Source organism: Orbicella franksi, chromosome 2 (assembly GCF_964199315.1).
Source record: "Orbicella franksi chromosome 2, jaOrbFran1.1, whole genome shotgun sequence".
Lineage (NCBI taxonomy): Eukaryota > Metazoa > Cnidaria > Anthozoa > Scleractinia > Merulinidae > Orbicella > Orbicella franksi.
The window spans coordinates 28,535,909-28,607,997 of record NC_138146.1 but is presented as its reverse complement, the minus strand read 5'-3'; the positions used below and the strand labels follow the sequence as shown (position 1 = coordinate 28,607,997).

General features: G+C 38.4%; 4 protein-coding genes and 1 pseudogene across 9 annotated transcripts in view; 2 read left to right on the top strand and 3 right to left on the bottom strand.

Moving 5' to 3' along the window:
- Positions 1–5,984, bottom strand: part of LOC145479116 (small subunit processome component 20 homolog) — a 34,775-nt gene extending 28,791 nt beyond the window's left edge. Inside the window, exons 1-5 of the mRNA XM_081457374.1 lie at positions 4,824–5,984; positions 3,851–4,154; positions 2,752–3,000; positions 1,763–2,277; positions 845–1,051 (exon numbers count right to left, since the gene is read on the bottom strand). Of these exons, the coding sequence (XP_081313500.1) occupies positions 845–1,051; positions 1,763–2,277; positions 2,752–3,000; positions 3,851–4,154; positions 4,824–5,332 (1,784 nt within the window). The 5' untranslated portion in view covers positions 5,333–5,984. The remainder of the gene's footprint in view (positions 1–844; positions 1,052–1,762; positions 2,278–2,751; positions 3,001–3,850; positions 4,155–4,823) is intronic.
- A 6,395-nt stretch (positions 5,985–12,379) lies between these two features.
- On the top strand, positions 12,380–34,639 carry LOC145479124 (gamma-aminobutyric acid type B receptor subunit 1-like). Of its 4 annotated transcripts, none has more exons than XM_081457383.1 (17): positions 12,380–12,395; positions 13,333–13,415; positions 21,959–22,226; positions 23,303–23,440; positions 24,981–25,253; positions 25,700–25,765; positions 26,189–26,383; positions 27,066–27,302; positions 28,582–28,645; positions 28,769–28,852; positions 30,534–30,684; positions 31,011–31,128; positions 31,535–31,642; positions 32,185–32,310; positions 32,545–32,641; positions 33,120–33,355; positions 34,069–34,639. In XM_081457383.1, exons 3-17 carry the CDS (start codon positions 21,999–22,001, stop codon positions 34,450–34,452), a joined length of 2,505 nt encoding a protein of 834 aa, XP_081313509.1. In that variant the 5' UTR covers positions 12,380–12,395; positions 13,333–13,415; positions 21,959–21,998; the 3' UTR covers positions 34,453–34,639. The 4 variants fall into 4 exon arrangements, with proteins under 4 accessions (XP_081313509.1, XP_081313507.1, XP_081313506.1 ...); XM_081457381.1 differs by lacking the exon at positions 12,380–12,395 and having other exon boundaries at positions 12,877–13,415; positions 34,069–34,155; positions 34,265–34,411; XM_081457380.1 differs by lacking the exon at positions 12,380–12,395 and having other exon boundaries at positions 12,877–13,415.
- Positions 34,640–52,656: 18,017 nt separating this feature from the next.
- On the top strand, positions 52,657–56,211 carry LOC145472510 (blastula protease 10-like). Its single transcript, XM_081454958.1, has 6 exons — positions 52,657–52,789; positions 53,170–53,337; positions 53,948–54,095; positions 54,584–54,690; positions 55,272–55,343; positions 55,985–56,211. Exons 1-6 carry the CDS (start codon positions 52,711–52,713, stop codon positions 56,209–56,211), a joined length of 801 nt encoding a protein of 266 aa, XP_081311084.1. The 5' UTR covers positions 52,657–52,710.
- Positions 56,212–63,037: 6,826 nt separating this feature from the next.
- On the bottom strand, positions 63,038–71,721 carry LOC145472494 (astacin-like; annotated as a pseudogene).
- Positions 71,565–72,089, bottom strand: part of LOC145479106 (octopamine receptor beta-2R-like) — a 12,576-nt gene continuing 12,051 nt past the window's right edge. For all 3 annotated transcript variants that reach the window (XM_081457364.1, XM_081457365.1, XM_081457363.1), the window contains exon 2: positions 71,565–72,089. This exon is cut by the window's right edge and continues 3,244 nt beyond it. The gene's annotated coding sequence lies outside the window, so the exon portion shown is untranslated.

Genomic DNA, 72,089 nt, shown 5'->3' with positions numbered 1-72,089 from the left:
ATGAACACTCTATTGTCTTTATTGTTCACCACTAAATTTTCTTCCGTGCGCCAGTTCAAAAATCATATCGAATTATTTTCACCTTTTTTTGATGAAAGCCGTTAAAGCGAAATGTAAAATTTGAAAAAGAAAACAAACAAAAACCCTCTTAATACAAATTCAATTGTTTATTTTCGATAAGCCCGCTTGTTTACAGAAGTATTTTCAAGGACGAGTACTATCCATCCAGGTATTTTTCTCGGACAGGCACTATGGGCTGATAGTGTCTTTCCGCGGATGAACACTATCGCGTCACGTGATCAATTTAAACCAACAAGAATCGGAGAAACTTTAGTGGTGAACTATCACGCGCCCTCGTCAACTATCACGCATAGAAATCGAGAGCGAATAATCCAATTGTTTTAGTATAAATCTACTAGTCGTTGAAAACTTTATCTAAATCCTCTTCACAGACGCCTCGAAAATGCCAAGAAGCGGCCGCCCGTCTAGTCTGTTCACGCAGCACCGAACTTGTGTATTCTGTTTAAATTGTTAAGAGCGGGCGCAAAATCAAAAAAAATTACAGCTAAGAAAAAAGAAACAGCCATGGAGAGAATAAATGATTGGAATGAATGAATTCGAAATGTCCTCTTTATCCTGGTGGCTTTAGAATAAAATTGGCGGTATGTAACCAATTAAAAAGTTCAATCAGTTTTAAGGACGATTCAGTGGTTTTTATCGTCATATTCATTCCACTTTTGTGGTACACCTGTACGTGCAAGGTTGCTGCTAAAGTTGCTGTACTCTGCAGACAACTACTCTTTGTGCCTTTACAACTAAAAGATGGATAAAACGTAAAATTTACCTGATTAAAGTTAACAGGAAGTTAAAGTCTAAATGCTGAACAATTTCCTCTGCGCTTGGCACAACCAAAGTGTATGAGTGAATGGCCTGACTGAGTACGCTCAAACATTCCACATCATTTCCAACGGACTGGTCTGACGAAAGGCGCTCATTGAGCGAATGGATAAGGCTGAGGAGCTGGCTGCAACACTGAGGACTATCTAATGGACTACAGAATCAAAATGAAAAGTACATGTATTAAACTATCAGGACTTAAACACACTTCTGAGATAGAGACTGTACAATGTGGGAGAAGGATATCTTTACTTCAAAAGTGGTCAGGGGTATGGATTCCCTAGTTCGTATGTTGTATTAGTATGGTGTATTATTTCCAGGCTATAAGGTTTTTGACACTTTGATAAAGTTCTCACTCACACTCACATTCGTCTCTTGACCTCTTGCAGCTACATGTGCATGTACAACACTTTTCTACAAGCATCCTTACAGAAACATACATTGTACCATGATGGAATCAGAGTTTTTTTGCGAGGTCAAACAAAGTCTAGAAGATTAACTACCAAGTTAAATTTAAGAACTATAGCTAACAAATTTATCACACTCTGGTAAAAATCTAGTAAGGACATTTTGTAAGAATTAATCAGAACAGAGAAGTGGGGCTCTCTTAAGGATGCAAGATGTTGTAACAGCAGCAATCACTTATTGTAGCAAGCTCAAAGTTGATATCAAAAGACAATACATTCACATGTTTTAACTCTGACTGTCAACACAGCAGAATACTTTCTTTGGCACTTAACTAGTTTATCATGATAGATGTGCATGTACAATGTAATCCACCAATCCATTTCAGGATGAGATAAAATTTTAGTTGCCATTCATGTATATGTATACACAGTAGACTATACTATAGGTTGGAACTCACCTTATACAAGGAATACACACAAGAACACTCCATATTAAGCAAAGCCTGTTCTTGTCCAACAAAGTGCCATCATCTAATGTCAGATTATCAAGAAAAGCCCTTAAAATCTTTACACCATGTTTAGTGCCACATTTGGGAAAGAAAATCAAGCCTTTTAAGCTACCCAAATCAAGGCCAACTTCACTCCTGGAAGCATTTTGAACAATAACCTCTGTCAGGATAAGGAACACTTCTTCAAGTTTAGATGAGCCCTTTAAAAGCTCTTCTTGGCAGCAATTCAACAAGAAAGGCAACACATCTGCCTGGAAGTTCTCCCACTTCAAAACATGTCTACAAAATGTAAATAACTGTTCACGACTGTTTACTGAATTGAAGACCTTCAATGTCAGTTGTTTACAGAATCGATCTCTTGAAAGTTCAGTAAATGATGCCTGTAGAAGTGTTGATGCAAGTTCAAGCAATGGAGAGGTAATGACGTCTGATGTGAAATCATTAACCATCATTGTCTGGACCACCTGAAAAATATAATATAACATTTCACAAATTTAGTTGTAGACACAGAGTTCTCTGTTATAAAGGAACTGGTAAACAGTCACTGACACAAATGACTACTCCCAAAGGAAGTCAAACTCATGCCATTCCACTCCTGTTGGACATACAGGTCTTTAACTGACAATTTGTAGTAAACTAATGGGAGCTGCAAACATCCTAGCAATATGTGGAATGTTTGCTACATTTGACCCCTGTGAAGTGGTATACATCTAAATGTAGCTCCCATGAATTTCCTACACAGTGTATCTCTCATTGGTAAAGCACTGACCCAATGTAGAAATAAGCTACAGCAGGGCACAGATTCTGCATTTATGGGGAGAACTCTGAGAAAGAATTAGGTTTCTAAATTTCAAATCCAAAACAAATTTAAACTACAAGTAACAAAATAGAATATAAACATGTACTGTTATGCTCTCTGCATAGAAATACCCACTCACATTAAATAACTGTACTGGGTCAGATACCAAGCTACCAGACTTCCAAGAAACCCAAGCATTAGTCAACCTTAGAAGAAAACCTATTTGACTCTTCAGGGACTCTTCTTGTTCACTACCATACTGTTTCTCGTTCCAAACACTCCATAACCTTTGCAGCTCTTGAACCAGAGACTTCTCAACCACTTGACAATGTTCCTTCACAGTGTATCTTGCCATTCTCTCAATCATGTGAACGAGTGACTGGAAAACCTTTCCAGATAAAAAAGATGGACAAGTCTCAGGCAACGTATCTTCTGAATGTTTTATAGTCTATCCCCAACCCCACAATGGTATAGGAATCCCAGGATTAAGTTTTCCTCTGCCCGAACGGCCATAAAGAGAGTATACTACTGTAATGTACATGATTTGCTGCTGCCACGTAACGAGTCCACTTACTGCACACGAACCCGGGGATACTTTGAACTACCGATTTGTAAGACACATAGGTTTAGGAACACTTTTATTATGAGCCATATTTTTAATTATAAATAGTTTGCATATTTTTCCTTGTATAATATAATTCTTTTTTTATTGTAAAGTAATTCGTAATTCAGCCGCTCCAGGAGCTGCAATGAGTTTGCTAATAAAAATCTATCTATCTATCTATCTATCTATTTATCTAGCTATCTAATGTGTTGTATTAGCGGGACCTACATGTATATCTAAATCAAGAGTTGCTAGAGTCTATTGTGTTGCACAACCCCCTCCCCCTCTCTCAAGTTTTCCCCTGAAGCATTTTCACAGGACATTTCATTACAACTGTATGTGGAGACAGCTGAGCAAGAATATTGCTAGCCATCCTATCCCTAAACTTCTTATCAAAAAAAAAAAAAACTTATGGAAATTAAATTCCTATTGTAGTCAAACACCATCATAAGGAAACCACTATTATTATTCATATGAAACCTGAGATGACTTTCCAAGTGGAATGTGTAAATGTTATGAAGCATAATCCAATACGAGTTACAGTGAACAAACACACCTCCTAAAACAGTTAATATAACGTTGCTTTTAACTCAAAAAGCCAATACATGTAGTTTGTGTATGTTTACATACATACCAATTCCCACTGCAAACAATGCACCACACCAATAGATTTGCTTTGAAAAACTCCAGTTTTAGAGAACAAGACAGGTAGAACAGAATCTGTCATAGAATGGAACTGCTTTTTCACTCCTTTGATCATTTCAAAACACAAAAATCCAAGCCCTTGACATAAGTCTGGCTGAGAGTCAAGTGCAGAGAAAAGTATGTCAAACAGTCTGCTGGAGTCTTTGATTTTTCTCATAAGGAAGGAGAAACTCTCTGCAGCAAACTGCTGAATGTAATTCTTTTGTTCACCCACCAGAAGTGGACTGTACAAACTGAAATAGAAATTCAACGATTCCATAAATTTATATGGCATCAATAGACAAGTGAAAATGGCTGTGTGTACATTTATATATTTGAAAAACATAGAACTGTACATGCATACGAAAATAAATTAAAGACCTCTGCTGCAGAATATTTATCTTTAAGACAAATAATAATTATGTCTGTCTCATTTTACCTACTTACATTGTGACTTGATTTATGGTGACCAAGTTTGCAATAAGGGAACCAACATCCTGTGATATCAAGCACTGACCTGATATGGCTATCATATCATGGTCACTTGGCCAAATCTGAGTACAGTAAATAATTAATCGTTCCTTTTTGGTATATGTTGGTGGCATATCAGGCTTGTGTGGTCTTGCCACGTGTATTTTGGCTTGACTAAATGTACGTCTCACCAAAATACAAACTATCACTCGTCCAAATGCGCCTGATATGCCACTGAAGTATACCAAAAAAAGTATGATTAGGTATGGGTACAATCTGTTGAATATGTTTGACTGAGTCTGATTGGTTTGGAAATCAAACTCAAACAAAGTTCGGTGTCTAATTTTGTTCAACTGCAACACTCAGTCGAACCCAATCCATGGAGCAAGTTTGATTGAGTTCGATCTCTAAACGTTCACTTGGCTATGCAGAGTGTCCCTCTAATCACTTACCTAAAGACTTCTTCGATATCTTTCACCATGTATCTCCAAAGAAACTTAAATAGATAGCTCAGAGTCGTAAATATACACTCCAGAAGGTGGGTATCTTGCCAACAGCGATTCAGAAGAGATACAAAAATATTGAAGAAACTACTGAAGTTTGGGTAAAAGTCAGCCTGCAAGTCTCTAGCCAACTGAACAACAAGATCTAACAAGGACTCCAACGCGAGACTTCCGGGAACTTGTAGATGCGTTTTCAACAATGCTATAACTTGCTGCTTGTGGTGAACAAGCTGAGCAAGACTTTGAACGTATTGTCTGACCTCTGAAGCAAAGTTCTGAAAGTGTAAAGTGCAGTTTAGCTCCGTCCATTTCGCAAGAGCTCCACAAAAAAACGTATCTTCGTCCTCTGGAGTTTCGGTACTTCTTTGGATTTTGTGTGTCACGTCGACCTTAATAGCTGCAATACGCTCAGAAAATCCCTTAAACCTGTGCGTATTTGTTTCTTTCCTCTTGACCATGATTGCTTTTCCAACACACAGACAGAACTATTCTTTACAATCACGAAAACATTTGGCAAATGATTACCATGTGCTTTAGCAGAGCTGGGCCGCCATCTTGAATTATTTTTACGCGAGAGACTGGAAATGAATTCCGCTGGCCAATCTCACATTTGGTCTAAATCGGTCCATTGTGATGGAGTACAAGGGCCCATCTTTTCAGTGTTTTGCAAAATGTTCCAACATGTTTTTCTTCTTCTTTCTCTCATTACTGTGATTCCTGAGCAGAACCTACATCAGGGCCCACTGTAAATACTGTTTGCCAGGTTCCGTGAATTTTCAGAAAACTGCTCAACACCTAGAGAATAATCTATTTTATAGTTCATCAAATATTTTCGCTAGCGCGCGATTGGTCTAATCGCTTCATGTGACTGAATATACCCTAGCTAAAATGGGGAATATCCGAGTGCTATATTCCCCAATTTTCAAAACAGTGCGTATTTCTGCAAATATCACAGCTCACAGTTTTCCTCGAGCTACACTCTCGGAAAACTGTTCATTTCTTGGAACAGCTAATATTCGAACATATTGTCAGGCCAAATGGAGGCTATTGTTTGTATAATTATCATCTAGTCCTGTTTTATTAAACTAGCTCAGTTTCGACATCATCTCATCTCACTCAACTGATTGACAATAAATACACAAAATTCTGGAATGCAAATACTGCTTTTTATTTAGAAGTGGGTTTTACTTAAATTGATTCCATCGGTCTCTGAATTTCGCAGTAGGGTTTTTAATTAAATCATCGTCATTAGTTTTAGCGATAGTTTTTGGCAACGGAAAGGTCCTGCAAAATAAAGCAACTCATGAGATGGTCGAACGTAACTGAGAAAAATGTCAAACTTGATTCGCCGAGTTTAGTTACGTGTAAGAGAAGTTGGACATTAATCCCGAGCCTTATTACTATGCTAACATAAACTGGTACATGGTTCTTTCTATTGCAGATATTTATGCCATTTCTACGAAGCCAACCACGGGCGTCCGCGCTGGTCCCGATTATGTCCTCTTCACATCTGTATGAATGTGTAGTGGTTTTCCCGCAGGTGTAGAGTATTGATTAGTGAGTGCCTTTTTCAATGTGACTACCCTACTGCCGGCTTCCTTAAAGCTGAATTCACGACAGCGGCCAATTTCTCTGAGAAAACCTTTTTCGTCGGTGATACTTGTGCTCTTTCTATGACTGGACGGTATTGGTGAGTCACACTGTGAATTCTGGACGTTGTGTTTGACTATTCTCCCTACTTCTCTCGCTGTTCTAAAGCTAACCTTCTTATGCATGGTAGATGAAAAGTGATTCCCCTGTTGCGGAGTGCGCGATTGGCAAAGCGACTTGAACACTTTTAGGACGGCGCTCTGCATTCTGCGACTCAATGCAACAGCAATGAGAGGATTGATGGTATGGGCCATGGAACAAAACACTTGCGCTATTGCATTGAAATCAGTGCTCTGTCGTCCGAGGCTAAGCCATACCAGATGTGCAATAATCAAGGGTAAATAAGAGGTAGCTAATGTTATCAACGAAGCCAGAGAAGCTAAATTAATCCTTTTATGCATTCTCCTCAGCCTCTTTGAAAAATCCGAACTAAGCGGCTCTTTTACCGCATCTTGGTTTATCGCTTGCAGAAAGCTTTGCATGCGACAGAGTGAAAACAGGGTTGTAATTATAGCTACCAGAACAAGAACCGCTGCAATGATAGTGCCCGCTGGAGGACATCGAGATCTGGTACTAGTTGCTAAGCCCGAAAGTTTCCATGGTAACGGGTTACTCTCTTTAAAAGAACAATAAGTGATGATTGCTTCTACCAGAGTTGCGAGCCAAATAGCAGCCAGGCACACTATCAATGATGTGGATAAGTGATTTTTCCTTCTTTTACCAACATAGGTGGCAGTATTATAGCGTTCGATACTTAACACAATGGTGAGGTTGCAGTTGAGGAATATCATGACGGTTTTTAAAACAAAACTCGCCTTGAACATCTCCTTTGCTTGAGGATAATTAATTTGCAGCGCAGAGAATGCAAAATCGTGAGGCACCACGACCAGGCAGGAAGTTAAGTCTGATATTATTAAATTGATCAAGATCACCGATGTGTTTCTCAACAAAATACCTCTCCTTCTTCTTAGGACATATAATAAGATGATATTCGTAGCTATTCCAAACGTGAATAAGATGGCGATGATAATTCCATTGAAGATTCTGGTAGCCAAAGAAATGGTATTCCCAATATTGAAGGCATCATCACCACTTGCCAATAACTGAGATTGGTTTGTTGAAGCTGTATTAGTGACGTCACTTTCTTCTGTACAATTCATCGGCATCTGTTGTTCCAAATTCTAGTAACAGGAAATTGTATATAAGTACAGAACGGTTTTCAATAGACTAATTTTGATATATTAAAATTTAGCCTAAAACAATAGACCTCAGTACGAGGCTCCGGGGAATAATTACAGAGTTTGTGGGGTTTATGCCGTAGAGCCTCGTGCTGAGGTCTATTGTGTTAGGCTGAATTTTAATACATATACATCGAAAGTGGTCTATTGAGTGTCGTAAAACCAAACCAAGCCTTATCACTCTAGCCAATCACAAAGGACACAGAAAATCCATTGAACCAATCAAAACTCGTAGTAATACATGTAGCTGATGCGAGGCATGAGAAACCTCTGCGACGAGTCACGATTTCTTTTGGTTTTACTCCTGCTTAGCTAGATGAGAAACAAAACCAATTACTTTTCGACTAAAAAATTATATATAATTGAACATTGCGTGGAATAATCAGTTCCAACTAGTGCGACCTATCCACTCCCTATTTTTTTTTTTGCGCGTTACTTCTCTATTTTATTTTTTCTATGTTACATGCTCTGTTTAGTAATTTAAAGTCGTTTTTCGTTCGTTTCTCTCCCGGCCCATGAACAGTTGTACTTATAAAAAAAAAAAAAAACAGCAAAAGGCAGTGACTTCTGATTGGTGCATCAAACTGAGCAAATTATAACTTCTGCTTCAAATTACCAGCAGGATTTTCGTCTACGAGTATTTACCAGGCGCTTATTTCCGAGAATGAAATTAACGTCACTTTCTCAAAAATACCACACGGATTTAAATTATAATAACAATTTGTACAGCAATACGCATAAAAAATGACAAATTTTTTTTCCTTTATATTTGTACAATTTTCTACACTAATTATTATTATAATAAAGTGTATTATCGTTTGTCTCACGATGAAGTCACTTGAGATGTAGTCTACATCGGGGAAACAGGGAGATCTATGCAGGAGAGGATCAAAGAACACGACTGCGATATACGACTCGCCCGTACCCAGACCTCCGCCGTTTCTGAACACACCCACGAGACCGGCCACTATCCTATCTGGAATGAGGTCAAGTTTATTGATCGAGATCCTCACTGGTACACACGCAGGGTCAAGGAAGCTATTCACATAAGACTTCACCCTAACAACATCAACAGGGATAGTGGAATTGAAATTCCTGAAGCATGGATACCCACGATCAAGAAACACAACAACAGGAGAACGGTACAACAGCGGACCACTGAGGGAACAGCTACTCGCCGGAACAATGGAACAATAGGAGGATCGAAATGCACCAATCACAGCCGACCATTGTGATATAAATGATACCGGACAATCAGTCGACCTTATCGCCTGAAGAAGACTAGCAGTAAGCAGTCGAAACGTCGCGATCTACATCTCAAGTGACTACATCGTGAGACAAACGATAATACACTTTATTATTACATCTACCACGATGAATAACAACAACCTTTTCCTCGACAATTATTATTATGATTTCAATCCGTGCGGTATTTTTGAAAAAAGAACGTCATTTTCAAAAATTCTCAACCAAGACTTGGAACGAGGAAAATTAATGGCGGCGGTAAATTCTCGGAAATAAAGGTCCAAAAAAACGCGAGTTCTAATGTTCATAATAGACTGAAATTTGGCAAGATATCTAGGAAAGACCTATTGTGTACGAAAATATATAAAAAAAAATGGATATCGAGAATTTTGATCATAAGGGCACTTTAAACGTAAAACGCAACATTAACGAAAAATGAAACAAGTTTTGACAAAATGTAACATCGACCCGAAATGTACCAATTTTGACGCAAAAATTAACAATTTCTATTAAGCGAAAGGCAACAACGAAGTTTTAACGCAAAACATGACAATTTCTTTAACGCGAAATGCAACGAATTCTTCACCCAAAATGTAACAATTTCGGTATTTTGACATTTTGTGTTGGTGGTTCCATTTTGAGACGTAACACACACTCCAGTGCTTTTCTAGTTTTGTTAAATCCAAGTGCGTAACACATACGTAATATCAGGAATTACCATACCCAAATTCGCAATTAGCCAATTAGAAGCCGTGTATATCTACTGTCCTGATATCTTTCGATATCAAGTCACTGGCAGAATTTGGGTACGTTAAATACCTAATCGTACCTCTTTGGTACGCTTCCGCGGAATATCATGCCGATCAGGCTCATTTTGTTTTGCCATGAGTATCTCGACCGACAAAATACGAAACATTGCTCAACTAAGCTTGCCTGGTATAAGCCACCGAAGCGTACCAAAAAAGTACGACGGCTACTTCACACGGAGTGGAACATTATAGCTACCCACGTTAAACTATTACGCCACGGGAATGGTTGCATAGTTTCAAACGTCGATCTTTTATAAATTCTATCCAAAGTTTGAAATGCGAGGAGCGCTATCCCGTAGGTTTCAGGGAGGTGAAAAATAACCTACAAGCAAAACAAGCAAGGAAATAAATACCTGTTTGTAGTTTAGCCCCGGAACAAGACATAGGTAACTTCACAAATGAGTTGTTTTGAGTGTGACCAAAACACTGTTCAGTTCATGTTTTCAAGGATTTTGTGTGGACGTGACTTCTTTTGTCCAGTTTCGAGTTCGCCATGACCGCTTATTAAAAGCACTGAGAACGCATTTGCACAGGGTTAGCCTCGATCTAAAGTAAAATATTCACAAATTCCAGCGAGAAGATGACCTGTTTACAGCTCTGTGTATTGTTAAAAAACCGTGTGTAAATGTGTCCAAATCACGTCATTTGAAATTTTGAAAGTCTTACAACGCCGTTGCGAGGAGCCAAGTCGTTTTGTTGCGAACCGAAATACGTAGTCATATGCTTGATTTTATTGGAGACGGAATTTGCCGTCCTTTTGAGAACAATGACCATTGGCAATACCTTCATTTTTTCGTCCGCTAATTACACAAATACCGAAAGAATGCACATAAGAAATGGAATGTTTTTAAGCTGCATTTAAAACTTGATATCAGGTATAATAAATTATGGTAATCGAACTGAATGGAGTTTAATTTTTATACCTAATCGTATCTAATCGAGACCGAACGAGACTGATATGATCCCGAAGCGTACCAAAAACAGTACAATCAGGTATTTACCGTTCCCAAATTTGCCAAGTGACAGGTCAGTGGCTTGATATCACTGGATAGATCTGATTGGCTCATTGCGAATATGAGTCCGATAAGGTTTGAAATCATAAGCGTGATTTGGCAAAATCGAAAAAGCGCTCAACATGAGTTCGATACGAAATCACAAGTATGATTTCAGCCCAAATCAGTTGCAATCCACTCAATACAACTGCCATTATATATTACGTTCATTTTTAAATCACTTCTGATCCTTGCAGTCTGATTGGCTCTCAACAGTGGAATTAGCAACGGTTGTTAGCCTGGGTCGACCAAATGGTTGAAAGTGAAAATACAGCAAAGCATTGGTTCAGTCCCGTTAAATCTCAATTTCTGGCTCTTTATTTGCTGAACCAAGTCATTAACCTCCGGTGGCCTACGAGAAGTCTTTTTTTTTATATAGTTATGAAACACTCTAGCGACATCTGGGCCAATCTTAAAGCATATCAGCTATCAAGCAACGCGACGCAAGGTAGAATTTACTACAAATAAGGGAACTCGAGCACCGTCTGCTTAATATGGGTATTGCCCCTCTTGAAGAATTTCGTTTGCATTACTTTTGCACAAATTGCGTGGTGCATGAAAATATAAAATTGCTTTACGACAACTCAACACTGAACCAACAAAAGTGACAAACATGCCAGAACGATGTGATAACCGATAGACCTAACCAAAACAAGCGTTCCTCGCACTAGAATTTAACTCAGTGTTATTTGCCTCCCTATGCAACGGACCTTTCTTATGAGGTTATTGTGGGCGCAGCGAAATAAAAACCATGATGAATTTAAACGGACGCAAACACATATGGGTCGAAGTGGGTCTAGGTTGCAGCCGGTCAGCAAAATTTTGGACTATTTGGAAATTCACTCTCAATTCCCCTTTTCTACTTTTCCGCTTGCTGTTTAGCTTCTCCTACCATCCCCTCGGGTGCCCTCTCTATATTTTTATAGCTACCCTCAGGAGGCGCGTGCACTCTTTGAGCATGCCTCGTACTCTATATAAAGAGGTTGGTTTGCGCTCTCCGTTTGGTTGCAAGTGCGTTTACGTTTCTTGATCCTCCGGTTTGCAATTTGAAACCAAATTCTAGCGATATAATATGGGTGCTCGACAGCAACAATGACAACTCGCAACAGCTGAAAGGTCTTACACTGAAATTCTAGAACCACGTTTCAATAGTAATCCGCAGAGGTGTCAAACGAACGGATGTTGTACTCGCTCATTTCCTCCATAAAAAAATTCTAACAGGTTTTAAAAAGCCTTGCCTGCTTGCTTGCTTGTACCGGTCGTTGCTGGTTCGTGTAGTTACTGTGGTATTCAGAAATGGAACGCCGCCAAGATTGTTGTAGAAGTATCAAATTTTAGACCCAGGCTATAACCTAAATTTCCACTTGGCTTTTTTTTTTTTAACGGGTACTGTGACAGTGCACTGAGGCAACAAGGCATCGTTTGGGAAAGCAACAGAAAGTACTAACCATAATCTTGATCTAATTTTCCCGTGCGTGTAGTATTGATTCCACTCCATCACTCAGAAGCTCCTTTAATATAGGGAAGGTAAGTATAAATTGCAGATGTAATTTCTAGAGTAATTTACGTGCATCTAAGATTTAGGACAAAACTAATCTATCAGTGTGCGGGAAGTTTATTACATTTGAACTGAGTAATTCCAGCATAATTATCTAAGGCGTGTGTGGAAGGTTTCAGGTTCTTTGACTGTTTAAGGCGGGAACTCACAATTTTCTTGTGTCAACGCCTGATTAATACGCATCTTCAATTCCAAACGATTTACCGTATTATCTGTTTTAATTTTTGAACGCGTTTTCTTTTAACATACACCAGTCTTTTAAAGAAAGCAATACTGAAATCCAGCGTAACAGAATTATGTAGATGGAGATTTTTCTCGCCCAAGGAAAACAAAGTGAGTGACAGATAGTATCAGTGCAAGAAAAATTGAACTTTATCCCAAGCGGACACCTAATGTTCGTTTATCATATGGATATGGATAAACATCCAAATCTAAGACATCTTAGGTTATTTATTCATTAAAAAAAACAGTGGTCACCTTAACTGCGGTCGAGATTGTTATCGAAAATGCTTAAATATATCTGACAATGGTTTTAACGAAAAGCAAAGATAAAGCACGCTTGCTTCTCAAGAAGATGTTATTTTCTGAGCTAAAAATGTCAAATTCAACTTTAATGACGTTCGGGATGCTCTAATATCATTGGCAGAGATCTCCGTATCTATGACGACATCAATGTTCTCACATGTCAAAGATAAAAACAGCATCTTCACTTCGCGCGACGAAAAAACACATTATGGGAACAAGAATAATCCCGGGATTTCATCAATACCTATATATAAGAATGGGATCTATGTAATAATTCAATCAAAAGTGAGGACTTCGGTTTTAGTTTCCACGCAGAAAAACGCAAATAGGCTTTTGCATTTTACATCTGAGTTTGAATTTTCCCAAATGTACTCTTGGCAGGAAAAAAGGATATCAGGTGAACATACGGTTGCCGAGAGGAAGAAATATAGTTTGCCCACTAACACGTCTATCCTTGGAAGGAAGTAAGTATGCTCTAGTAATTTAAACGAAAAAAAAAATAAAAACGATCAATGCAAATGCCAGTACGGCCTGCAATACGTGAGGTAAGGCCAATAATTAACCAAACAAACAATCAAACAACAAACAGGAGACCAGACAAGCGGATGTTAACTTCTACTGAACTTTCAGATTCTGTATGAGATTCACGTCCTTAACTTTTACCGAGCCATTTTTTTTTTAGTGATTCTTAGAACCGCGAAATTGTCGAAATTCATTCTCTCGGCTGTTTTACCATTCTATGTGGTCAAGCTGCTTGAAGGTGCCTTTGTGTGCTATTCTGGGAGGGAGTAATTGCAAAGCTGCGCTGAACTGTCATGTGTTGTTTGTTTGATTCTCTACACCAAATTGTGCCGCTCTTCCGATGGAACTGATAATTTGAACGTATGGTTTTAATTAAGTTATGACACCTAAGAGGTTTTGGGCGCACTTTTCTCTTGCAATTACAAACTTAATGTGAAATAGGATGTCTTTAAAACATTTAGTTTCGCGCATTCCTGCTGTTAAATTGCTTTGCTTAATATTTGTTTGGGAAGTGAAATCTCTAGCACCATTAACTGATTCGGTTGTTAATTGTTATAGTCTTTAATGGCAACATGCTTAAAAAAACATGCTTCGTTACTATGAATTGTTAAGGATCAGCCATGTAGTTGTCAACTTATTTAGAGCCATTCCCCTAACTTCGTGGTATTAAATTTATCACTTTGCAAGGAACTTTTTCTCTTTAAAGCTCCCTGATTATAATATTTGATCACATGTCATCATAAAAGCAATGGTAATAAATATAACTGAAACTGTATACATTTGCATTTCGCAATATTCTTATCTTATTCTTCATCCCACCCAAAATTATTTATATACCAAGCCTAAGGTAAATATTTACCACTATGTGAGACATGAGAGAAAGTAAGAACAAAAGACCATTTTACTTATTTTGGATAACTACTGTAGCTGACAAACTAATGAAAATTACTATCATGTAATATATTGAGCGGTAAAACATTATCGTTGCTTTGTTTTGTGGTAAAACGAATTTAGACGACCAAAAGCACACTCTACTACCCCAGTTTAGGGTGAAAAAGGTAAGTTATTTCATTTTTGTATATAAATTAGCGTTTTTCAGTGTCAAACGGGATAAAATTCTCTATAACTGTTTGAAATCACGTGGCAAAATCCAGCAGTTAAGAGTTTTCTTCATGAAGTTTAGCAGCTAAAGTGCCTCGAGATTCAGTTTATGTGCCGCCAATGAAAGAGATAATGTAACTTTTCATTTCAAATTTCTAAGCCGGTCTTGAACACAAAATCGAGATTGACACTTTAAACCTTTTAAAAATCTTGATTCTTGGAATCATTTTAGACAAATTTTAGAGCATTCGAACGTTAATTTCGCGGAAATACTTCTCAATTGGTGTTGATGCGGATCCGTCGCCTTTTCCAAAATAAAACATCGCAAGCACCTGCTGTATATTTATTTATCTTACTTTAATTTCACACTTCTTTATTTTTTGTAAAACTTATCATTTTGTCGTGGGCACGCATTTTCCAAGTTTGTTTGATCTTTCTCCAGTGCTCATAGATTAATAACGTATGTAAGAGGTTTTCCAAGTAGAATTCTTCATGTTGTTTTTAATGACATTTACGCATCCATATTCAACTCTTGGTCAACTTCGAGTGTTTGTCATAGAAAAATCAAATATATTTATCAAAAGGCTGATAGTCGGCCTCCAACCCACCGACAGAATATTACTTTTGTTTAAACAGTAGACTGACAAGTCCAAAATTATTTGTCAGAAAAATAACCTTGTAATCTCATGGCGAGAAATCACGAGAAATTATGTTTTCCAGATAAATAGGTTTTAAAAATTCCCTTAGAAATTGCAAAATTATGATAACGGAAGGGAAGTATTTTCACTCTGATAGAATTAAATTGTTGCTATAGACTAAATTTTGTTTTCTCAATGAACCCCTCAGGTTTTGTTAATTCCTTTCTAGATTGTTAACAGCTGACATGATAAATAAGAGTAAAAATAGATAGATTTAGCCAAGCCTAAAATCGGACCTCGCATAAAAAAGTACTCATCTACTCCATACAATAACCTTTAATGCATTATTAGATGATGGCTGCAGAGGCTGTCCGCTCTGCTCCTCCTAAAGAATCTTTTTAAGTATGTATTATTGTATTTTATAATAAAGTTTCCATATAACGCGCGCTCTGATTGGCTGAAACAGCGTGCTTTATCAGAGAACAGAGCACGGGTTGATGACGGTAAGTTAGCTTCCAAATTTTTGCTTCGGAATTTTGACAAATTTGACCCAAATTAAACATCCCCTGTGACTCAGACAAACGCACTGGAAGCGAGCTATTTTTCTGCAGTAAATATGGCTCACAGAGACCATTGTTAGCAACAGTAGTGTCAAAACTGAACTAAAATAACAAGTTTTGCTAGATTCCCGCCGACAAAACATGTACAGCTGTAGCAAAATACACAAATTCTCAACCTAAACAGTGCTTCGATAAAGACATTAATTTTGTTACGAAGGCAGAAATTATACTAAGAAGTAAAACAACGACAGAAAACAATTGAACTGTCTCTGTTTATGATGAGAAGCTTTATTTTTGTAAATTTACAATTAAAAATGCTCATTTGCTCAAACAACACTTACATGCAGTGTAGTAACGCTCGTTCTCCGGTCATCTCAGCGAAGTAAACCGACGAGTGGTCAGTGCAAAACTTGCTCTGATATTCTCTTCTGTGCTCGAAGTAGAACCAGTGGGAACCGTTAAGTCTTTCTAACTGTTACGCTAGTTCGGACAATCTTGCTGCATGCGGCTACAAGCCGTAAATAACTGTAGCTCCTTTCAAATTCAACCCGGCATTTCGCATTTTCATCCACAAGCTTTGAGCTCCGCGTTTCGTAATTTCCACTGGAAAAGTGCTCGTTTTTCATGGGCCACAATACGGCCGGATTCCTCTGGACTATAAACCTTTACCTGCCTTGAGATCCGTATTTAAAAATTAACTTAAAAGCGAACTTTGAAGGCATCGCTCTTCTCTCGAAAGCCGCTCAAACTTCTCGAAACTGAAAGCTTAGCTGAAGTCCAGTTTGTGATTGACAGCTGTCGCTTCGTTAGCCAATCAAATTATTTGAACAATTCTAACAAGGATTGTGATTGGCTTATTTTAGCATGCTTTATCAGAGAACAGTGCACGGCTGACGCCACTTTTCCTCGTTTGGAAAATAAAGTTTGGTTTGAAAATTCAGCCGAATGCGTGGGGAAATTATCTGATTCTTTATCATAAAACAAATAAAGAAGCCTCGACTGTGTTCTGTTCTGTTGTAAACCACTTAGGAAGTGGTAGAGCACTCAAGAAGTAGGGGAAAACACTCGACTACGTCTCGTGTTTTCCCCGCCTACACTTCTTTCGTGCTCTACCGCTTCCTGCGTGCTTTACAACAGAACAGATCACAGTCGGGGCTTCTTTATTTGTTAAATAAAATCCACTGTACATAGTCTCATAACATATTTTAACTTGGATTTAAATTTTACTATTTAACTCGTTTTTGTTATGCCCCCGTATTAGTAGGGGAGTTTTTCCCCAGCTAGGTGGTTGATGACATTCCTAATAAAGTTTCTATCTATCTATCTAATTAAAGAAACTGTTCACCAATAAGCATTTCACCAAACCGAAAATGCAAATCATTACGTGAGAGTTTTAAGAACAAAATTCTCAAGGATGGCCGAATGAAAGAAATGTTAAAAGAAAATTAGATTAAGATAGATTATCATCCAAGATAAACCCAAGAAACGACAGTTCAGAAACCGGAAAACATCCAAAAATATAAAAAAAAAAAACTTGGTGGGTTCAGGTTAAATATTTATAAGTCGTGAAATGTGTTTTTACCGACGGATTTGCAGTCATCTTCTGCTAGCTTATGTTTTTATCGGACGCAACTTTTAACCATTTTTTTCTTTTTACCAATAACCTGTAATGAAATTCACAATAGGTGTTTTACCAAACCGAATGAATTGAACAAACAAAACGAGGAATTAATCTCCAAAAACAAAATCCGCAAATTACTACGTATGGGAGCAAATACTGCTCGTTTTTAAAGCATAAAATTTTCAATGAAAAATGGCCGAATGAAAGGAATCTTTATAAAGAAGCTTCGTTTAAAATGAAAACAACAGTTCAACAGTTATCAGAAACCTTCAGTTAGACGTGAGGAGCGCCCAGTCCGATTCGTTGATATTTTTAAAAACAGACTTGAAACCTTTTTTATTTAATCTTTGAGCATGTCAGCCTCTTCTTTGTTTAGTTTCTACATTATAACTAATTATTGTAAAGGTTTCACTGGATCCTAAATTATTATTATTTTTGTAAGAGCATTGAGATTCTACTGATGTAATGTATTAAAAATAAATTATTATTATATTATTATTGTTATTATTATTATTATCATTATTATTATTATCATCATCATCATCATTATTATTATTATTATTATTATTATTATTATTAGCCATTCTTCTCGGTTGACCTGGTTTGATCGGAAACTGTCGCACAATTTTCCTCGCTTAGTGCCGCTGGTCTCTGACCGGTCGCTCTGGCATAATGGAAAGCAGTCCTCGTGAATCATTTGGGCTAGCATACGGTCGGACGTAGTGTTGTACGTAAGGACAGTCACGTGAGAACCAGAATTTTCTGGCTCGATGGAGTACCAAATTATTTTCCTTACCAATGGTGCTCTGCTCGCGCGTCTTCGGCGAGCAGGAGCTCCGCTATAATGGCATATGCTTAAAATTATGTTTAGAAAAAGGCGCAGGGTTTATTTCTGCTCTTTTCTGAAAAACAGAAGAGAATTACTCTTGTTATGGATTTCTAAAATCAGCGTAGCCTTCGTCTAAAAATTCCAAGAGAGAAGTTTGGCCGGTGACCTAACTCGAACCTGATTTAGGAAGGAATTACCCGTATGGCCAGTGTCTAGTGTCTCCGTCTGCCTGTGTAACAAGTTAAGATTACCATGAGCTACCACATGGTTGAAAGCGAGCTTACAAGCCTTGACAGATAATTGAGATCGAAGCTTACAAAGGATTATTGAAAATATACCGATATAGTGGAGTGCGAAATTTTAAACATGATACGGCGACTTGACCCAGACTTTACGGTTATAAATTTGTTGTCATGCGGTAAACGTGGAAGGCTTTTATTTTATTTGAACAAGAGTTTCTAGATAAAGTGATATCTGATTAAAGATTGATTGATTGATCTGATTGATATCTGATTGAGATCGATCTGATTGAAGACTTGATCTGTGGGGCGACGTGATGCGCCGAAAGATAGAAGAAAACCGCATAAAAGGATATTCCACGGTCACAGTGATCTATTTTAGCTCTGCAACAGAGATGAAATTAAATCTACGACATGTACAGCGGTACGTACCTCATAATCATTGTTTTCATAGTAAACGAGATAGGATGAAGGGTAATAGATTAAATACCCATATAGGCCTTATTCTTAAGCTCATTTCTCTCGATGTGTTTTTAGATCAATCCCGCCTTCAGAAACCTCGAAAGAGTCTAGAAGTAGCTGACTTCGTTCCCAGAGCTTTTCCCTTAGAGATTCCGAAAAGTCCCGTCAACGAGGTTGAAGGGGTAGCCAATATTGTGACACGCATATCACATATTTTTTAACTCACATTTTAATAATAATAATAATAATAATAATAATAGTAATAATAATAATAATCACTTATTTAAGTGTCAATGTATTTAGCACTAATGTGCTAATTGGAGACACTGTAAATAAATAAAGAAATATTTCAAATATAACATAAACTGTTAAGAATCCCAACTGGTGGGAGGCTGACCAGTTGGCTATTTACACAACGCGGCCGAGGAGTTCAACTCGAGGCTACCGAGAACAAATCCAGATAGCGGTAGGGCGAAGGATTTGAACCAGGGACCTCCAGATTTCAAATCCAGCGCCCTAAACCACTCGGCCACGCCGTCTCCCTTATGTCACACATTTCTGCGACGCAACGCACTTTACACGCATTTTCATCCTCCACTGACGAAAGCATATAGGCAATTCATGTGCAAATATTATCCGCCGAAGGGCTGGGTACCATGTCTTAAAATACCTATAGAACGATTCCAGCGAAAGCAAGCCATTATGGGGGTTTAGTTTTATTCATCTTGTTTGTGTGGAGCGTGTGTGGCATACATATATATGATGTTAATTCGACGGACAATTGCTCCGTCGAAGGAAAACAAAAGGTCCCAAATAGGTTATAATCCGCTAGCAGAAGGTTTTCATCTTGAACGACCGATGACGACAATCATCTCATTTAATATTATCTACAGTTCTTGGACATTCCAAATGATTACTTTGTTAGCTTTGAATGCCAGTTCTCCAATTTGAACAGACGTGTTTTATAAAACGCCGTTTAGATTCGACTCGTTACATTGTAAAAGTAAAAGTTGGTCAAGAAAAGAAAGAAAGAAAGACCTGAACAGCACAAACAGGAAACTACGGAGAAAAGAACCGCAGATAAAACTATAAATTATAAACAAAGCTTAATTAAATGCGAAGAGGTTGGGATTACTCAGCCGCCAACTTCATAAAAGAAGATCATTATATCCATATTCAGTCTCATTGGTTAGAGCATAAAACAGTATATATAACCAAGCAATCAATATTTGACAAAAAATATCATCGATACACCTGTTGTGCTAAGCTGACCATGTTCTTGGTTGTTTTTGGCTTATTTAATTTTTGTTTGCAGCAAATTTCTACTGATTCTTCACGGATTTGTATCAGGTCTATTTTTAGATAAAAAGCAACGACTTTTTCTATCTCCGACAGGAACTGGAAAAAAAGATAATTTCGATTATAATTAAGGATAAGGATAAGGATAATTTCGATAAAAAGTTAAGTATCATAGTATTATAGTACTATGCAGTATATATTAGTTTTTGTTGTTGTTGTATTTTTTTTTATTATCGCGCTGTGACGAGCTAGGAGCGACTTCACTGAAGGTAGTGTCTAAATGCATTTGAAAACATCTCATTTTGAAGTCAGGCTTACTGGATAAAATCGTGCGTGCTTTAAAGAGCAAATAAAGGCCAAAAAAAAAAAAAAGCGCACAGAAGTTAGCAATGAATTGATATGTGGTCTAAGTGAGCAGCTCGCCTTACACCAACCATTCTGTCAAACATGAACAAGCACAATTTCGTGCGCTTTCGGGTTTTGTAACTTGCCGTAAGATAACTCTTCATTAACCTACATAAGAACCCTTGTTTAATAGGTAGCTCATGGCTTCACTTGATTGCTTCTATAAACTGTCTTTTCTAAATGATGACAACACAAATTATGCAAATATTCCGATGTGAATTATCGCTTAGAGTAGAGAGACACACCGTTCGTTGTAGATTATATTTATTTCGGGGATTTACGAGAAACATTGTCGCTCGAAACTTCATCTTCTAGATAATGAAAGACAGGTTGGTTGTAGAAGCTTCACTCGAAAAGCTTAGTTTACAGCTGTCAGAAATTTGTCTTCTACAGTTACTATTCACAAACAAAAAGAGCTCTGGCTGCAGTAAGCAGAGCTATATTTTCGACGAAGTGATTTATAAAATCAGTTTACTTTGTTTTAATAAACATGAACAGTTGTTATAAAGAGGGTTTTGTGTCAAGCTGGACTGAAAGCTCAATTATTCGCTTAATTATTCTTCCATCTTTTAATTTCAGCTTTTCTTAAAAATTCATGACTGCACACAGTGCTTGCTGTGTAGTATACATTGCGCTGTTTGAGATGCTATCTTACAGGCTTCAGAAAAAGGAGAGAGCATAGTTGCATTCAGAAATTTTCCTATAGACCATTATTTTTTTCTTTTCCGTGCAATAAAAGGTTTACCACAGCAACAAGATGGGCAATAAACTTTCTTATCGGCTTAGCAAGATAAAAATTAACATTTCATTAACTGACAAGCAGCAAAAGTCAACTGACTTTACGCAATATAAAAATAAAACTGCAATGAACATGTCAACTAACAATCAGGTATAAAGGAGACAAACACGACGCATTTATCCTGTTTTGAATTAAGCAAGACACTTGTAGACAGATGACCTTAATTTTGATGTGCTCTCAAATAAGTTTAGTCAGGCATTGCTTTCAGCAAATCCACTTTTTCAGTTTGTATGACTTTTTCCCTGGAGCGGTTAAAATTAAAACTGAGACAGCTGCGTAATGATTTTAAGCCAACTGATTTAAAACCTTTTTCATGTCAGCGCTAATGTCCAAGAAAAGCCATCAATGATTAGTCATTTCACTGTGTATTTTCAATGACGAAAGGGAGCCTCTCCAACTAACAAAGTGATGACTTTGTAATCAACACCTTTTAGCAGGTGCACCTTTTCATCAAGTTTTTTTCAATTTAAAGAGAGTATTTGGTCAGCTTCAAATTTCCACTTGACAATGCTCTTTCGTCATTTGTTAACAGCACTCAAGCTCTTGCACGTCGTGTATCAAAGGAAATAGTGATGAGCAACACAAGACTCCATTACGTTTTTCTGCTTCTTGTTATTTCTCGTTGTTGTCAAACGAAAGAAACGCTCTACATTGGTGGGTTGTTTGGTATCGATGCTAGTCGTGGTGGATGGAATTCGGCTGGAATCATCCCCGCTGTTCAAATGGCCATTGACGAAATAAACAACAGCTCTGGTATCCTAAAGGATTACCATTTAGAACTTTTGATAAAGGATTCTCAGGTTGGTAAAACAAATGATTATTTTATTTTAAAAAATTTTAAGGCACCTTTAAGTGAAAGTCTTCTTATAATTCAGTCACAGTATTTTTGTTGCTAAGAATGATATTTTGATTTAGACAATACGTAGAATACATAGAATTTAGACAGGAATTAATTGTATTTGCTGTTCTCGTCGTGACGACTACTGGACATGACAAATATAAAAAAAGAAGAAGAACGGAAAGAAGTACGCTCGTGTAGTGGATTTGTGGACAGTTTTCCTATTTGTAATACTGCAACTGTGAAAGATTAGAACGATACGAAGAGAACACGGACGCTTGAAACATTTTTTTGACACTTCAGGTCCTGTAATTTGCTTAGCTTGGGGTAGAATTTTACAATTTCTTTTTTTGTTGTTGTTCTCAATGAAAACCTTGTTTCCGTCTTTCCTTGATATATAATCATTCCAACTTAGTTCTCGTTCTCTTAACAAATTTTACGTGTATATAAAGAAAAACCTTAAACCCTAAATGTATTGCTTCGACCAATTAACAGCTGAAAAGAGTCAGTAAGAGCTAAGAAAAGTTTCTGCAAAAATGCTATCCATAGACTACGTTATTAATATTTGTGGCATAGTTAAAGGAATACCACCACCGAGGTTTCCCTACATTTTTAATCGAAAGCGTGCAATAATTAAGACCATGTTCTCCACTAATGACGAAATTCCCGCCGAGAACCAAGAATAATGTAGTAAGTGAGCTTCTCAAGGGAAAGTGAATTGTGATAACTTCAGTTTTCAATTTGAGATCAAAAACTCGTGCCTGTGTAAACTCATGAGAACAGCCCTGAATATCCTCCGAACATTAGTACAGATATTTTGACTGAACAATCATGTTTTTTGCTTTTCCTGTTACGTAATATCTCATTTAGCTTCTGACTTTTCAAAAGTCGCGCCCTTGATCCATGCCCCTGTGAGCAAATGGAGGGAGAGACTTTTGACTGATGGAGACTTTTCATTGATGGATATTGATGGATATTGAGTTCCATTTGCTGACAGAGATCACTTTAGCCTCTTACTTAAATTTTCACCTTTTACAGTGCAACGTTGGTGAAGCTGTCCGAAGAACCTTGGAATATATTTCATCCGGGAAACCCAAACTTATGTTCCTGGGTCCCGGATGTTCCAAAGCAGCATTACCGGTGGCAGAGGCTATTCATTACTGGAATGTTGTGCAGGTAAGTTTAATAACACTGCTACTAAATGCTTGGCACTGAAAATTATTAGTAGATAACATCAATGTAATCTTTTATAATTGTAAATTTATGAATGAAAGGTAAATACTACTAGGAAGTAATTCAATTTTAATTCAACTCTTTATTTACGCTATGCAGGTTATTTACATACGATTTATAAGGTAAAGTACCAAAGTAATAAAATATCAAGAAGTATCAAGCCATAAAGAAATCAAATGTATTTGTGAGGGGTAATCAAATGTAGCAAGAGCTTTCAGGCTGGGCACCGCCATGGTCAGATAAATAGCAGCAAAACAAATTAATTCAGCTAAGCTAGACCTACATACACTACATTATGGCATTAATACAGTACGTTCACACTTATAATGGGCGACCACGCACAGTTTACAAGGGTCTTCATGACTCGCCAAACGAAACAATAGGTATATAACACAAACAATGCCCCTAACCCTAAAAACGAAAGAGGTGCAGATTAACGAGAACGAATCAAAATAGAAGTTTTAAAGAGCTGCAGGTCATCTGCTTATTTCACACTTATAATACGGTAAGATACGATGAAGGGTAAAGGATTTAATACCCGATAGAGGCCATATTCCTAAGGTAATCCCAATCAAGATTTATTCAGACCACTTTCAATTTCTGAAATCCCTGGAGGTTCTAGAAGTAACCAACCCTGTAACGAGACTTTTTCTCACGCGGACAGTCCAAGCGGGTTTACATGCATTTTCACCCTCGGTTAACCCTAATCCAAGATTAAAGTTAACCGGAGTTTCAGTTTTTCTTGTATAAAAATGTTTTGACTGCTTAGCTTTGCGTAGTTTGAGATTACTCACGTTCATATAAACAATGTAAACCAAAAACTTCACCGAAAAGTTACAAAACTGAAATCAAAATTCTCGCTAATCCTGGGTTAGCTGAATCGGACTTTGTGGTAACAGTGTCCGCGGGAGAGCTCCTTTAGATGAATAACCTTGAAAATAAGGCCAATCTAGGTGAATGACTCTCTTACTCAATTTTCATCCTCTCTTGTACAATATTCATTCACTCATACTTTGTTTCCATACAATTTACCTTTACAGATAAAACTACAGCTTTTTATGTTTACTGTATACCTTTTCAGTTGATCATACATATATTCAAGTTAAAGTATGGGCGTCAAATAAACCATTCGGTTTTCTAGTTGGCCCCCATATTTACAAAATTAGTTAACTTTCGGTACAGGTGAGGAACCAGAAAGGAGCGGAGAAATAAATAAAAATAATAGACATAGTAAACTACAAACGAAAAAATAAATTACAATTACAGGGATATAAATAAGATTAAAAAAATTAGGGTAAAACGGACAAGTTTGAGGAGAGAGGGAGTTTAAACAGAGCAAATGATAATTTTTACAAGAAGTTAAGGTACAAATTTAATTAGAAAGACTTTTGACAAGATCTAACGACAGACATCATACATTTGAGGAGTCGGGTACGTTCAAGTTAGATTTCTCATTACATTTTGACGTTTTCACTTTCCTTAGATTGGCTTCTCGAACTCCTCACCTCTACTCTCCTCAAAATCGGTCTATCCTCTTTACTTCCGGATAAATCCGTCAGAGAAATTTTCCAACTTGGGGCGAATTGCGATTTTGCGGCGGTTCAAGTGGAACAAAGTTGCCATCTTACAACAAAACAACGACGTCTTCACGGGAATCAGCAATTCTCTGGTTGACTTGCTAAAGGCTGCTAATTTCACTGTCCTTGCTTACGAGAGTTACAAAGATCATCCAAAGTTTGCAATAGAAAACCTTAAGGTATGATTGACACAAAACCTGAGAGGTAACACATGACCCTGTGACTCATTAAAGAGGTGCTCTTGTAGTTGTCATCTTTTTGAGTTTAAGATGACGAGGTATTGGAGTTTATCAAGCAGATCAAGCTTCTGTTTTCTCCATTTGTCAATAACAATTAAGTACTTGGAGAATCCTAACATTTTACGAGGGTGACTCTGGTCAGCATTTTGGGAAATGAGAACTGGGTATAAGTTACACGAGACCGGTGGTGTCAAATACAGAAACTACTCGTGTGAAAAACTACGGGAGACACCGATGCGCCAAGGTTTACACTTGGTAACTGATGTGATCCTGTGTGGGAAACAAAGAAAACCGGCGTAACTATAAATATCCAAGTTACCAACCTATTCAAAAATATGAAATCTGATAGTCTCAATCCTTTCTGATAATGTCATTTTATGTTACAGAAAAAAGATGCTCGTATCATATTTGCATTTTTCTACCCAGATCAACATTACGTCACCTTTTGTGAGGTTTGCCTTATTTTACTTTTCTACTTTATATTCAGTTCAGTTATTTGCACGTTTCTTTTTAGCCTATGGTACTTAAGACTTTACCATCCGTTTTCCTCACGCAGCTTAAAGGAGCTACGTCACGGTTTGCGCATCTTCAATTTTTGGAATTCGTCGTTTGTAATCCTTGTTAATCTTCTCCATCCCTAACCATCCTTGCTCCTTTATGGTTTATTTTTATCTCGTTGGTGTTTTATATTTCAGTAAACAACTATTTTTCGGTTTCTTTCGATTTAAAGGTAATTTTGTGCGTGGCCAAGATAACTCAAAATACCGTGACTGAACTGCTTTAAAACGCAATTTCAGCTTGTATGATGAACGACCTTCATGTATACGTACCTACCTACTTTTTTACTATTTATGTCCGTTTGCCGTAAATTTCAGGCGTTCAAGCAAGGTATGTATGGGCCCAAGTATGTGTGGATTTTGATCTCAGGGCGGAATCAGGACAACTGGTGGAAACTACAGAGTCCCCTTGTTGACTGCACGCCAGAACAAGTTCGAAAAGGACTAAGTAACAACATCGGAACTGGAGAATTGAAAATCAGTCCAATAGCGGGACCAACTAAATTTGGCAAGGTACAGTATTTTAAATAGATGGCAAGGTCTTCTGCAAGCCAAATCGCATTCAAAAGTAAAGTTATTTTAACTGCACCCAGTGACAGATTATACTCAGGGTGTTGTAGGATTCTTTCCACGTCAGGCGTCCATTGTACGAAAACCTGTGTTATCCCGAATATGTAAGATAAGTGAACTGAATCAATGCTTACTGAACAGTATTAAAACATTAGTTATCCGTAGTCAAACCAAGGATGAGGGTAAAACGAAATCAGTAACTGAAAAAAGATGTATGCCTTTGTTTCAATCAGGGTTCAAATAAGCTTCAGTTGAGGAAAAGTGGAGAGATTGATTATGGGAACTGAAACCTTATTTAGTGGCAACCTTCCTGCACCTGAATAGGATTCCATTACTTCTGATCTGAATCAAATAAGAAATTACAAATTGCCATCCATTTCATAATCAGAACGATCAGAGTCTAGGAAGGTGTTATTAAACTGAGGCTAATAACAGTTGAAATGTATTGGTCTGAGGAGAGTTCAATAGTGTTTAATAAAAAAAAAAAATCATTTAAAATATAATTTGCACTTAATAATAAAAGTTGTTGTTGTTGTTGTTTTTTACTTAAAATCAATCGCACCTGAAGGAATCACCGGGATGTCTATTAAACAAAAATTCAGTTTTTTGTCTTAACTTATTTCAGACACCTCAAGAGCTCTACAGCAATTATCTTGTACGTCTGAACGCGTCTGGATACCGAGAAAACACGTTTGCTTCCTACGGATATGACGCCGCCTGGACATGCGCACTGACACTCAACGCTTCTATTGATATCTTGGAGCAGCAGAATTTAACATTGAATGACTTTAATTACAGTCGGTCTAACGTGAGGAAAGTATTTGTCGACATTATGAAGAGAATTTCATTTGCTGGAATGTCGGTAAGTTATGCCTTATTACCCGAGAGTAACGGGTATGATAAAATAAAAGATTGATCGAATATGTTCTTCCACGTAAGATAAACAAATGAGAACGATAAAAAAAAAAAATCACATTAAAACGGAACAAATATCGTGAATTTACATTTGGCCATAACATTTCAAGGGCTTGTAAGAAACTTTAGCCCTTTTTAGCGTGGATGCAGTTTCTTTTCGTTTTAGCAGATTAGTCTCAAACTTGGTATAATTAGGCACATCAAATGATTTCGAGTGCAGCGAAAAGTTAGCATCAATACAAGTCTGGCTTGACTCAGTTACACTTGTTCAGTTATTATTCTATTCAGTTACACGTGTTTATTATTCTATATTTATTATTCTCTTGTCTACCCATATCTTACACATGGATGTCTCCGTTGGGGAAATAATTATGACAGCCCGTTATTTCAACTTATTCGGTTACAGAATAAAGTAGTTAGAATAATTAACGATGTTCCTTTACAAGATTCTATTACTCCTCATTATGTTAATATAGGTTTACTTGAATTTCGTGATATTGTTAAATTATATACGTTTATTGATGTATGAACATATCAGTGACAATAAGCCTTGCAATTTTCCAATATCTCTCGTATCTGAGCAACATAGTTATTCTGCACGAAGTGCATCTACCCAACAATTATTTGTTCCTCACTTTAGGATAAAAATAAGAAGTTTTGCCCTACCGTTATAGGTAAATACTATTGGAATGACCTCCCTCTTTCTGTTCGTAGTATTTCATCTAAACTTCTCTTTAAAAAGGCGCTTTTTAAAAAATTATTTTGCTCAGTATTAAATTTAGTTGATTGCCGTCATGGTGTGTGTGTTGCGTTCTTGTGCGCATGCTTGTGTTTAAAAAAATGGTAATATACAGTCTTTTAAGGGCCTTAATTAGTCTTACTATATTGTGCCCTTCTCCATTTCTTGCTTTATTTAATATCTTCAAATATCTTGAAAGATATCTTGTAATATGATAATGACTTTGTAATATAAAAAAATATCTTTGTAATATAATAATGAATGGAGGAAATAATAAAACAAAACAAAACAAGCAAATTTGAAATAAATAAACACAAGTAAAGACTAAAAAAATTGCACGAGCGATTTACACGAAAAAATGTATGGGCGCTTATTTATTCCAAATTGAACAAGCAAAATCGTTTGATTATCTATACAGGCTGATTTTAGTTGGGCAGGTTATTCAGAATTGGACTGTCACATAAAAGCCAACTTCTCTTGTTTTTAGGGTCAAGTAAAATTTGACAGCAATCACGACCGGATAACCAAACTTGAGGTCCGACAGATACAAGGTAAGTCCCTTGTTGAGCATAGCAAAGTTGTTCAATGCAATGGTGAACAATTATTGCCCTCGCCGTTTACTATACTTGAAGCTTCTTGTGGCGTGACACTCAACTTTGGGCTTTGTGTCTTAGAGAACACCGAGAGGAGGGTTGCATTCTATGACATGGAGAATGATGCTTTAGAAGAGGATGGCACGAGCAATTACAAGTGGGACGGTGAGACGTTAACCTGTTGCATTGAGAATATTTGACTCGGGAGCTCGCAAATTATTCTATTACATCCAATATCATGATGTACACGTACACGCGAGGGCGAGAGAAAGTTAAATGAGATATACGTTATATAAAACCGTACTCGTAAGGTCGCTGGACTCCAGGTCCCGAGTTCAAATCCCTGCCATTTGATGGATTTCTGCTTGGAAATAACTACTTCCCCACAGTCTCTTACCAATTGTTATTTTTCTAACAAGCTTACTGTTCCATTTAACAGTTTTTATATTTTATTTGGTGTCCACAATACACCGAATGCAAATATAGCGGACCGCTCGGTTGTCGCCCGACCCGAGTCGCATGCAAGCGAGGCTAGTCAGGCTTTGATGTTTTGTTTTGACAGAAAAGTCTTGCTTCGCCGTCGATCTGGTCTGTTTTTGTTTCGCCCTCCCTATAAGTTGTTGTGTTCCTGAATGCCACCAGATGGAATTGAAATCTTCCACAGCAGAGAAAGTGTTTTTTTCTTTCGTTTCCGCGGTCGCCTCTCGGGGAAAACAGACGAAGGAAAGTAGTTCACGATCGCCGAGGGAACTGTTAAAGTTTGTTCGTTCAGGCTGAGAGATCTTAGAAAATGTGTAAACGACCGCATTTAGCTCCAAGTAGTTCTCATTTGGCTCAAAGCATTCACTGGACACAACGATGGGGTATTACACCGTAGTATTTGTTTCGTCCGATTCCGTGCGAGTGGACGCGAAGTCAACTTCTTCCTTTGAGACAGAGGATGTTTTTCAAGAGGAGCTTTTCTTTAGTTTGGGGAAGGTCCTGGCCATGTAAGTCGTGTTGGAACACCACCACACACCACATAAGCTCGTCATTTATACGATTTTTCCAAGATCTAATGTGAAATGTAGCGAATAAACTTTAGTTCCTGCGGCGATCGTGAACTCCTTTCCTCCGTCTCAACGAATTGCATTGATCCACTATTTTCCCTAAGCTTAAGAGGCGAACGGTGGAAAATTTATATCCCTTCTCGTGGCGTTCAGAAACAGCAGCTCGTAGCCACAGCTAAATAAAACAGACCAGATCGACGACGAAGCAAGACTTTTCTGGAGAAGCATTGTCAAAACAAAACATCAAAGCCTGACTAGCCTCGCTTTCATGCGACTCGTCCCGGGCGCCGACCAAGTGGTCCGCCATATTTGCATTCGGTGTATGCAATAAGCAGTATTAAATACGCTAACCCTAAAATGAAGGGTCCTTTTCTTTTCTTATCAATAAAACATGAAATATAAGCACGTATAATGGAGAGAAATGACCTTTCATTCAAATGCGGAACGTTGATAGGATAAGATGCTTGTTCTTCGAGATGCTTACCTAATTTCGATTTAGTATCACCCACCTAGTGGACTAATGCAAATCCTGCATTGATTGGCTACGCTACTAGAGGACTATTAGTAATAGTCATCGAGTAGCGAAATTGGCGCAATCGAGCGTGACGCTTTCTTTCGTTTTATTCCCAAATAAATATTTCTTCAACTTGCATTTGCTAACTTTTGCCTTCTCTGTCCGTCTAGTTGGGTGATACTAAAACAATTAGACCCTTCGCCCTCAAGGGCCACGGGTCTATAGCCGTAGCCCTTGCGGGCTACGGGTCTAATTGTTAATTATTTTTCATTTCGTTTTCAAGGTGGCAAAGTTCCCGTCGATGGACTGAGAATACAAGAAAAGTTTGAAGGAGTCCATTCAGCGATACTTTGGTTTGTCTTCGCTGTTTCTAGTCTTGGCATTCTGATGGCCATCGGTTTTCTCACATTCAATATCTACAATCAGAATATTAGGTAAAATGTATTAGCACATGCATGTGGTTTATCTTTACAATATGCTTTCTCTACGACTAATTTTCAAATAGTCTCAGATGATCATGCTTGGAAATCATAGTCATAGTTACGATTATGAAGACAAACTATTAATTTTAAACAGGGAAAGCTCACAATTGTTTCATTCATTTTTGAATTTTATAGCTCAGTACTTTTATTCCCCTTACGCAATTATAAGACTAAAAGTTAGCAGTGGAAAGTGCAATAGTATTTTTCAAGTTGTTTTAACTAAGATGTTTAAAGAGACGTGTAAGTCATTAGAAAAATTTATTCTTTTTTATCCACAGATATATCAAAATGTCGTCACCTAACCTAAACAACTTGATTATAATCGGTTGCATACTTGTTTACATCGCGGGTATACTGTTTGGTTTGAAAAAGGAGGGTGATAGCATTTTATGCCAGGTATTTACCAATCAGTTATTTCATAAATCCACGCATATGACCGCTTGCAGAGTTCCCTTTTTGTCTATGAGTTTGCTCGTAAGAGAATTATGTTGTACTTACATGTTACTATCGTTTTTGCCTTTTGCATTCAAAAACCAAACAATCAATTAAAACGAATAATTAAAAAAATGAACAGTCACGAAATTGTAAGGCACCAAAGATAGCAAAATTACAAAATAAATTTTTGCAAGTGAATTGAGAAAGTTTGCGTAAGGTGATGCTCTATTAAGTTCACTAGGATGTTCTTTTACAAGAAGTGACACTTTTTGAATTGTGTTTTTTTTTTTTGTTTTTTGTTTTTGTTGTTGTTTTGTTTTTGTAATATTCACGGATTTATCATTATTGCTTTGATTTGCTTCTTTAGCTGGAATTATGGATTGTGGCCATTGGATTTAGTCTGGGTTTTGGAGCAATGTTCAGCAAGACCTGGAGAGTTCACGTGATATTTCTAAATACTAACAATACGAAAAGGGTAATTACAAGTGCTAGGTTCTCTTCTATTACTGACATTAAAAACCATTTGTGATAAACTCGTATCCAGCCTTCAAATCCAAAATGGCGGCCAATGATGGTATTATTGGATTTGAAGTTATTTAGTTTTTACCACCGTTTATTCCACGAGTTACTTGGTTTTTGCTGTATCTTGGCTTATATACTGATTGTTTTGCGAAGCGACTGTCTTAGACTACCTTTTGTCTCAGTCTAAAGACAGATTGTATCCAAAACTGAAACATCAAATTGACTCATTTAAATTTGTATATAAAACTGGTACGGTTAAATACTACATAATGTTACAGATAGAAAGACAGACAGACAGACTGACTGACTGACGGGCTGACAGAGTGACAGACTGATTGACTGACAGACCGACAGACTGATAGAACGAGACCGACAGACGGACAGACTGACAGACTTCAGACGAACGGACAGACAGACATGAGAGAAAGACATTACTTTACGAAACTATTTATTTAGTCTTTAAGTGTATTGCTGAGTTATACTTTAATACTTTAGGTTATCATCAGGGACCGCCAGTTGTTTGGTATGGTTGCTGCTCTTCTGTTGATTGACTTCATAATTCTCCTTACGTGGCAGTTGGTCGATCCATTGACAAGTAAAACCGAATATATGACGCTGAAGGTAAACTTACTTATGCCGCTTTCACTGTAGAATTCCAACTGGCCAGGAAATTTATATCACGCACGATACTGCTCGGATAAAGCTGATAGTCTCGCTATTTTTTCAGCTAAGAGCTCACAGGTAACAGTTTCATCCGAGTGACTAAAAGGAGGTTTTTCAATGTGGACTAGGACCTTAAACCATTCTATCGAATTTTGAACCTCCTTTAAACTGCTTTCTTTTTTTGTTATGAAGGTGTCAATTGGAGATGACACTGGAATACAGCCCTATGTCACAATGTGCAGCTGCAAACATATGACAATATGGCAGGCCTGCATGTATGGATACAAAGGTAAAACTGAAATTGATAGAAAATGTGTGCGCCAGCAGGCAGTGCCTGCGGCATCGTCTTATGTATATGCACTGGAATGGCACTGGCTCTTGTTTTGAGATTGGCGGCCATCTTTAGTTAGTACGTGTTAAAGCTACTAAAGTTTACTTCGTTGGACCATTCTCTTCTTCTCAACACTGGCGGTGGGAGTTGAAAACATGGAATGGATTTATTTATCTCGTTTGAACGTTATTGTAGCGCATGCACCTTCGCATGGTTTTGGTCAGAAAGATGTTGCTCTGCGATAAAATTTGAACAGTATGTAATATTGTAAGGTAGCTGGAAACGAAAGCAAATCTTGTTAAGGTCACTTTCAGTAAAGATGCAGTGAATACATGAAAAAAATTACCTGATTAATTATTTGTACTAGAATGTGAAACTTTTCTTCGTGTTACTCTGACGTAAATGACTAAATATCTTTTTACTGTTTACCTCACAGGTCTGTTGTTAGTATTCGGCGCTTATTTGGCATGGGAAACTCGTAAAGTGCATATTTCTGCACTGAATGACAGCAAGTTGATTGGTTTATCGGTTTACAACGTCATAATTCCCTGTATTCTTGTGATTCCTATCCTCGGTATTGTCTTTGACCAACCCACAGTCCAGTTTGCTCTAACATCATTCCTCACGATATTTTGCACCACGTTTACACTCTGTTTCGTTTTTGTTCCGAAGGTGAGTGAAAGTATGAAAACAAAAGTAAAAGGGTTGGGGTGTTGGATTACTTTGAAAGCCTGGTATCCTCGATCGTCGTTATTTTACTTCAGTTGTAACCTTTGTCATATCCTTGCCCCCTAATCCCTTTGGTGGGTACGATACTAACATGACACTGACGAAGACTTCTGCTCAGGTTGTGGAAACGTCAGTAACAATTTTTTTTTCTTTAATTTACCCTCACCAGGAAGATCATATACTGAAACGAAATACTTTTTATCGGAAAGAAGAAAGTAGTTTACGCTTTAACATAAGGAGGTGCGCTGGAGCTGCAGATACATTGGTTCCGGATTAAATGTGACTGAAAGGCCCGGTTTAATTCTGATCAATGTTGTAATGTCCTGTTGTACTGTTGTACTGTCCTGAGTAGCAAAAGTCCTAAGTTGCTCAGTTCATGCTAATCTTTGCTGCACTTAGCGCAGAAAACTATGGCCCTACTGTCTCTATGTGTAGAAGATGTACCATTAAACAAATGAAGCTTAGGAAAGCAACACGGCAATGATAATCTGTCAGGCGCCTCCGACCTGCAAAATACGTCGCAAAAACATTGCACAAAAAGCGGGAAAACTATGTTGGAAGAGATGTAAAGAAACGAACAATTTTTATATCAAATTACAAAATTTGTTTGAGTTTTAACGCTTCTTGCATTGCTTTGTCTCTTGGATTTACTACAGATATTGTTTTTGAGAAATGAAGACGGCAACACAATTCCAACCGGGTCTGGTTCCACCATTGAAGCTGCCAACTCGTCATCAAAGCGGGTAAGCGTAGCAATCAAGTGCTTTTGGGTTTCCTTGATGCAAGAGAAATTGAGAAATCAGGTTATAGTACGATACATGTATTTGGTGACGAAGGCATTATATTTTTCAGGTGGAACCGAAAGGGGTCAGAAAAGTACCAGAAGAGAACACAAGTGGACACAGGTCATAATTCATTTACCTTATTTGAAAAGCAACAACAACAACCCGATAGCAACACCAAGGAAAAAATATTTTGCTATGGAGCAACAAAAATATACAAGACTAATATCTAGTGATCAAAAACCTAAAGCTAGATGAGATTCCATTAAACTCCTCAAAGGGATGTTATACTCGCTTCCAGTAGCCATTCCAGTTGTACGATGCATTGTATCTAGAAAACAAAGAGAAAACAAGGAGAATTTTACGGGGTGCTGACGAGAACTGGATGCGAAAAAGCACTTTGAAAAGTCACAATAAACAAATGTTCACCCTTTCAAAAATATAACTGTCAAATCGTTAATAATAATAATTATAATAATAATAATAATAATAATACATAATATTTTAAGAGGAGGCCTCCAATCACCAAGAGGTGGTTTTCAGGAGGGCCCTCTGAGAAAATATTAAACCTTTAAAATACATTAAAATCTAAAATACAATAAAAAGGACAAAAACCTATGCGGTAAGCTAACTAAAATTAAAAACTAAAACAAATGTGTTTTTTTTTTAATGGTTCTTCTTGTTGGGCATACACTGTTGCAGCTATCTGATAACATTTAGTGATAATCGTAGTATTATTTGTCGAGTCCATATCATGCTTTGGACTCCATACACTCTCCAAACATTGCGAATTTTATGTTGCTTGCAATTTCTAGCAAAAAATAAAAGAACGATAGGAAGAAACGGAAAGATTGTTGGATCGTTTGACTGACTGACTGACTGACTACTGATTGATTGATTGATTGATTGATTGATTGATTGATTGATTGATTGATTGATTGATTTATAGATTGAAAAGTTGGTTGGTTGGTTGGTTGAATGCTTGATTCAAGGAAAAAGAGACCGTAGACAAAACCATTCTGTTCTGAAAATGAAAGAAATTTAGAGAAGCACTTACCCAAAAAAGTCATTGTAGTACGTATCTACCATGTATCGATTAGAGTGCTTGGAAATAAACTCTTTCATAGCATTGAGCTTTACATCTCCCCAAGTTTCATAACCCATATCCTCAAGTAAACCCATTCCAGTATCAGTTGCACAGTGAGGTGTTGACACAAACAGTCACGGCTAAGTAAGAACTTGTCAAAATAGTCCAGGGTTATGTTCATATGGTGGTGCTCATCTTCTTAAAGAAGCCAAGGATGGGGGCAAGCCTGAAAAAATTAAATAAATAAGCAAGGTTATACTTCCGCCTTAAATCTATGTGAAGACAACCAGACGGTTTTATCCAATCGGAGCCACAAGACACACACGATCTATTTGCAGCAAAGCAAACTTTAGTTCTTTTTAGCTTGTTGGTTATATTGACAGTTTGTGATCGGGCCAACATGAAATATACAAATAGATTTTGGTGTTGTTTACCTTGAGAAGACGGTCAGAAAAAGCGTTCTGAATCTCACTGGCATTGCCCTCAATGAAAGATATGTTTTCATCTTCCTTCGCCAATTCCCTAACTAAGCACAAGTCGATATCCAAAGAGTAGATATGGGTTTTGAAGCCGTACATCTTCATAACATCTGAGACCCACAGAGCACTACCTGCAGCGTACGATCCTATCTCAAATATAGTGGCAGGCTTAAGGTCCCATAGAAGTTGCTGTAAGACAGTCAGGTCTTGAGGTGCTTTGGCTAGCTCTACGCCCCGCCAAGTGGTATGATATCATGACGGGACGCACGGGGCTTCTACTGTAAGAACCGTAGAGAAATGGTAGGAAATTTTCCTAGCATTACTTACATACTCTCACTAGGGCTCTTCGTCTTACGGCCGGGGAAGGCGTCCTAATCTGTTTCAGTGACATGTCGATGATATTAAATAAAAAATAAACCAGAAAGGGCCGATGGAATATGAAACCCTTTTAGCCAGCCTTTGCGAACAAGCTGGAACGGGAAATTCGACTATAACACGCTACGTTAGGATATCCTAGAACAAAATAACTGTTTTTTGGCGCCAAAATGACGTTGCGGTAAGATTTGTAGCTTTTTGTGGAATTCAGACAGTTTGGCAGAAGTTAGGATTAACTTTTTCGCGGAAATTTAAAAGTTGCTTTATTGAAATTCAATATCAAGTGACGAGAAGCCGTCATTTATTAAAACAAACAAACGAATCGGAACTTCGAAACCCTTAACCTTGCAAAAAGTCGAGACTCCGAGCGAGCTTCGTATAAAAATCGAGACTGCGAGACGCACATAACCGCTAAAAAAACGAAACTGCGAGACCCGGGAAATTCGACTAAAATTTTGCGAAACCCAGAGTTTTTGAAGGACCATTGTCTCAACTAGGGAAGGTATAGCTTATTCCAGGAGGCGTCATGAAGCGCCCCGGTAAAACAAACCCCGCAAAATTTTCATCAAGTAACAAGAAGGTACTAACCGGACCTTTTCTTCAAATTGAAATTACTAAAATTGACAACTTTGCATCATTTTTAACTTATAAATAGAACGTTTCATCGTGTTAAAATTAAAAACTCGACCAGAGCAGTTAAATATTTATAAAGCAGACTAACGTAGCACTGCATCAAGAACAGTAAAAATTGTTTAAGGTTTCTTACATCATGGTCTACATATGAAGTGACCACCCATGTGCCAGCAACATAAATTTGAACTGGAACGAAGAATTTCTAAACGAGTTATAAGAACTCAGTGTTTTTACAAATTACACCCACAGCCTTAGAGGAATACAGCCTGTCCCAATAGAATAATAATAATAAAATGAAAACACCGGGAAGATAAACTTCAAGTAGAACTCATTTGCGTCCCCTCATGGGGTGAGAGATTCTCGCCCATATCAACTTTCTCTTCTCTCGTAAGTTATAGCGCGTTTAGAGATGCGCCACACTCGCGTTTTAGGTGCAGGGATCCCAACCAATGCTTACCTAACTTTTTAAAGATGCTACTTTAACCTTCCCCAAATCTACACACGTGTATTGCACTTGCGGAAAACTATCGATTTGCACAGTGTTTGGGTTGGAGATTCTCGCCCATATCGACTTTCTTTTCTCTCGCAAGTTCTCGCGCGTTTAGAGATGCGCCACACTCGCGTTTTAGTTGCGGGATCCCAACCAATGCTTACCTAACTTTTCAAAGATGCTACTTTTAGCGTTCCCCCAAATCTACACACGTGTATTTAACTTGTGGAAATCTATCGATTTGGACAGTGTTTGGGTTGGAGATTCTCGCCTCATATCAACTTTCTTTTCGCTAGTAAATTGTCGCGCGTTTAGAGATGCGCCAAACTCGTATTTTAGGTGCGGAAATCCCAACCAATGCTTACCTAACTTTTTAAAGATACTACTTTTAGCCCTCCCCTAAATCTACACAACTGTATTTCATTTGTTGAAGTGTATCGATTTGGACAGTGCTTGGGTATGAGATTCTCGCCCCTATCAATTTCTTTTCACTAGTAAGTTCTCGCGCGTTTAGAGATGCGCCACACTCCCTGTTTTGGTTTCGGGATTTAAAACTATGCTAACTGGACTTTTTAAAGATACTAGATTTGGCTCTTTCTCAAATGTACACACGTGTGTTTCACTTGTGGAAGTCTGTCGCTTTAAAGAATCCTTGAGTTGGAGATTCTCGCCCATTTTTTTTTTCTCGCGTGTTTTCCCCGCGTTTAGACATGCGCCACACTCGCATTTAAGGTGCGGGTATCCCAACCAATGCTTACCTAACTTTTTAAAGATGCTACTTTTAGCCCTCTTCCAAATCTACACACGTGTGTTTCACTTGTGGAAGCCTATTGATTTGGACAGTACTTGGGTAAGAGATTCTCGCCTATATCAACTTTCTTTTCGCTAGTAAATTCTCGAACGTTTAGAGATGCGCCACACCCGCAGTTTTGGTGTCGGGATCTTAAACGTTGTTTACTGGACCTTTTAAAGATGCTAGATTTGGCTCTTTCTCAAATCTACACACGTGTATTTTACTTGTGAAAGTCTGTCGCTTGGACAATGACTGGGTTAAAGATTTTCGCCCATTTATATCTTTTTTTCACTCGCGTGTTTTCGATTTGGACAGTGTTTAGGTTGGAGACTCTCGCCCATATTAATTTTCTTTTCTCTCGTAAGTTCTCGCGCGTTTAGAGATGCGCAACACGCGCGTTTTAGGTGCGGGTATCCCAGCCAGTGCTTACCTAACTTTTTAAATATGCCGCTCTCAAATCTACACACGTGCATTTAACTTGTGGACGTCTATCGATTTGGACAGTGTTTGGGTTGGAGATTCTCGCCCATATCAACTTTCTTTTCTCTTGTAAGTTCTCGCACATTAAAAGATGCGCGACACTCGCGTTTTAGATGCGAGAATCCCAGCCAATGCTCACCTAACTCTTTAAAGATTCTATTTTTAGCCTTCCCCCAAATCTACATACGTGTATTTCACTTGTGAAAGTCTATCGATTTGGACAGTGCTTGTGTGTGAGATTCTTGCTCATATTAGCTTTATCGTCTCTAGTAAGCTCTCGCGCGTTTAGATATGCGCTCCACTAGCGTTTTTGCTTTCTGGATCTCAAACTATGCTTACTGGCCTTTTTAAAGATGCTAAATTTAGCTCGTTCTCAAATCTACACACGTGGATTTTATTTGTGGTAGTCTGTCGCTTTGGACAATGCTTGGGTTGGAGATTCTCGCCTATTTTAATGCTTTTCTCTCGCAGATGAGATGCGCCACACTTTTTTTTTTGTCGGCATCTCAAACTATGCTTACTGGACTTTTTGAAGATGCTAGATTTGGACCTTTCTCAAATCTACACACATGTATTTCACTTGTAAAAAACTATCGATTTGGACAGTGTTTGGGTTGGAGATTCTCGCCCATATCAATTTTCCTTTCTCTCGTAAGTTCTCGCGCGTTTAGAGATGAACTACAATTGCGTTTTAGGTGCGGGGATCACCACCAATGCTTACCTAACTTTTTAAAGATGCTACTTTTAGCCCTCCTCCAAATCTACACACGTGTATTTCACTTGTGGAAGTTTATCGATTTGACAGTGCTCAAAGTCGCCAAGACCGGGCTACGCGCAGCGTGATTTTTTGACCAACTCTAGCTCGATTTCCAAGAACTTGGGCGATATTTCCGAGTCCCAGGGACTCTAAGCTAATTCAAGAAGAGTTTGCTTTTCAGTGAATTAGACAAAGGAAAACTTTTTGAACGCTTGGTTATGAGCAGTTTGGCCGAAATATAGCTACTTAGTGAGTAGAAAGCCTCCGAGACCGGGCTACGTGCAGCGTGATTTTAACCAGCTTTGGATTGATTTCCAGGTTTTTGGACGATATTTTGAGTCCAAGGGACTCTAAACTAATTCGAGAAGACTTTGGTTTCCAGTTAAATAGACAGAGCAAAAATCTTTCAACGTTTGGTCATGAGCAGTCTGGCCGAAATATCGCCCCTCCTTAACTCACTTAGTGACTAGAAAGTCGCCGAGACCGGGCTACGCGCAGCGTGATTTTGACCAACTTTAGGTCGATTTCCAGGAACATGTGCGATATTTTCGAGTCCCAGGGACTCTAAACTAATTCGAGAAGACTTTGATTTTTAGTGGATTGGACAGAGGAAAAATTTTTGAACGCTTGCTTATGAACAGTCTGACCGAAATGTAGCGACTTAGTAACTAGAAAGTCGACGAGACCGGGCTACGCGCAGCGTGATTTTGACACTGACTTTGGCTCGATTTCCAAGAACTTGGGCGATATTACCCAGTCCCAGGGACTCTAAACTAACTCGAGAAGACGTTGGTTTTCAGTGAAATAGGCAGAGGAAAAATTTTTGAACGCTTGGTTATAAGCACTCTGGCCGAAATATAGCCACTTAGTGACTATAAAGCCGCCGAGACCGGGCTACGCGCAGCGTGATTTTGACCAACTTTAGGTCGATTTCCAGGAACATAGGGGATATTTCCGAGTCCCAGAGACTCTAAACTAAACCGAGAAAACACACGAGTGAAAAAAAGATGTAAATGGGCGAGAATCTTTAACCCAGGCATTGTCCAAAGCGACAAACTTCCACAAGTAAAATACACGTGTGTAGATTTGAGAAAGGGCCAAATCTAGCATCTTTAAAAAGTCCAGGAAACACACTTTAAGATCCCGACACCAAAACCGAGAGTGTGGCGCATCTCTAATCACGCGAGAACTTACTACCGAAAAGAAAGTTGATATAGGCGAGAATCTCTTACCCAAGCACTGTCCAAATAAATAGACTTCCGCAAATGAAATACACAGTTGTAGATTTGGAGGGGGGGAAAAAGTAGCATCTTTAAAAATTAGTAAGCATTGCCTGGAATCCCCGCAACTGAAACGCGAGTGTGGCGCATCTCTAAACGCGGGAGAACTTAAGAAAGAAAAGGAAGTTGATATAGGCGAGAATCTCTAACCCAACCACTGTCCAAATCGATAGACTTCCACAAGTGAAATAAACGTATGTAGATTTGAGAGAGGGCTAAATCTAGCATCTTTAGAAAGTCTAGTAAACACACTTTGAGATCCCGAAACAAAAACCGCGAGTGTGGCGCATCTCTAAACGCGCAAGAACACGCGAGAGAAAAAAATATAAAGGGGCGAGAAACTCCAACCCAAGCATTGTCCAAAGCGACAGACTACCACAAGTGAAAGATTGTGAAAGGGGCTAAATCTAGCATCTTTAAAAAGCCCAGTAAACATAGTTTGAGATCCCGAGACCAAAACCGCGACTCGGGCGCAACCCTAAACAAGCGAGAAATTACTAGAGAAAAGAAAATTCATAGGGGCGAAAATCCCTGACCAAAGCACTATCCAAATCGATAGACTTCCACAAGTGAAATACACGTGTGTAGATTTGGGGCATGGCTAAAAGTAACATCTTTAAAAAGTTAGGTGACCATTGGTTGGGATTCCCGCACCTAAAACGCGAGTGTGGCGCATCTCTAAACGCGCGAGAACTTACGAGAGAAAAGAAAGTTGATATGGGCGAGAATCTCCAACCTAAGCACTGTCCAAATCGATAGACTTCCACAAGTGAAATACGATTGTGTAGATTGGGTGGAGGGCCAAAATAACATTTTCAAAGAGCCCCATAAGCATAGTTTTGGAATCCCTACACCGAAAACGCGACTGTGGCGTATCGCTAAACGCGCGAAAATACGCGAGTGAAAAACACATATAAATAGGCGAGCATATTTAACCCAAGCATCGTCCAAAGCGACAGACTGCCACAAGTGAAATACACGTGTGTAGATTTGAGGGAGGGCTAAAAGTAGCATCTTTAAAAAGTTAAATAAGCATTGGTTAAGATCCCCGCACCTAAAACGCGAGTGTGGCGCATCTATAAACGCGCGGGAACTTACAAGAAAAAAGAAAGTTGATATAGGCGAGAAACTCTCACCCAAGCACTGTCCAAATCGAAAGACTTTCACAAGTAAAATACACGTGTGTAGATTTGGCGGAGGGCTAAAAAAGGCATCTTTAGAAAGTTAGGTAAGCATTGGTTGGGATCCCCGCACCTAAAACGCAAGTCTGGCGCATCTCTAAACGCGCGAGAACTTACGAGAGAAAACAAAAGTTGATAGGGGCGAAAATCTTTCACCCAAGCACTGTGCAAATTGATAGTTTTCCACAAGTGAAATACACGTATGTAGATTTGGGGGAAGGCTAAAAGTAGCATCTGTAAAAAGTTAGGCGAGCATTGGTTGGGATCGCTGCACCCAAAACGCAAGTGTGGCGCATCTCTTAAAGCCCGAGAACTTACGAGAGAAAATAAATTTCTTATGGGCGAAAATCTCTTACCTAAGAACTGTCCAAGTCAAAAGACTTCCACAAGTGAAAAATTCACGTCTAAATCTAAGACAGGGCCAAAACTAGCATCTTTAAAAAGCCCAGTGACCATAGTTTAAGATCCCGACACCAAAAGTTCGAGTGTGCCCCATAGCTAAACGTGCTAGAAAAGACACGAGAAAAATAAATTTACATCTTTAAAAATATCCACCCAAGCACTGTTCAAATCGATACTTCCACAAGTGAAATACACGTTGGACATTTGGAAGAGGGCTAAAACTAGCATCTTTGAAAAACAAGGTAAGCAAAGTTTGGGATCCCCACTTCTAAAAGAGAATGTGCCGCCTCGCTTAACGTGCGAGAACACGCGGGAGAGAAGAAAATTCACATGGGAAAGAATATCTGACCCGAGCACTGTCCAAATCGATAGACTTCCACAAGTGAAATACACTTGTGTAGATTTGGGGGAGGGCAAAAACTTGATTTTTAAAGAGCCATGTGAGTATAGTTTAGGATCCCAAAACAAAAAACACGAGTGTGCCGCATCGCTAAACGCACGAGAAAAGGCGGGTGAAAAAAAGATATAAATGGGCGAGAATCTTTAACCCGAGCATTGACCAAAGCCACAGACTCGCACAAGTGAAATACACGTGTGTAGATTTGGGGGAGGGCTAAAAGTAGCATCTGTAAAAAGTTAGGTGAGCATTGGTTGTGATCCCTGCACCTAAAACTCTAGTGTGGCGCATCTCTAAACGCGCGAGAACTGACGAGAGAAAATAAATTTCTTATGGGCGAAAATCTCTTACCCAAGAACTGTCCAAATCGAAAGACTCCCACAATTAACAAACACAAATGCCAAAATTTAAGAGAGGGCCAAAACTGGCTTCTTTAAAAAGCCCAGTGTGCCGCATAGCTAAACGCGCTATAAAAGACACGAAAAAAATAAATTTAATAATAAAAATAATAATATTTAATATTTCTAAGGCGCAAATTAACATGTGAATATGATCAAATGCGCCTTAATTTACATCATTTACAAATGCGCCGAAATTTACATCGTTAAAAAGCACTGTTCAAAATCGATAGACTTCCGCAAGTGAAATACACGTTAGATATTTGTAAGAGGGCTAAAACTAGCATCTTTAAAAGCAAGGTAAGCAAAGTTTAAGATCCCCACATATAAAAACGAGTGTACCGCCTCGCTTAACGGACGAGAACACGCAGGAGAAAAGAAAATTAACATGGGAAAGAATATCTAACCCAAGCACTGTCCAAATCGATAGACTTCCACAAGTGAAATACACTTGTGTAGATTTAGGGCAGGGCTAAAAGTAGCATCCATAAAAAGTTAGGTGATCATTGGTTGGGATCCCTACACCTAAAACGCGAGTGTGGCGCATCTCTAAACGCGCGAGAACGTACGATAGAAAAAAAGTTGATTTGGGCGAGAACCTCTCACCCAAGCACTGTCCAAATCGATAGTTTTTCCACAAGTAAAATACACGTTTACAGATTTCGGGGAGGGCTAACCGTAGCGTCTGTAAAAAGTTAGGTCAGCATTGGTTGGGATCCCTACACCTGAAACGCGAGTGTGGCGCATCTCTAAACGCGCAAGAACTTACGAGAGAAAAGAAGTTTGTTATGGGCGAAAATCTCTTACCCAAAAACTGTCCAAATCGAAAGACTCCCACAAGTGAAAAATACACATGTCTAAATTTAAGAGAGGGCTAAAACTTGCATCTTTAAAAAGCCCAGTGAATATAGTTTAAGATCCCAAAACGAAAAGTTCGAGTGTGTCGCATAGCTAAACGCGCTACAAAAGACAGGAGGAAAATAAATTTATATCGTTAAAAATATCCACCCAAACACTGTTCAAATCGATAGACTTCCGCAAGTGAAATACACGTTGGATATTTGTAAGAGGGCTAAAACTAGCATCATTAAAAAGCAACAGAACCAAAGTTTGGGATCCCCACATCTAAAAGCGAGTGTGCCGTCTAGCTTAACGTGCGAGAACACGCGGGAGAAAAGAAAATTGACATGGGAAAGAATATCTAACCCAAGCATTGTCCAAATCGGTAGACTTCCACAAGTAAAATACACTTGTGTAGATTTAGGGCAGGGCTAAAAGTAGCATCCATAAAAAGTTAGGTGATCATTGGTTGGGATCCCTACACCTAAAACGCGAGTGTGGCGCATCTCTAAACGCGCGAGAACGTACGATAGAAAAAAAGTTGATTTGGGCGAGAACCTCTCACCCAAGCACTGTCCAAATCGATAGTTTTTCCACAAGTAAAATACACGTTTACAGATTTCGGGGAGGGCTAACCGTAGCGTCCATAAAAAGTTAGGTGATCATTGGTTGGGATCATTGGTTGGGATCCCTGCACCTAAAACGCGAGTGTGGCACATCTCTAAACGCACGGAAACTTACGATAGAAAAGAAAGTTGATAAAGGCGAGAATCTCAAACCCAAGCACTGTCCAAATCGATAGACTTCCACCAGTAAAATACACGTGTGTAGATTAGGGAGAGGGCTAAAAGTAGCATCTTTAAAAAGTTAGAAAGCATTCCTTGGGATCCCTGCAACTAAAACGCGAGTGTGGCGCATCTCTAAAGGTGCGAGAACTTACGAAAGGAAAGAAAGTTGATATAGGCGAGAATCTCCAACCCAAACACTGTCTTAATCGATAGACTTCCACAAGTGAAATACACGTGTGTAGATTTGAGAACGGGCTAAATCTAGCATCTTTAACAAGTAAACATACTTTGAGATCCCGACACGAAAACTGCGAGTGTGGCGCATCTCTAAACGCACGAGAACACACGAGACAAAAAAATATAAAGGGGCGAGAAACTCCAACCCAAGCATTGTCCAAAGCGACAGACCTCCTCACGTGAAAGACACGTGTGTAGATTTGAGAAGGGGCTAAATCTAGCATCTTTAAAAACTCCAGTAAAAATAATTTGAGATCCCGAGACCAAAACCGCGTGTGGGGCGCACCTCTAAACGGGCAAGAACTTACTAGAGAAAATAAAGTTGATAGGGGCAAGAAACTCTCACCCAAGCACTATCCAAATCGATAGACTTCCACAAGTGAAATACACGTGTGTAGATTTGGGGCATGGCTAAAAGTAACATCTTTAAAAAGTTAGGTGACCATTGGTTGGGATTTCCGCACCTAAAACGCGTGTGTGGCGCATCTCTAAACGCGCGAGAACTTACGAGAGAAAAGAAAGTTGATATGGGCGAGAATCTCAAACCTAAACACTGTCCAAATCGATAGACTTCCACAAGTGAAATACGATTGTGTAGATTGGGTGGAGGGCCAAAACTAACATTTTCAAAGAGCCCCGTAAGCATAGTTTGGGATCCCTACACTAAAAACCCGAGTGTGCCGCATCGCTAAACGCGCGAAAATACGCGAGTGAAAAAAAGATATAAATGGGCGAGAATCCTAAACCCAAGCGTTGTCCAAAGCGACAGACTGCCACAAGTGAAATACACTTCTGTAGATTTGGGGGAGGGCTAGAAGTAGCATCTTTAAAAAATTAAGTAAGCATTGGTTAGGATTCCCGCACCTAAAACGCGAGTGTGGCGCATCTCTAAACGCCCGAGAACTTACGAGAGAAAAGAAAGTTGATAGAGGCGAGAATCTCTCACACAAGCACTGCCTAAATCAAAAGACTTTCACAGGTGAAATACACGTGTGTAGATTTGGCAGAGGGCTAAAAGTAGCATCTTTAAAAAGTTAAGTAAGCATTGGTTAAGATCCCCACACCTAAAACGCGAGTGTGGCGCATCTCTAAACGCCCAAGAACTTACGAGAGAAAAGAAAGTTGATATGGGAGAGAATCTCTTACCCAAGCACTGTCGAAATCGAAAGACTCACAAGTGAAATACACGTGCGTAGATTTGGCGGAAGGCTAAAAGTAGCACCTGTAAAAAGTTAGGTGAGCATTGGTTGGGATCCCTGCACTTAAAACGCGAGTGTGGCGTATCTCTAAACGTGCGAGAACTTACGAGAGAAAAGAAATTTGTTATGGGCGAGAATCTCCAACCCAACCACTGTCCTAATCGATAGACTTTCACAAGTGAAATACACGTGTGTAGATTTGGGGGAGGGCTAAAAGTAGCATCTGTAAAAAGTTAGGTGAGCATTGGTTGTGATCCCTGCACCTAAAACGCGAATGTGGCGCATCTCTAAACGCGCGAGAACTGACGAGAGAAAGGAAATTTGTTATGGGCGAATATCTCTTACCCAAGAACTGTCCAAATCGAAAGACTCCCACAAGTAAAAAACACAAATGTCTAAATTTAAGAGAGGGCTAAAACTAGTATCTTTAAAAAGCCCGGTGTGCCGCATAGCTAAACGCAATAGAGAAAAGACACGAAAAAAATAAATTTACATCGTTAAAAATATCCACCCAAACACTGTTCAAATCGATAGACTTCCGCAAGTGAAATACACGTTAGATATTTGTAAGAGGGCTAAAACTAGCATCTTTAAAAAGCAAGGTAAGCAATGTTTAGGATCCCACATCTAAAAAAGAGTGTGCCGCCTCGCTTAACGTGCGAGAACACGCAGGAGAAAAGAAAATTAACATGGAAAAGAATATCTAACCCAAGCACTGTCCAAATCGATAGACTTCCACAAGTGAAATACACTTGTGTAGATTTAGGGCAGGGCTAAAAGTAGCATCCATAAAAAGTTAGGTGATCATTGGTTGGGATCCCTGCACTTAAAAGGCGGGTGTGGCGCATCTCTAAACGCGTGAGAACGTACGATAGAAAAGAAAGTTGATTTGGGCGAGAATCTCTCACCCAAACACTGTGCAAATCGATAGTTTTCCATAAGTGAAATAAACGTGTGTAGATTTCGGGGAGGGCTAACCGTAGCGTCTGTAAAAAGTTAGGTGAGCATTGGCGACAAGCGACAGACTATCACAAGTGAAATACACTTGTGTAGATTTGAGAAGGGGCTAAATCCTACATCTTTAAAAACTCCAGTAAACATAGTTTTAGATCCCGAGACCAACACCGCGTGTTGGGCGCAGCTCTAAACGTCCAAGAACTTACTAGAGAAAATAAAGTTGATAGAGGCAAGAATCCCTCACCCAAGCACTATCCAAATCGATAGACTTCCACAAGTGAAATACACGTGTGTAGATTTCGGGGAGGGCTAACCGTAGCGTCTGTAAAAAGTTAGGTGAGCATTGGCGACAAGCGACAGACTACCACAAGTGAAATACACGTGTGTAGATTTGAGAAGGGGCTAAATCCTACATCTTTAAAAACTCCAGTAAACATAGTTTTAGATCCCGAGACCAAAACCGCGTGTGGGGCGCACCTCTAAACGTCCAAGAACTTACTAGAGAAAATAAAGTTGATAGAGGTAAGAATCCCTCACCCAAGCACTATCCAAATCGATAGACTTCCACAAGTGAAATACACGTGTGTAGATTTGGGGCATGGCTAAAAGTAACATCTTTTAAAAGTTAGGTGACCATTCGTTGGGATTCCCGCACCTAAAACGCGAGTGTGGCGCATCTCTAAACGCGCGAGAACTTACGAGAGAAAAGAAAGTTGATATGGGCGAGAATCTCAAACCTAAACACTGTCCAAATCGATAGACTTCCACAAGTGAAATACGATTGTGTAGATTGGGTGGAGGGCCAAAACTAACATTTTCAAAGAGCCCCGTAAGCATAGTTTGGGATCCCTACACTAAAAACTCGAGTGTGCCGCATCGCTAAACGCGCGAAAATACGCGAGTGAAAAAAAGATATAAATGGGCGAGAATCCTAAACCCAAGCATTGTCCAAAGCGACAGACTGCCACAAGTGAAATACACGTCTGTAGATTTGGGGGAGGGCTAGAAGTAGCATCTTTAAAAAATTAAGTAAGCATTGGTTAAGATTCCCGCACCTAAAACGCGAGTGTGGCGCATCTCTAAACGCCCGAGAACTTACGAGAGAAAAGAAAGTTGATAGAGGCGAGAATCTCTCACACAAGCACTGTCTAAATCGAAAGACTTTCACAGGTGAAATACACGTGTGTAGATTTGGCGGAGGGCTAAAAGTAGCATCTTTAAAAAGTTAGGTAAGCATTGGTTGGGATCCCCGCACCTAAAGTACGAGTGTGGCGCATCTCTAAACGCTCGAGAACTTACGAGAGAAAAGAAAGTTGATATGGGAGAGAATCTCTTACTCAAGCACTGTCGAAATCGAAAGACATTCACAAGTAAAATACACGTGCGTAGATTTGGGTGAGGGCTAAAAGTAGCATCTTTAAAAAGTTAGGTGAGCATTGGTTCGGATCCCTGCACCTAAAACGCAAGTGTGGCGTATCCCTAAACACGCGAGAACTTACGGGAGAAAACAAAGTTGATAGGGGCGAGAATCTCTCACCCAAGCAGTGTCCACATCGAGAGACGTCCATCAGTTAAATACACGTGTGTAGATTAGGGAGAGGGCTAAAAGTAGCATATTTAAAAAGTTAGGTGAACATTGGTTGGGATCCTCTTACCTAAAACGCGAATGTGGCGCATCTCTAAACGCCCGAGAACTTACGAGAGAAAAGAAAGTTGATATGGGAGAGAATCTCTCACCCAAACATTGTGCAAATTAATAGTTTTCCACAAGTGAAATACACGTGTGTAGATTTGAGGGAGGGCTAAAAGTAGCAACTGTAAAAGGTTAGGTGAGCATTGGTTGTGATCCCTGCGCCTAAAACGCGAGTGTGGCGCATCTCTAAACGCGCGAGAATTTACGAGAGAAAAGAAAGTTGATATGGAAGAGAATCTCTTACCCCTTCTTATTGGTTATTCCATTTTTCAAATTTTTGAGTACCTTGAAGGAACTGAGGATGGGTAAGATTTTTCAAACCTCCGACTGAACTTATACCTTACAGTAGGATAAAGCTTCTGTGGTATGCCCTCATTTTATTTATTTCAAATCATTAGCATTGCTGCAAGTAAAGACATGTAAGATTACATCCATAGAATACTTTTCTTGTTATTTTTTTTCTTTCAGGACTGTGTTTTGACCAAAAATAAGGCAAAATGAATTTGTGGATGAGGCGTTTAGACGGTTAGGTCCGGATCGAATCCAGATTTAAGCAGAATTTTTCCTTTCCTTTTCTGACCGTCTGTCGACTATCGTTGTTGTTTTAAACGGTTTGAGCGAGCTCTTTTCTCGTTGATAAATCACAGTAATTAGTCAAAGACATAGGGAGGTTAAGGAGAGCTCTGTTTGTTTGTGTAGGACTTGAAAGTACCCCGGTGTTGATTTTTACTTACCATGTGCATGCCCAATCTCGTGTTGTGCAACACCTGTCCACCAACAAAAACATCCAAGAGAGATCCTCTGTTCCACCAATTCTGCATAGGTGAACATCTGAAAAGAAAGTGGCTTAAACATTATCAACTGAATATGAGGATGATTATTTTCTTGTTTTCACCGAGTGATAGCGGAAGGACTAGATTTTTGCGATGACATAAAATGTCGCCAAAGCTTCAGGCCAGCATTTTCGTATTTCACGTTCGGGATTGTCAAAATATATAAATACATTTTCATGGAGTCGTGATAAATAATTCAGAAAACGTGTAGTGTCTGGCTTAGTGTCAAATTAAAATACTGTCTCAAAACAGAATTTCACAATCAGTTGGAGTATGAGGCTTAACGCATTAACAACTGTAGACCGCGCGTGCAATTTTTATGCCCATTACAATCAAACTACGGCTTAGTGTCTGTATATGTTGACTTAAAAACCTACAATAAATTGAAGAAATCCTGGTCCCAGTAAATATGAATTTTTTTTCTTACGGTGTATTTTGTTATGATCACTCCTAATTCTGTCACTAGTATAAAAGACCTCGAATTACGTAATTGAAGTAAGTTAAATGAATTAGAGATGCAAAGTTGCAAACATAGGAAGGATGACCACTTCAGATATTCCAAAAATTTTTGACTTACACCTTCCCGCGAAAAAAACCCACGTAATCTGCGTGATTTGTGCGAGGGACAAACTTAACACATTTTTTTCCTTCCCTATCTTTTATTGCACGGTCTATTGCCATTTCTGTCATTCCCTTTAAACCGACAGCGTTAAGAACTTCATTTCTGAAAAAAAGTTTATCAAACAATAGTGGGAATTTCATGCTTTGGATTTTCAAAGAAATAGCTATTCTGAAATTTGTGATTTGTTGCATTGGTCGATGAAAGTTGAATTTGTTTCTCATTCGGATTTGTATAGGGGTCCAGATTTCTAACTCTAAAGCACGCATACCCCCAAAATTGCCGTAACCACTGAGAGAATTCAGAATCGAATGTTAAGCCTGACAATGTCATAAAGCCACGGTTATACAAAGAGTTAACTGCCGCGTTTAAAAAAAAATTAATGTTTACCGGTGTAATATGTAGTTTTGACTGTGAATTTAGTTACACAAGACAGGCCATGAAACTGTTAATATCGAGAAAACAGGTGCATTTTCTGATAAATCTTCCTTAAAGTAATTGATGAGTTTCCGATTCTAGCCCGAGTAAGCTGCCCGAGTACTCACGAGTACTCCAAAACCAGTCACGTTAGCATGACGCAATGAGGTTGCGTCTCTTTCCTGAGCAACATTGGTGACGTAGTGCGGTTCCGTGATACGTGATGACGTGATACCGGATGTCGCCATCAACTGGTTCTTAGTTCCCCTGCAGCTTTACCGGAGTTAATGGTGCAATTTTCTTCCCACTTGTTTCATTGGAAGAATCACCGCACCTTTAGCATCTTCCAGGCGTTCAGTTAGTTGGGGCACAGCGCGAAAAACAGCGAGCGAAAAATAGAGGAGAGGAACGACGAGGGAAAGCGAAAGAACGCCTGCGGGCAAACTTAACAAAAGATCGCTCCAGTATACCAGGATCTGGTATACCTTCTGATTGGTCAATTTTTGCAGGCTTTGTCAATACTCGAGCGTTACTGACGCAGAAGAGAAATGCGATATGCAGGCGGTCAAGTAGTAGTCTCCTCCGCAGCCGTTTTTTGGGATGTCACGCAACGCTCCACTAAAGATCCTGGTATACTGGAACGATCTTTTGTTAAGTTTGCCCGCAGGTTGCCTAAAATTTCTTTGCTAGTGGCTACTTGACTAGTCTCCTTGGGGGGAGCGTTGCCTGACATCCCAAAAAACGGCTGCTGAGGAGACTAGTCAAGTAGCCACTGGCAAAGAAATTTTAGGCAACCAGCACAATATAAGAAAAGTTAACTCTAATGAGTTTTACGCTCCGTTGGTGAGTTTAAATCTGACAGAGGCCAAACATTTCTTTTCCATCAATGGTGCCTCCATTTCCCTGCCGAGGTTAACGCCATGGCTAAGTTGGATCTTATCGAACGAAAAATCATTCATTAACTCGTCTGTTTACCCATTCATCATACAATTGATACGATTAATCCTATATGGCCTTTTAAACATTCACGTTTACTTCTGAGTCAAGCAAAAACGCTGTAATTTGAGTGTTATTTATAGACTTCTGACTTGGCATTGCGTGCTCTTCTTTACAAAAAAAACTGTAATTACTCTATACTTCGTTCTTGAGACTGAATAACAGCCCAGTGTATCATATTAGCCTAGATTGTAGTGTTCCTAGCTACAGCATATCGAGATACTTAACGAACCCAGGCCATACCCCGTGAATTGTCGTTTTTAGCGGTCGTCACAGAAGAGGACCCCTTGAAAATCGAGGCGATAAATAACAGAGAACTAAACAATGCCTTCATGCATATGTTAGATTGCCACTGAATTTGATCTTAGTTACAACAAATTTTCCTTCCTACTCTCAAAGTCCTGAATTTAATGTTTTTCATTCACAATAGTTTTCACCGAATTTGCACAAAAGAGTTGACATTTGACACAATATAAATGACGCACATCTGCTTGGTTTGTTTCAAATAATTTATTGTCACGATATCTTTAATAGGTAAATAGACTGATAAATAACGCATTTTCCTAATCACCATGATGAAAGCTGTATTGTTCCTTGGAAACAGCTGTAACTAACAAACACAATAACGAATAACTAATCGTAGGGGAATTAGACGCTAAAAAGAATTCTCAGTTACTAAAGAAACAAAACAACACAAACAAAATTACAAAAACAGAACGAGAATCAAATCAACTGTTTCAGTTAAACATGATGGAAGAATTTGATACATATTGAAACAGTTTCCAACTTAAACATGTATCTTTCAATTTGTGATTAGTTGTTCAGCTATTTCAATTAAACTTCTCTTTGTCAACAGATATACAATTCCATGGGTTTAACGAAAAAATAAAGCGCATAAACCTTTATAGATAATTGTTACACCTTTTATTGTTTTAGTCTTAGCCTCCACAGCTGGTTCAACATTGACAACAAAAGCAGCATAGCCCTTTTCTTATGATATGTGTTGCTTGGCCTAAGATTCTGCAGTTGAGACAATATTTATAAACTAACTAAAATGGTTATCACGTTAGAGACACCTGAGGAGAATTTCTAAGTCGACAAAGGCCAAATCAGTTTAACATCAACGTCGAGGTCATTCACAGCCAAACTTACTGTAAAGCTTTCGAGGCCGGCTGTTTATCCAAAATGTTATATTTGTTTCTTTTTCTCTTCGTTTCTTCCTCTTTGGGAGTTCCAGTGATGAAGGAAGACAGCGAAAAACGAGGTAACTGAGAATATATTGCAGCAAGCAGGATAATTTTCCATATTAGTCGGACTTCTTTTACACGTATTTTTTTGTTATGCTGAGATAGACTTACGTTTTAAGCCTTACTGGTCCTCTTTTCATTCAGTGTTACAGTTCAGAATTTCATGTTCTGCAATTCATTGTACCTCTAGAATTTTCAGATTAGCTCTCTTGGGCTGAGATTTAGTGTCCGTTGTTCGTACTAGAGAGGGTTCTTCTTTTAGAGGGCGTGGAGAGGTCGGTTGCTATTCGAATTCTAAGTTTGCAGATACGGAATATGTCTGTATGGTTCTGTTATGTGTATGCAACATCTTTAAAAATTTTATATGGCAAAATTTTATCACTGCTTTATGTTTCAGGCTTCTCGAGATTTCAAAAATTTGAAGGAGACATGATGTTACCAATGGAGCAGATTCAAGCGGCTGAGCACGGCCTGGACCCAACTGTTACAGGCGGAGCTCGCGGACTAAAACGCAGAGCACAATGGCCTGGTGGAATAGTTCCCTACACAATACATTCTAGCGCAAGTATGATACAAGATTTTATTCCCGGACACTTTTCCTATCGCGATCGTCGTTATTTTTATCATTATACCATATTTGTATTCTCGGTTTTGGCTACGAACTAGCTTGCAACTGATCGAGGCTAAGGCGAGGAGTCTTTTCAAATGTAAATTACATTTCTCTCTTTTTAATTTATGATATTACCCTGATAGTTTCAGTCCAATTAATACTGAGAATACGACTATGGCCTATTTACATTTCCTGCATGTCTTTGCACGTACAGTATAACACGCAATCCTGTTTGTGTTAAGTGAAATAATGCTTCTGGTTTTTGAAAACGCAAAATAAATGATTGAAATTTCTTTGAGATCCCAAGAATGCTGCGACTAATCCGAGTTGTTGCACCCGCCTTAGATCGTAGCTGTTCAGTGGACGAGGCTTGTGGTCGCCTGCTCATGATATCAATCATAAAATATCCTCATCCATGGATCGGACATTTCGTGCTCACCAAATGGTTTTATATACACATAAATTAGGTAATATAGACAACAACTGCAATAGTAAAAGGGATGGTCGAGTTTAATAATAAAATTAGTAACTTGCGATTTTACGTGAATTCTGGTTAACTCTTTAGAAAACAAATTTCTAAACGCACTTGGAATAAAGGGACCGACAGAAAGAGCAATATATAGTGCCCTGAAGGAGTGGGAAGAGAAAACGTGCATCCGATTCGTGCCCAGGACTACTCAGAAAGACTACGTGGAGTTCTTCGCCGGTGATGGGTAAGATTCTGCGATACCTTTTGTGTATTTATATTGTGGGAGGGTTTTTAATGAAGTGGTGTATGAACTCGAATACAAATATTAAGGAAACTTGTTATCGATCAGTTGGCCTTGCAACTATGAGTTGAAACTGTTATCCGTAATACATGATGCAATTAGGAATTATAACAACCTATAGACCCTTTCTGACTTACCTTGTGCGTCTGTTTCAAAACTATTCCTTGTGCAAAATCTTTCCTATGGAAATGAGTTTGATTTACAGGAAAATGAAACTCTAGTTGGAACAAAGGTTCTTATGAATGGTTTTCCACGAGGACTCGTTTTGACACGGAGGCAAAAGGCAACTAGGAAATGGTCTATTTACAAATAAATGATTGTTTACTATTGAGACGTTTTGATGCTCATGTCGGCCCGATGACGAAATAGTGAAACTGCTGGTCAGAAAATTCGTAACAAGAAAACTAACACTTTATTTTGGCTTCTTGCAGATGCTGGTCTTACGTTGGAGACCTTAAAAATGGAAAGCAGCAGATTTCTATTGGAAGCTTTTGTTACTTTCACGGCATTGTAGTACACGAGATTGGCCACGCTCTAGGTTCAGTGTCGTTTTGCTTTTGAAAGTTCTTTCTAAATACTGGCGAATAACTTCGAAAAGGTCGATGAAGCCGAAGGCCGAATCAACTATCACCTCATGCTGGGAAGTCGAGAGCAAATTATCATTTCTTAGTAGAATTCTAGCATAAATTTACTTCAAAGAATAGTTTCCAATTATTAAACTACGGTTGTATTGGCATTCACGCTTCAGAAAAACCGCACTGATTGAATTGTCATCATTTGAAATTTGCAGTTGTGTGCGCGTGCTCATCGGTTTTTTTTTTCCGACAATTTAGAGCTGCCGAAGTCGAGAAACCTTGACTGTCAGTTTCTTTACGTCTTCTCGGAAGTTTGATTATCCATTGTTTCTAAATTTTCATCGAGAAAACGAGAAAGCGTGACAACCCAGAGTACGATAGCTCAGCCAATCACATTGCAGCATTTGCATTAGTACATGAATAAAATTATACTAAACCAATTTAGCAGACGCCTCCATAGTATAGGAGTTTATGCGAGCTCTGACAACTAGGTATATTTATAGTTTCGCCGGTTTGACACTGTTATTTTGGTGTTCCTTTACAGGATTCTGGCACGAACAAAGCCGCCCGGACCGTGATGACTTTGTCGAAATTGTTTGGGATAATATTAAACCAGGTATGGCTGCCTAGCCTGGGAGTGTTATGCGAGTACGCTGAAATTGTACAGATTTCATCGTTTAATAATTGGACCAAGTGAACAAAAATTCAGTGATATGGAGAGTAAATTTAAAATTAATTTGATCGATCGAGATCGAGATGTGATGAACTTTTAGGGCTTCTTTTAGCGAGAAAGTCTCATTATCCTCGAGCTCTGCAATTGTAAGGTTGCGGCAAGAAAATAAATTGCTGACGGTGGATGGTATAGATGCAGAACTTGGACGATCTAACGTGAACAGTTTGAAAAGATCCAAATGGATAAAATGCATAACGATTCAATCAGAAACGAAAAAAATTTCGTGGTACGAGTACAACTAATTGTACTCCACTCGGTCCAATTACTACAACTAATAGCACTTTATATTCCGACAACCCATCACATGCAACGACGCAATTTTTTTAATGGCTGACGCGAATTTAAATCCAAAATCACTGTCACCCACATCGACAGACGCAAGGAACTGGCCCGAAGAAATTCGTGCAATAGATGTCCAGACCGGGAAAAACAGGAAACAGAATTTATTTTGACATCCTGACAAAATGCCTTTATCTCTAAATTTGAAATACCATGTTAAGTAAAAATTTTGTTTATCTTGGCAGATAGCAAGCACAATTTTAACAAGTACGGTCATGGCCCCATCGACAGCTTGGGTGTTCCTTATGACTATGGTTCAATCATGCACTACGGCAAGCGAGACTTTGCTCGATGGCCATGGCAGACTACCATAAGACCAAGGCAATCAGGTGCATCAATTGGCCAGCGAAGTCATCTCAGTCCTCTGGATGTTAAACAAATGAATCTTTACTACAAGTGTAACAAGAAATAAAGCTCGAAGTAACTAAGATGTCTTTACGTAATCATGTTACTTTGTAAAGTTCGAAGAAAGACCAATGAATGCATAAAGATAGAATGTCTGAGTGTTTCTTCTTGTTTTAGTATCAAAAGCACCACTTGTCAAAAAAGAAGTTAATTGTAAACCATAAGATTTGCTCTGACGGTACTAAACCCAAACAGTAGTTGGGGAATTTAACAGTTGAATGCCTGTAAAAATCGACCAAAATCACCTATCAATGGCACAAGTCGAAAAATTGATTTCGCTTGTATTTTGCCCAAATATAGGTCCTAGTAAGAATAGAGACGGACCATGGTTTGTTTCTGCTAATACAGCTTTCTTTGGTAGAAATATGCCAAAAACAATTTAGCCCAATTGGGCTCAAAATCTACTTCCGGTTTTGCTGAACCTTCCGAATATTTGATTGCTTCGCGCTCCGTACAGCAGCTACTTGACAATCTTTCAATGGATTTTATATTCAGCCCAGCTCTTCGTGGTATGACTGAGTGGAAAATAAAATAAATCGAAGGTAGTTTTGAGCCCAAAACGAGATCAAACAGACGCAAAATTTTACAATGCTTTGAAAGCGAATTAAAATATTAAAGCATTAAAACATCGCTTATTTTAACTTAAAACGCCTTGAAAACACTTTCTACGGTTAACTATACATACACTTGTTTGAAAATCAAAAAATACCTCTGGGCAAATGGTTTTAAGAAGCCCGGCTTGGCCTGTGTTTCTTCATCAATTTTGCCCAAAATCCGCCGTTGGAATGTAAAGAATTGCGTGACGCGGGTATACTCATTCGTTTCCGATAACCTGCTCAAAGAAATCTTCAGAAACGTCGTATATGGAAAAAATAATGAAAAATGTTTTCTTTTTGTGTAAGCTCGTATAAATATATATCTGAGCGATTTCGCAAAAACATGCCCGCTACCTTAAGGTTTTTGCTAGCGACCTTAAACCCAGGGGAGGCTCCGTCAAGGGCAGGCCGGGCACATGGCCCAGGCACTGGCCTATCTGCTGGTGGCGGCCAGTTGTCAAAAGCAGGGAGGAGGAGAGAGTGTCTCGTTCTGACACCCACAGCTACAATGGTGGACAAACTTCCTTGGGACACTTGCGTCATTGCATGAATTATCTGTGTTTTAAAAACGAAGTTTGAAAAAGAAGTGTTATCCTTTTCAAAATTCGTTTCTGCGCCTCCCCCTCCCCTCACCCATGGGTGGGTGGGTGGGTGGGTGAGTGAGTGAGTGAGTGAGTACTACTACAGTATGATTATACAATATACTTCTGGTCCTCTATCCTCTATCCTGTGAAAGAGATTTTCACGTGTGCAAACCCTACCCTTATCCAACAAAGAACTCAATGTATTCATTCTGGTAGGTTCTTGGCTTAAATCTGATGCGGGTAAACTCCTCCCATTCTCTTATTGCGCTGTGGATAATCGCCTTCCTGTGTGGTCCGCGCCCTGGAAAGAGAATGACCACAAAATAATTACTAATGCTAATCACAAACGACATTGAATTATTGTACTTGTGTCCCATGGAACACATATTTAAAAAATGATCTGAAGACGTAACTCATTGTCCTTTTTTATTTCATTGCATAGTAACTTGTTTCCTAAAAGTCTACGCCACTCCTTTACGCTCGTTATCTCGCTAGTCTAATAAATTGCAGGAATGAAACGCAAAAAGGGGGAAAAGCCATGCTTATAAAACTTGTATGGCGAATCAGCTAAGTAAAGGCAATAATTCTATTTATTGAAAAGATAGATTTTCTATAACATGTAAATAATCTTCATTAGTATGAGATGGAGATAACTTAAGTATTTTTAAATCGATTGTTACTGTCGTTTTCTTAGTTGAAAGAAAGCAAAAGGAGAACTTGTTTACTATCAAATGTAAAGAGTTGGTCTTCGAGTGATGTAACTTAAATCAGTATTGGTAACGTTTGGAATATTCAATTGATATTTTTTTCCTATTGGTCGAATAATCTCTTTCCCCTGGGGTGCAGGAAGTTCACGACATCATCTTTTAAAAAAAACTATAAGAATTTACTTGCACGCATTCAAAACAATATGAGGCACGAGTCAACGCTGATGCAAGTGTTTGGGGAAAATTTGAAGAGAAAACCAAGAAAAACTTCGCAGACTGTAATAGAGTTTCACTCACCACTTTTAGTTATGTCATCTTCGACTTTTTTCGGCAGCGATGAGGCAGCGAGGAGAGGAACGCACAAGAGCAACATCTTGTATCCAGTACAGTATGATATGATTTTCCTGTTCGTGTCCTTTATATAGTGCTGGTCTTTGAAATCGTTAATTGTATATATTCAGCTAGTGAAACATTCCTTTTCTTTTAGAACAAGTGAAAAGATTTTTAATTTGGCTAAACACCATGTAATATTTTGTACAGAAAGCAATATACTGCTCGCTTTTAGACTTTCAATGCCGGTGTCAGTTGACCAAATCGTGTCGACATCTGTAAACAAACAAAACAAGCTGGACGTACAATACGAGGCAAACTGTGACCTAGTTTCATGCCACGACATTAGACCGGTGTAATAAAAGTTGGTAAATCCAGCAAAATTACATCTCTTTAGAACAGCTCATCGAAAGACTGCCGAAACTGAATTCATATACAAGAAAATACAATATTTGGTTCTTTAAAAGCTGATTTCATCTTCAGCGCTTCATGAGATTAAGACTTTGAAATTAATTGACAAGGTGTGAAAACGTTTGTTATCAATTTTAAAGTTATTACTCAGTATTTAACAGTTTCTTGCATGAAAGACAAAGAAATATGGCTTATGTTTGTTGGTTGTTTGTAGTTTCCAGTATGTATTTGTTTCTTTTTTGTTTTGCCTAAAGCTAGAGCTATTTCAATAGACAATACAAGACAATAAAAGACAATTAGTTTGTGTCGTTTTCTTTTAGAAATTGGCCGAAACAAGTCATGAGAAAACTACCAAAATTAGATCATTAAAAAAGCTCTGTTTAACTGACAATTGATTTGGATGCATCCGCCTCAAGACTTTAAAGTTAATTTTCAAGGTGATAAACGTTTGTTCTCAACGTTAAATTTTGTACTCGACGTTAAGAGTTTTCATCATCAGAAAAGGAATCATCTTTTGGTGATCATTAGGCGTTAGCATGAATTCAAAAAATTTATATATATTCCTAACCGTTACAGGGAAGCTAATTTTGTAATGTTGTTTATAAACTTTTGCGATGTACTAAATTACCTTTAAGGTGGCTCGCTATAGTTTTACGATTGCGCGAGCGCATAGGACGAAATCTCAAGTAATCTCCTCGCGCTCAAAGGAAAACGTCAGCGTTGTTCGATTTTTATGACATCAACATGATCACAAAAAGCAAAACTTACGGTCAATTTTAAATTTGGCTCAGTTTTAACTACCTACAATTCCAATAAAATACCCTACTTTTGTTAAAATCTGTCAGAGCTAATCTAATATATTTAGAAGAATGACAAATTGGCTTTTTACCAGTTCAAAATGTTAGGCAAATATCATTTCGCTGATGTGGCAAAGTATGAACAAATTTCACCGAAGTAATTAAGTCTAAATATCAAGGAGTTTAGGCCAAAATGAGGAATATATCTACCTGTTATTAGATGAGATGTTGCCATGATAACGGTCTACATCCAAAAATTGATAACTAAAATATAAGCCTTATTTCAACAGTACCCGTACTGGTAAATCTCTGCAGGGAAAACTTCAATCAGTTTCCTTTTATAACTCGGCTCTATAGGGAAGGTGTTCGTAAAATTAATACACTAGGTAGCCACCTTAAATTGAAGGACACCTCACAATAACACTTTGTCGAAAAATACCAGAAGGTAATGATAACCCAAAACTAAACGACCGTGTTTAAGGATGGCAAAGGTTAACACGGATTACAAACTCAGAACTTAAAAAAAATTAAGCTTAACTTTTAAAGATTCGAGATCCATGACGAAGCTCCTTTAATATTGACACTAATGGAGTAGTATATAGATCGTTAAATATAATGTGGAGAGATCAGAAGTTAAGTGGTGCAGGGTTTCTCTACTGTAGCACTCATGATTCTGTCAACTTTACATATAATTTTCACCTTGTGAACTGGGACATTTAAATTCAACACAGATATATTTATAAAAGCCTTTACTTTAAATATATAAATAGACAAACAAATAAGCATAACAAGGCTTGCAACACTAGATACGTTTTCCAATAATGCAGAGAAATAAAGTGTCTATACAATAATTATAATAAAGGAAAGAAATTCAACAGAATCAAATCTCCAAAACGAGCACGATACGAGCACGTACTCGTTGGCATGTGAGCATAGAGAAAAGAGCACAAAATATGTTTTAGACCTCGGGAAAAGAAATCATATAAAAAAGCATATACGAAACCTTCATAGAAGTGGAGTAATTAAAGCGAGCCATTTTGTATATTAAAGGAGCAATAACGGTTCTACAAAAACCTGTACAAAAGCAATACTATTAATTGATCTAGATATTGCAATTAGAATATCTTCTTTCCTAAACGATTTAAATTTATAGCTACTTCTGAAGACCAGAAATTCTTTTTCAGCAGAATGTTTTCGTCCCCTTGACAGCTTCGACAAAAATAAAACTCCTCGTAATGATGACATTCCAATTGAATTCTATAAAACATTCTGGTCAGTAATAGCCCAATTTCGATATATTAAAATTCAGCCTAAAACAATAGACCTCAGCACGAGGCTCCGGGGAATAAACCCCACAAACTCTGTAGTTATTCCCCGGAGCCTCTTACTGAGGTCTATTGTCTTAGCTGAATTTTAATATATCAAAATTGGTCAATTAGCGATAGCTTTATGAACTGCATTATTGAATGCTTCGAAAATGGTGAGATGTCTAACTCTCGAAAACAAGCATCATATGCAATAATTGAAAAGAAAGGGAAAGATCGTTCACGTTCACTTTTAGAAACTGGCGTCCAATCTCCCTCGTTAATGTAGACACAAAAATAATGACCAAGGTAATTGCATGGAGGATAAAAAAAGTCTGGCCTGACATTATTCATCCTTATCAGACAGGATATGTAAAAGATCGTTTTGTAGGCGAAACTATATAATCTATTTACGATATCAGGGATTTACTGTAAAAGAAAACATTCCTGGTTTAATGTTATTCTTTGATTTTCAAAAGGCTTTCGATAGCGTTGAATGGAAATGCCTTGAAGCATTAAATTTTGGTTCAGATTTCCTTCACTGGGTCACTGCTGTCTCCACTGATATCTGTTCATAGTGGTTATTGCCATTCGACAGAATTCAGACATTAAATGAATTTACATCGGAAAACAGGAAGAAACATTATTTCAACTACTCAGGGACCTGTTTCGAAATTTTTCGGGTCTTAAGATCAATTACTCAAAAACAGAGGGTATGTGGATCAAATCATTAAAACATAGTAAAGAAAAATGTTTGGTATTTAAGAGTGGCCTAAAATCTCGACTAACGCTCTGGAGGTATATTTCACATATGATCAGAAACTATTAAAGGAAAAGAATTTTATTGAAAGGCTAGATAGTATTAAAAAACTCATTAATAATTAATCTTTTCTGATCCCAAAGGTTCATCTACGTATGTTCTTACTACCCACACCAAAGGATTGAACTGTTATTCAAGTTCTTATGGAAACGTACAGAAGAAGTAACTCGCCCGCCAGCAATAGCGGAGCTCCGGCGAAGCGGAGTGCCATAACTATAGGAACAGAACCACATGCATGCATAGAAATAGAAAACCATGCAACTCTTTTTTCATGGTCAACATGGCTAGCGGCACGGGCGCGTGCGCCCTAACACGAAAAACGACGACGACGACGGCCATACTCCAGCTACTAGGTCTACCAAGTCATGCAGTCTTGGTTTACAGCTTACATCTTTGATATTGAACATCCATGTTATGTTCAATTGACATCTGTCAAAACAAGGCATCCGCTAACCAGTATCACGTGACCATATCGCGGGCTCAGGTTTAGAGCTCGTAGACTCAAGCCAGGATAGTTTATTGTAATCGGGAGCTCCGCTTTTAGGCTACAAATTAAACGATTATGAGAAAGGTGGTCTAAAAATAATAGATTTGGACTGCGTGCTCAAATCCGTAAGGTTGTCCTTGGTAAAATTACTATTTAACGATATAAATGCAATATGGAAGACGTATTTACTTCACCTGTTAGAGCCCGTAGAAGGTCTGTTCTTTCTAAATTGTAATTGTGAGGTTTCTGATTATACGATATCCTCTAAATTTTACCATGAACATTGTGGTGGTCTGGATAATTTCTGTAAGTTTCCAATACAATTTCGATGAGGTGCCTTGTGTCAAAAAGAAGAGTATCATCTTTAAAGTAAAGAGTGTAGTTGACTGAGGTTAGTATTCCGGCGGAGTGTCAACTGAAGAATCAGCATCATATTCGGAGTTGAATAATCATGAGCATTTTGCCCTTCCGCCTTGAAAACGGCCCACGGCTCAAGGCCAACAGTGTTTGTTAAGAAATTAGAAAGAGATACGAGGCGTTTTGAGAAGAGCATGTGTTGAAAATAGGTTTGCCATCGATGCTGAAGGTATAGTTATTCCATAACAGTTTATTTTACGGACAGATAAAAAGATGTTTTCGTTCGATGTGTTATAGGCGCACTAGTGGTAAAGTAAATTTCAATAATTTTCTGAGAGCGTGGCACATCTTTCTTCAGAATAGAAAAGAATATCATAATAATACACACGTTGTTGTTGTTGTTGTTGTTGTTGTTGTTGTGTTTTAATCTTATAGAACGTTTATTTCTTATTACATTCATAAAACAAGTTCATTTGCTTGGCGTCCAGGGCACTGAGATGTTTCCGCTGACCAATGGATGCGCCGTTCTTGGATTTGATGGTAGATTGCCATGGCCACTTAGCAAAGTCACGCTTGCCGTAATGCATTATGGATCCATAGTCGTATGGAACGCCAAGACTGTCGATAGGTCTGTGGCTGTATTTTCTAAAGTTGAGTTTCTGGTCTTACTTACTCAATGAAGAGACCCGATTACAGGCATGATACCTGAGAAGTTGGATTTCCCAGCATGTGAAAGCTGGTAACTAATGCAAGGCGCCATGATTTACTTCGCTCAAACAGGTCTAACCGCGGGTTGTTGATCATAACTAATGGTTTGTTCTTTCACTCTGGTTATGAAGCATTAGCTTAGTTGCTTTTTTGTGACTGGGGTAAAATGGAATTAAAGACGTGTTTCAGATACCCGACGTTTAGTCAACTGAAGTCGAGATGATCTGCATTTTAGGGACCGTTCATTTTTTATAAGGTAGGGGGGGCTGGTGGGATTTGGGGGGGGGGCCATGCGAAAAAAAATGGCTTTCGAGGGGGGGCCATCCCAAAAAAATAAGGGAAAAAGGGGGGGTCACGTGAAATATTTTAGTAAAACTTTAAAATGGCATGATGTTTGAATGTCAAAAAAATTGCTATAGAATAAACATAGAAGGCAGGATACAAATTTATTACAAACTTTCCTTCTGCTTTAAAAAAACGTTTGGTGACAAAAAGCATTTGTAGCTACTGAAAAGAAGTATTTAACACTGTTATTTTCGAATGCAACTTTCACTGGCACTCATCTTCATCTCCGCTGTCGTCGAGTTCTTCGTCGCCACTTGCGCTGCTATGGGAGTCTCTTTCACCAATGCTGCAAGAAGCAACAATGCTTTCCGTCAGAGTGTACTCTTCAGGGTACATGAAGGTGTAAACATAATCTCTGACTTCCCGCTCAAGGTTGGTGGTGATTCTGCTTCTTGCAGCATTGATGAAATAATTTCCTTCCAAGAGCTGTGCGACGTATGGCCCATCTCTTCTAAATATCGACGTGGCAACATCCTCAACTTTAAGACACTCTTCCGGGACGGCCGTTCTAGGAGGGTACACAAGGCATTGTGGAAGATCATTTCCTAGCGGGTTTCCAACACAGATTCCATAAACTCGTTGGACGTTGTTTTCAGTCCGCTTCCTCTTTCTTTCATTTGACTTTCCGCGGTTTTCTTATTTCCTTCTCCTTTTGTTGATGTGCTGTTTGAGTATGCCTTTGAATATGCTGTTATAATTGCTCTTCTTATTTTCTAGTGCTTCCATGTCCTGCGTGACCTTCGTCAACTTAGCTTCTGTACATTTGATCTGTTTTACATTAAAACTGTAGGCAAATTCTTCGCCCTGCTTTAAAGCAAGCCCATTGGACTGAAAGAGTGTGGAATCGTGTTCCTTTACATCTTTCAATATGACATTCAACTTTTCCACCATTGCTCTGTGCTCTTTGATGGAGAAGTTCAGTTTTCTTCCATCACTGGGCTTCAACTGGTACCCTTGCATGGAAAACTCACTCGCCCTTTCTGAACAGCCATCCGCACTTAGAAAGATTGCTTCTTTTGCTTGTAAGATGTCAAACTGCCTGGATCGTTCAGCTGTAAACCTTTTCTTAAATGACTCGTCGCTTTCGCCATTATTGCGCATTTTGGAATGAGCGTCTTTCATGATGCTCATGTAGTAATGCGCTCTTTCCCCGATTGGATTAACAATATAAAGAAGAAAGAGCATGGAAGTGGCAGGCTGGTTTTATCTGACCCAGAGAGCATTGCTCTATTTGCAGATAAGTTTATTGTCAAATCGAAGTTTGTGGTGGATTATCTTCAGCATCTTGAAGTGCTGGAATTTAAAAGGAAAAAGAGAGCAGAAGAAAAGGCAAAGTTAAGTAGGGAGGAGGATTATCCTTGGACTGAGTTGTGCGAAGATCTAACCAAGCCTAAAAAGCTACATGTTCCAGAACTAAACAAGTACTAAAACCACCACGGGCTGAAGCAGCATTTGAAAAGCAGCAAGAGTGAGAAAGTAAAGGCAATTGTAAGACATTCATGCTTGTAGCAGAAGAGTCCTCTCAGAGCTGGCCAACCAACACTGAGAAATGCCAGGACAGTGACACAAAATGACAACAGGGCAAGTGCTGACAGCAGTGAAAGGGATGAAAGTGACAATGATGAGTATAACAGTGATGCCATTGACTCTGGGGGAGAAGATGACTCAAGTGACGTCATTCTTGCATTCATCAATTCAGATGAGGAAGATGCCAATGAGAGGCCAAATACCACACGCTCAGGGCGAGCCATAACTAGGAGATCCGAAATTGACTTCTCTTTCTTTTGATTTGTTTTTTAAACAACAGCTCTCTGTCGTATAGAGATTGTAAATATTGTCTTCATAGTGAGCACAATAACGTGAAGTAGGGGGATAATAGAGAAATATTAAAAAAGTTGAAATCTAAATATTTTTTGTCCATTTTTTTTTTTGGGGGGGGGGCATCCCAAAAAATGACCGCTATAAGGGGGGGCCATGTGAAAAAATTGGTAAGCTGAGGGGGGGTCATGCGATTTTTAAATGGTGCTTCCCAAATCCCACCAGCCCCCCCTCCCTCATAAAAAATGAACGGTCCCTTAAGCCTAGGAAACGAATACAGTTGAGCAGGTTTTCGGCTTCCTAAAAATTGCCGCTTCCGGGCAAACATAGCTGATAATCAGAACGTGAGTAAACAGAAGTACTTATGTCTTTGAGAAGCCATCATAACTCAGAAGGTCTATAATTTCCACATGTTAATAATAAAGCATGCCCTTAGAAATGAAGTAAACCAGCCGGTAATTACTTCTTTTTTTTCATTTCTTACCATCTTTGATGTTATCCGAAATAATTTCTACGTAGTTATCACGATCTGGTCGACTTCGTTCATGCCAGGATCCTAGAGGCAATTCGGAAAAAAAAAGAAGACATGAAATCTTGAGTAAAATGTATGCTTCATCTGCTTTTGAAAAATCCTAAGCTAAGGTTTAGAAACCAGGAGAAGAGAGTAAAAGAGCCCAATTAACGTTGGCTGGCTCCCGTCAATTAAGCTTGTTTTGACTGGCCGTTTTGACAGCTCTGCGAATTTGTTACAAATGCGCTTTTGCTTGGTCTAAAAGACAGGAAGTGAATTGTTCCTGTTAACAAATAAAGTGCAAAACCGAACTGAATAAGTAAGTACTCATCTGTCTTGATAGCCTGATCTGCTTATCTACTTTCTATTGAAAATCCTAAGGCCTAAAGGGCTCGAGAAGTTTTGCTCCCACTCCCGTCAAGTAAGAACAAGAAAGAGCTCACCTTCCCCTCCCCCCCCCCCCGCCCCCGCCCCCGCCACACACACACACACACACACGCACACACACACACACACACACACACACTCTTTCTCCAGATGAAGGAGGAGAGGTCCATCTTTCATTGGTCACTTCCGAATTACTCCCCACCTTGTCGCTCAAAGATTTGGATAAGGAGAATAACTAGAACTAGGCTCCTACCAAGAGCATGCCCAATCTCGTGAACAGCTATTCCATGGAAGCCACATCCAGAGCGAAGTGAAATTCGCTGCTTTCCACCAGTCCTACCAACAGATGAATAGCAACTGGAAGAACAAAAACAAAAAAAATTGTCAAAACACTGTTTGTTCTTATTCATAATTTTATCCTAGATTTTCTCCCTTTATTTCAACTTGGACGAGCTACATGTATGACACCTAACAAAGGGAAAAAGAAGCTTTACTATTAGTAGTATGAAAGCGAAGACGAGTAAGATTCCGTGATTAGTAGAAAGTGTATTGTAAAATTAAGAGTAATTTTCTTTTGTTTTTGCAAAAAGGATGATTATAGAGCATCAATCCTAATCATAAATTAGACGGCTATTAACAAACCTTTTAAAAAGATGAGATTTTAAACTACTCTTAAATGTACAAACACTGTTCGATTTCCGAATGTCTAAAGGAATACTTTTGCGAAATCTAGGGGCGCACGTGGAAAAAGCCCTGTATAAGATTTAGTTAAAGAATTTGAACTAAGTGTCCTGGAATACTACTGTTCTGAAGTAAATCAATCAAGTAAATCAATTAAGAGCCTTGTAAACGAGCAGAAGTAACCTGAGTACAAAGCCGTAGGAAATTGGACGCCAGTCATTTCGAAAGCTAAAGAAGTTAGACAGAAGAAAAACATAGGAAATATAGTGGACATCTGCACCCAGGCTAATGGTGATATGACAAGCGGTCAAGACAACCTTTCCTGACAAAGAACTCTATGTAAGCCTTCTCTGTTGTCCTCTTCACAAATTTGATGTACGTCTTTTTTTCCCACTCTTCCATAGCGCTGAAAATAGCAGGTCTCTTCCAGATGCTATCGTAAGAAAACAACGATTGATTTTTGTTACATTGCTAGTGAAGGCTTCCTTGCTTAGTCACGTTATCAAATATGTTATCTGACTCGAATGCTAAGAAATATGTGTAATTTACCTGCGCTGCCGTGTATAGTATAAGGAACGACTCCTCCAGGCCATTTACGATACTTTGACAACCACGTGCTCCACCGACGTCATTAGGGCTCATTCCATTTTCGGCTGCTTGAATCTGTTCTTCGGTGAGCAACATATCGCCCTCAAAAATCTGAGTTGAGGAGGTTTCTGAGAAGCAGACAAAAAGATTTACAACCATAAATTATGAAAAAAAAATGTTTTATGAATGAAAAAAGGACATCAAACCTCTCTTTTCACGTTCTTCATTTTCCACGTGCAGTGCAAGCGTCGAAGTAACGACGAGCAAAATGCAAAAAGAAAGCAAACTCGGAATCCAACTGCCAGAGAGCCACAAAACTTGGTAAGATCAGCACTATGACCGCAGCCGTCCCTTTAAAGACGAGCTTGTTTCAGCTTTATATAATAAGCAAGAAAAACACCGGCTTAAATTTTTCAACAGGACTGTTCAGCTGTACTTACAGATTTATGGAAAAACTTGGAACGCCAACAATCGACCATTAAGAAACTGCCAACAGCACAGACAGTTGAGTACATTCTGCTAAAATTTGGAAAGCGACTACAAAAGAGACCGTTTACCAACGAAACCAATGCGGCTTCTTTAAGCTCTCTCCTTGATTTACTTTGTGAATTTGAGTTCAATCAGCTGTTTAATTTTCTTTTTTATGTAGCTGATTGGTTCTTTGACCTGAAAACCCTTGAATAGCGATTTAATTTTTTTTGAATTCATTATGATTGTTATATTCTTTTGTCCTGGTAGCTCAGTGCTGCTTTACTTTACTTAGCTCAAAACTGAGAATTTTCTGACTGAATGATTGAATGAAGGAGTGTTTATTTCACATCGGATATGTGACAGCAACTACATGCATGTATTAAATATTGAAATGTTTAAAACGTTCTTTAGAGGAAGGCTATACAAAATATAGCAAACTATAGTCTCCCTTATGATCAATGTCAATTGACTACTTATAAATTATAAAGATAAACAAACTGGTATCAGATATTCAGTATTTTCAGCATTATTAATCCAGACAAACAGTAACTTTCGTGGGTAAACATAAGTCCATTCTAAGTCTACTTCGTTTGTTAAAATATGTATAACTGTCTCAAAAGACATACAATAACAAAATTTTTTGCCAGAAAATGTTTCACTTTTGTGTCTGAAAACCTATCGTATATACTTTGTTCATCTTGAAGATGACTCCATTGTCGAAAATGTTTGATGCTAATGCAGTTTTATGCGAGTCAATTTGAAATCGTTATTAAACCGTTAGCACGTTTTAAAACACAGTTTAAAGTAAAAGGAAAGTTTTAGACTTTTCCTTGCTATAAAAGTTAAGAACACTTGGCGATAAATCATGAATGTTTTGGTAACAAAAACGGCTTTGAATTTTAACGGACTGGGCAAATTGACCTATCATAGCGTGCGTGATAACTGAAAGCTATAATAAACATTTATAATTCTTTGGCCCTTTTCTTATTTGCCAGCTTTGTACGATAGTTATCAATCTTCACCGAGAGTATTTCCAGGAAAATTGCTGGCTGACGTAGCATAAAAGCTTTCTTTAAGGCGAATACCTGTTGTGTCATTCATTACTCAAGGCAAATTGCTAAAACTAATGCAACGAAAAGTGCATTATGGTAAGAATTAAAAAAAAAAAAGGTGCATATTCCTTTCGGAAATGCACAAATGCAAAACGTCAACATGGCGAGATTGGTCTTCTTTTACGATATTGTTCAAAGAATCTATCGTCCCTTCATTTCAGTTATTTAATCAGCTATACATTTTCAATTCCTCCAGAGAACACGGTCGTCTTCAAAAGATACATAACAGATAATTGATATCGCAAGGGAGAATTTGATGTCATTCTATTTTCTCACCTTTCCCCAAGGTTTCCGTTGCCCGATACTGGGGGCTTTGAGATCTGAGGGCTGGTGCTATATGCCTATTGTTGAATTGTACATGTGTGGAACAATGAATGGTCAGTAACTCACCAGGAGTAGCCGTTAGTAACAATAACACTTAGTGCATACATGAATACAGCTGAGTAAATAGGCTAACTGATGGCGCTGCTTTATTTTTCCTTTATTTCATTAAAGAGATTCTTTTGGTTCGTCAATCAAACTTATACATTTTACATAGAGATAACAAGATTCCATGAACTTAATACGTGTAAAATAAACACATGAAGTAGACACCTGAGGACTGTAAAAATCGAGTTAAGGCGGCCTTTACACTGAAATATAAAGTTTTTTTTTTTCAAACAACCATTTTAAAAACGTGAAAATTCAACATTTAGAATGTATTTTGAAACGAGTTTCCTCTAATCACTCGTTGATTTACGTTGAAATTAAGTTATCTGCGTCACTGGTAGCTATACTTCAACATAGAAACGCCCCTAGCAACGGTTGTTTACAGTCCAAAAGTGTTTACAAAATTGATTCATGCTTTTGAACTTAGTACTATGAGAATTTTTGCATCAAGATCCTGAAAATTGTTTCCTCTACCATCTTATACACCCCTTAAACTTGGTTAACATTTCTATGACCGGTGTCTGATTAGGGTATTCAGTGCAACATTTGTGTATTTCACAGGGCTAAAGTGGGTTTCCAGAGACCGAAGCAAACTTTAAATCCTTATTACCGAAAAATATCTCCTTTTTGAATGATATCTCCCGTTTGAAGATTGGTAAAATTTTGGTTTTGAAGATTGGTAAAATCACAATTATCTTGGTCGTGAATTAATAAATTTTTCAATGTGTGAAAGGTTTTCCCTGTTATTAAGTTAATCATTTCAAAATAAAAACGAGCGATAGAAACTTTACACAACGTTTCGATGTCGTCATGACATCAATATCAAGTGACAAGAAAATAATGGTTCAACAGTGTTATATATGCGGTGAGAGGTGTGATTGTTCATTAACATATTTGTCGAACACGCAATCGGATTCCATCCGCGCGAAACTATTTGTTTAGACAAATATGTTAATGAACAATCGCATATATAACACTGATGTGAAGTTTTATATGAAATAATTCATATATGAACTGCGGTTGTGGATGAAAGTGAAGAATGATCATCGCAGTTAATTTTCCAATTTAAGCAATTGGAAAGAAGAAGCCTGAAAAAAATCAGAGCTTCAACGGGATTCGAACCCGTGACCTCCGCGATACCGTTGCGATGCTCTACCAACTGAGCTATGAAGCCACACATTGGGAGCGAGGTCAATTAATCGAGTTCATATCTTCCCGTGAGGAGTGAAATCATGTGAAGTTTTATATGAAATAATTCATATATGAACTGCGGTTGTGGATGAAAGTGAAGAATGATCATCGCAGTTAATTTTCCAATTTAAGCAATTGGAAAGAAGAAAACTTCACATGATTCCACTCCTCACGGGAAGATATGAACTCGATTAATTGACCTCGCTCCCAATGTGTGGCTTCATAGCTCAGTTGGTAGAGCATCGCAACGGTATCGCGGAGGTCACGGGTTCGAATCCCGTTGAAGCCCTGATTTTTTTTCTCAGGCTTCTTCTTTCCAATTGCTTAAATTGGAAAATTAACTGCGATGATCATTCTTCACTTTCATATATAACACTGTTGAACCGTTATTTTCTTGTCACTTGATAATGATGTCATGACGACATCGAAACGTTGTGTAAAGTTTCTATCGCTCATTTTTATTTTGAAATGTTTATCGAAATTTAATCTCATTCGAATATTAAGTTAATATTAGTTATAATTACTAAAATTAGTAATTTACCTATATCTAAGAAAAAAAACCTCAAACACTGCTTTCAGAGGTTTGTGACGCGGACAACTTGCTTATAGACATGATGAATCTTTTTTAGTTGAATTCCTTATTTCAAACGCATGGCCTCTGGATTAAGATAAACAAGAAGAGGCGAAGGATAAGAGGGGTTTTTCCCTATATAGGCGTTATTCCTAGAGTAATCCCTCTCAAGTCATTTTTAGATTCCCCAGCCTCAAAAATCCTAGGAGGGTCTAGAAGTTTCCACAGGTGGACAGCCCTAACATCTTCACAGGCATCTTCACAGGCATCTTCATCGTCCAAGAGAACACCTACTCTAGGCACGTGGTGCATTATCGACCAGCGAACGGCATAACAATTCTAAAAATAACTTGATAGGGATTACCTTCATAATAAGGCCTACATGGGGAATCATCCTTTATCCTGTCGTGTGGTAAATCAACAAGTGCCTGCGCCTTTGGTCATAACGAACTCGATCGCGTTCAATTATCAAAACTTTTGCGTTCAAGTGAATCAAGGCTCATACCGGAGTTTCGTTCAATTTCGCTCGATTTACTGCACCAGAAATCGATTGATTAATTGGTTGGTTGTACAGAGATTACATTAGTGATTAAAAAACATCATACCCTAATTTTCGGACAGTAAACTGATTTTACCTTATTTAGATTGTGATATTGTGAAATACACGCGTCACTGTGAAC

Bases quoted from the DNA above. Each gene is read 5' to 3' on its own strand.
- LOC145479124 (XM_081457380.1), top strand. From the start codon at position 13,087: ATGACGACATCAATGTTCTCACATGTCAAAGATAAAAACAGCATCTTC. The intron at 32,311-32,544 runs GTAAACTTACTT...TTTGTTATGAAG, and splicing joins CCGAATATATGACGCTGAAG to GTGTCAATTGGAGATGACAC. The intron at 33,356-34,068 runs GTGAGTGAAAGT...GATTTACTACAG, and splicing joins GTTTCGTTTTTGTTCCGAAG to ATATTGTTTTTGAGAAATGA.
- LOC145472510 (XM_081454958.1), top strand. From the start codon at position 52,711: ATGTTATATTTGTTTCTTTTTCTCTTCGTTTCTTCCTCTTTGGGAGTT. The intron at 53,338-53,947 runs GTATGATACAAG...TTAACTCTTTAG, and splicing joins CACAATACATTCTAGCGCAA to AAAACAAATTTCTAAACGCA. The intron at 54,096-54,583 runs GTAAGATTCTGC...GGCTTCTTGCAG, and splicing joins GAGTTCTTCGCCGGTGATGG to ATGCTGGTCTTACGTTGGAG.